The sequence below is a fragment of the Juglans microcarpa x Juglans regia genome, chromosome 4D (genome assembly GCF_004785595.1).
Source record: "Juglans microcarpa x Juglans regia isolate MS1-56 chromosome 4D, Jm3101_v1.0, whole genome shotgun sequence".
NCBI classification, from domain to species: Eukaryota; Viridiplantae; Streptophyta; class Magnoliopsida; order Fagales; family Juglandaceae; genus Juglans; species Juglans microcarpa x Juglans regia.
In genome coordinates this window covers 15,319,780-15,391,868 of record NC_054600.1, presented here as the reverse complement: position 1 = coordinate 15,391,868, position 72,089 = coordinate 15,319,780, and the positions used below count along the sequence as shown (strand labels likewise).

Genomic DNA, 72,089 nt, shown 5'->3' with positions numbered 1-72,089 from the left:
AAACTAAAGGAGTACCTGACTCACCGCCGCTTCTTAGTCAAACCGAACCAGGTGAAAAACTGACCGTGTACCTAGCTGTATCGCCACATGCCGTGCGATGTCTGTAGTCCTGGTCCAGGACGGGAAGAGGGAACAACAACCCATCTACTATATGAGTCGGACATTCCGTGGGGCCGAAGTGAGGTACCCATGAATAAAAATATTGGTGTTCACGCTAGTGGTCACCGCCAGAAGGCTAAGGCTCTACTTCCAAGCCCACCCAATGAAGCTGCTCATCGATGTCCCCTTAAGAAAATCTTACGAAAACCCGATACATATGGCTGACTGATGAACTGGGCAATTGAATTGAGCGAGTTCGATATAGAGTATCTCCCCTAACAACTATCAACGGGTAATGCTGGCAGATTTCATGGCCAAATTTGCTGACTTCCTGGAGGAAATACAAGTTGCGCACCAGGAAAAGTCCTGGTAGATCTACGTCGATGGTTTGTCTTACGATGATGGAGATGGTAAGGGTGCACATCATCACTATGCTCGAGAAGGAGCACAACTATGCTATAAAGCTTGATTCAAAGTGACCAACAATGAGGCTGAGTACGAGGCCCAGCTAGCAGAAATGTCGGCGGCTAGATTGCTAGGGGCCACCGAAGTTGAAGTAAAAGCAGATTCCTTAGTAGTCGTCAGTTAAGTGAGAGAAGAGTTCACAACAAAGGGCAAAAAAAAGTACCTCCAATAGTTGGGCGAGGATCGTGACCTTTTTTGCTACTTTTGTAACACTCGGACCCAGCCAAGCCCTATTTTTTAAATATTTTTGGATTTATGCGTATGAAAAATCCAATTGAGTGTTCATGTATTTTTTTTGGAGTAGACTACGGGTTTAAAATCTTTGTTTTGACGGATTATGATTTTATTGGGCTTGATAATTAGATTATTTTCTAAAGGGCCAATGTGAGAATTGAGCTGAGAATTTTTCTAGGACAAGTTGGATTATTTTTAGAGATTGAGTCGAGAACCATATTATTTTTAGAAATTGAGTTGAGACCCATGACTCAAGAAAAATTCCAATACCCAAGTCCACACCCGTTTGTTTTAAACCATGAAAACCAACTATCAGGATCAATTTCCCTGCCTTGCACATTTCCACTCCCTTGCACGTCTCTGTTTATCTAAGGTTTTCTTTTGAGTTCTCAATCACTTATTTATTTTACACTCACCCCTGCATGAAAAGAAAATCCTAAGCTGCACTCCTTTGAATCCATCCCTTCCATGCACACTGCCTTGCTTTATCGTCAACCAGGAAAAACAAATTGTGCACCACTGCCTCTCCACGTTCTCAGCTCAGCACTCATTCAACGTCGCACCCGTAGCCAACCACCATAGTGCATGAGCCGTGCCACTGAAAATCTCCACCGGAAGCAGCGCTGCAGTAGGAACCACCCACAACCACAACAAACGTGAAAGTCGCTGCTTTGCCCTGCACCTTCGTACCTAGCCGTTGATAAGCTTTGGACAAGAAGGGCTCTGTTTTTGCACGCCGAAACAAGGGAAGCATCCCCACCATGAGCCACGTCGTTAGCCCTCTCCACTGTGACGCCACTGTAATTAGAAGACTCCAGAGGACAATCCTCTACCTTCGGACACTGCCCCGGTTAACGCCCAGCCCCAGACCGTCGCACGCTTCGCTGCCTCAAGGTGAGTTTTCATTCTCTCTCATGCTGAGCTCTCTCTCTTGCTCTCACTGTGTTTCTCTCTCTAACCTTCTCTCTCTTCCCGCATGTGACTTGCCGCCGCCCCAGCCATGCCTTCGTAGACTTCCACCCAAGCCACCATTGCACATAGCTTTCGGTATGCATGACCCCTGTTACGTAATATTAGCTTGGTTCAAATAACTCATGATCTCCTTGTAATTATGGAAATGCCTTCAAGGCTTTATTTATGGTTTATAGTATATACGTAGCATAGCTTATACTCCTTTAAGTATTTTTACAATTTTGCCTTTCCAATTATAAAACTACCAAGAGTTTTTAATTACATTTTTATCCTTACTATAAATTCATGGTAGTGTTACATTTTTTATGGACTTTTATTTGATGTCTCAAAAATTTATATTTTGTGCGAATGGTATTTTTATTTAAATTAAACTGGTTTTAATAGGATTATATTCCAGATATACCAATTTCTATATTGAACAACACTAAAATAAAGGTTTTTTGTTAAATGATTTTCATATTGTTTTTGGATCTAATTAATAATTATATTAATGTATAAGTCGGAAGTGTTAATTGATATCAAGGTAATTTAGGAAGTGATTATATTTTAGAGATCTAAGAGTTGTAGATTGTTTCTTTTAAGGAAAATTAGCTTATGTAGTATTTCAAGTCTAAACATTGATATACGTGTTTGATTGAGAATTTATATGAGTACGTGACTATTTTATAGGTGACGGTTAATATTCATTCAACATTGTTGTGAAAAAATTCTGAAAAGCTAAGAAGTCCAAGTAAGCAGGGTTCCTATGCTAAACTTTGTATAAAAATAAAATGGGCAGAGGCTATTTTTGAGAAGTATACATGTTTTGTTATGAAAAGAAATTTGAACTACCTCAGTTATTTGTTCTGAATTAATTATGAGATTTTGTTTAAGAATAAAGTATTTTTCTAGCATGACTGGTGTAGACATGAGCTTATTTTTTACATTCTGTTTCTAAACTATGCAAAAGCGAGCAAATATGAAATTTTGTTCATGAATTATGTTTTTGTGATTTGATTTTGTTCTGTTCTGAAGATATTTTGTACTCTGATATGATATGATGTGATTTTTTAAAATCTCTGGCATAACATTTTGTTTCTGTTCCATTTTGACCTTACCACGGGTGTAAAACTGTGGCCTCTGTTTAGGTTGGTATCAACTTTTCTGTTTCCGGTGCACCCCACTTTGGAAGCAAAGTGGTTTTTCTGCGTGATATTTCCTATGTGCACACTCGGGACTTTGAGAATAATAAGGGGAAGATTCACATTCTGTTTCTATTTGGTTGGTCGTCGGGGTTTGCACAACCCTACCACGGGGGTTAAACATAGAATTTGTTTTGATATGATAAAATAAGATGTGATATTTCAGTTTATGTTATGCCAAAGGGATTTTGATTACGAATATTTTCGAACTTGCGCTTTGATATTTTTGATAACATGTTCTAACTCTGCATTCTGAAAACAAATATTCTGATTCTGCATTCTTAAATAAAGTATTTTGTTTTGCATTCTAAACTCTGCAAATGCTCATGTTTACACACTAGTATGTGTCCTATGCTTACTGAGTTGTTGATAACTCACCCCTTATCTCCAAATATTTTTCTGGTTCAGCTGGAGAACAAGAGTAGGAAGTTTTAGTAAGGTATGATGATCGTAGAGGAATAAGTGTCGGATGGTATAAGTACTTATTTGAAAGTCATAGTTAGGAAATTGATTATTTTTGGATATTTTGATGTGTTGGGTAAAGGATTTTTTTAGTCTTTAGAGAGTTTTTAATTTATGTTATTGAGAATTTCTTTGTTGTCCCTTTGAAAGAACATGGATATTTTGGTTGAGCAAAGGAATTAATATTTTATGAAGTCTTCTGAATTTTATAGTTGTGATATTGGAAATGATTTTAGGTAATCTGAGCTAACTCTTCGGACCTCCAAGAACTAGGCGTTACAACTTTCGCATCCAACAAATTCCAAGTAGAGAAAATCAAAAGGCAAACCGATTAGCAAGAGTCCCCTCTCCCTGAACATACCATAATCCTGACATTTGTTGTCCTGGCCGTCGACACCGAACTATCAGTTGTCTCCATGGTACAACCCGAGTGGGCCACGAATATCATAAAATTCCTTGACCAAGGCGAACTCCCGAACGACCAGGAAGAGGCTCGGAAGATCAGGAGTAGGGCTGGATGGTTCAAGCTGTCAGAAGTAGTTCTGTGTAAAAGAGAATTCTCTATGCCCTTTCTAAGGTGCATCTCTCTGGAAAAGGCCTAGTACTTGTTGGCTGAAGTGCACGAGGGGGTCTGCGGAAGCCATCCGGGTGGAAGGGCACTGGCAGTAAAGGTTAAGTGAGTAGGGTATTATTGGCCTCATTCACTTCAAGAAGCAGGGAGCTTTGCGACGAAGTGCCCGAAGTCCAGGAGCACGCGGCTATACCCCGTTGCCCACCGGAGGAACTTACCTCAATCATGTCCCCGTGGCCTTTTGCACAATGGGGATTGGACATAGTTGGGTCATTTCCCGTTGCCAAAGGCTGAGTAAAATTTGTGGTCATAGAAATTGACTACTTCACAAAGTGGGTTAAGGTGCAAGCACTGGTGACCATCATGGCCCATGTCATCACGAAATTCCTTTGGAAGTCGATAGTCTACTGATTCGATATTCCCCAGAGCATCATATTAGACAACGGTCGGTAGTTTGACTGCTCAGACTACCGAGAATGGTGTACAAAGTTAGGAATTAAGGCCAAATACTCTTCCCTAAGACGTTTGTAGTCTAAAGGACAAGTCGAGACCACCAACAAAACTTTGATGGGCATATTGAAGAAGCGATTGGGAGACCAAAAGGGAAGATGGGCCTAGGAGCACCTAGGGGTGTTGTGGGCCTACCGAATGACTCTCAAGACTCCCAAGGGAGAAACACCTTTCGCCCTCACTTATAGAAGCGAGGCAGTGATTCTCGTGAAAGTAGGAATGCTGACTTATCGAGTCCAACACTTCAACCCCAATCTCAATAACGAGAGACTAAAGGAAAACTTAGACCTCCTTGAGGAAAGATGGCAGGAAGCCACAGTGCAGACAGCGAACCATACAAGGAAAGTAGAGCAATACTTCAACAAGCAGGTCAAGCCGGGTTCCTTTAAGATAGGAAACCTGGTGTTGAAGCAGACCGAGGTGACTACCCAAGACGAGGCAAGCTAGGGCCACAATGGGAGGGTTACACATAGTGATGGCCAGTGGTAGACCTGGGTCATACCTCCTTAAAGATGACCCGATCTCCCCCCGCCCGTGGAACGCCAAGCACCTTAAGAAATACTTGCCCCAGGAATGGCAATCTTACCCACGAATGTAATGATTGTATTTTATAAATAAAGAGAAATGTTAGCCTCAATTCAACTCTGTTAAAGCTGGGAGACACCATCAAGCCGGGTTGGATGCATTGGCTGGGCTGGAGCATTCGAGGCTCACCTATATAGATAGTCAGACACAAGTCCCTAGACTTGCTGACCTTCATGACCATCAAGCCAAGTCCCTAGACTTGTGACGATGATCTAGCCCAGACTCGCCCCGAGGTTGTGGTCGAGCTCAACCTTTGCAAAAAAAGAGGAAAAAGGGAAATACATGGAGGTAAAAGAAGACACATAGGCAAAATGCATAAAGTCCATATAATATATATAGATGTATGTATAAAGGCATTACATCAGCTGCCCTGCCAGGCTAAAAAGAAAAAAGAGAAGAAAAATCTAAGAGGAGTGCAACTATCAAGGCAGAGCGGGGGCATCAGGAAAAGCGAGCGGCATCAAGTCTTTCTCGAGGGTTTTAACGAATGTGAAGGCTCGGGGGTCAGGTTCCAGGGAAGCCAGGTTTAGACTGTTGGGATCGACCGCGGGGTGCTTTCGCATATAATCCCTTAGCCGCTCGAGACCCTCCTAGTAGCCATATCCCCAGGCCTCATCCCAAATGGCTCTGGCACCCTTAAGCTAAGACATGACCACTCTCCAATAGGCCCAACAAGCTACTCGGCTAGATTCCATGGCCGAGATGCTAACGTCTTGAGCCAGGATGGTGTTCGTCGCACCAGCCAACTTAGTTTCTAGAGAGCGGACCTGGGCTTCATGCTACTATGCGAGGGCCTTCTGGCGACGGACTAACCGAGTCAGCTCGAAGTGTTTGGAAAATAGCTGCGAGCACCACCTGGCATCTAAACACATGCCGCTTAAGTAGCAGGTCCTTAGAGCTTCAAGAGCCCCCTCTGTGCTACCTCCAATTCCTCCTCCCGCCCCTGCAAGTCCTACTGGACCCTGGTGTGCTTGTCCCTAAGATGCTTGCACTCTGAATGGACCTGGGAAAGCTCTTCCTTAGTCCTACCTAATTTGGCCTCCACGAGGGCCTTCCCATCACTAAGCTCCTTGCCCCTCTCCTACAAGAGCTTGTTATGCTCCCTCAAGGTTTCCAAGTCCTCCACTAGGGCATCATGTTCAAGGGTCACCTCCTCCACCTCCCCGATTTGCCTGCAAACCTCCATGCAAGCAAGAAGCACCAGTGAGTAGAGCGCTTTGTTCTTCTCCTCGAGCTCTCCACGCTCATCCATGATCATGCTAGCTAGTTGGTCCATAGCCTGTTCGGTTAAAGATATATCTGCAAGTGCATAGAATTGTAACAAGTAGTAAAGTGTTTTAAAGAAAACGGATATCGAACCCATAGGGAATAATTATGTTATTGAGTATTGAAATTGACTAAATTAATTACTATTTGGAAAACCAAAATTTAAAGAATGGTTTATCTAAATTAAACTAAAGAAAAGAACATTAAAATTAAGATTTTAAAAATAATAAAAATAGATCTAAAGTATTTGATTTCACCTAACAAATCTTACACAATTCTCAAGTTGATGATAAAAATTCCTTAACCATTCAATATTTTCTCTTAAACAATACCAAAAATATCTCCAACTAATAACTCCATATCTCTATGTGAATTTAACTAATTGGAGACTCATTAAGTTCTTTGGATTTTTCTTGAAAATCATACTAGTCATGGTAAAACATCTCTACTTTCACTCAACTAATGGTGTTTAATCCTAGAGTTTTAATCACAAATCACCTCTCTGTCTCATTGCAATCCAAACGATCGAACAATAGTTAACTAGAAAATCGTAAGCATTAAAAACAAGGAATAAACATGATCATGGAAATATTGAAATAAAAATAACTTGGAATATAAACTGTGCGTTCAATTGTAGGCTACATCAAAGCTCTAGAAAATAGAATTAGCTCAAAGTGAAATTAAAAAGAATAAAACTGGTATTCTTCATTGAAGTCGGTTGAGGAAATATGCGGCTCTCGCCTCTATTCTCCAGATCTGCATCCTTAAAAGAAACTCAAAGAATAACTCTAGAATAATCGAAAACCTAAACTCAGACTCTCTAAACTCAAAACTAAAAACTCAAAAACCAAAGACTCACTATTCATCCCACAAGACTTGATTAAATAGATGTCAAAACTCAAATCCGTAAACAAAATAAATGCGACTACAATCTAGCTTAAAAATCTGAAAAATAGTTTTTAAATATAGATGTTAACATAAAAGGAAATTATCCTAAGAATATCAAAATTATCTAAAATAAAAGATTTAGTGATATGTAGCTTGAATTGCGGAGTTTGGGAGGATTTGGTCATCAATAGATTGATTGCAGAACTCGAAAGGGTCCCACTGGGTAGATGTCGTGTGCGCTGAATATAACTGGCAGGCGTGGAGGTCACAAATGAACTGGCGTGAAGGTCACAAAGACCACATCGCCCTCTTCATACGTACCGAGTGGAAATACTCCAGACCGGGATGAAAGACTCCTCTTGCCTTTTCTAGTTGTTGCTCACGATGTCGTTTATGTTAGTCTTTTAAGTTGATCGTTTAGACTAGTCATCCAATCTAACCACCTAGAGCCTTGTCGCCAAATCTTCGTGCTTTCTGGTCGTGCCTTTTGGTCATGAGTCTCCTTGCCTACCGCGAGGTAAGTCTTATCACATTTGGGAGAAAAACATCTCTTTGCTACCCACAGGACAAGGCTCCTCGCCCAAATCTCATCGGCTCTCTTCAGATCTCGTTACCTATAATCAGTTTGGATCCGTAATCTCTTCTTTTGTACCAAAATGCTCTCACCTTGTACTAAATCTTCTCATTCCTTCAAATCCAATAAAATAAATAAAAATATGTAAAAATAAAATGAAATCAATAGTATTAAAGGAAAAATGGTATTTTTCATAAATACAAGAGTGATAAAAATCATATAAAAATAACATTTATCATAGCCTGCATCACAAACGATGTTAAGAGAAATGAAGTTTCAGAAAATCGAACAAAGTGCAAACAAAAGTTACCTAGGCAAAGAGGGGCCTTAACCTTTGAGCCTCCCGATCAATCATTTGGGGTCTCTTTGCCCTAGCATATGGGAATGGTCCGACGCCCCCCAATTTCCACGAGGGCTTGGGCGTGTCCGGAACAGATTCAAAGGAGGGGCTGGCATTGTGATCCTCCAACACTTTGCCCACGACCTCAACTTTCATTGGCTAGGGCCCGGGCTCCACCAACACCAGCTCCTCAAAAGCAACATGCCCCGAGGAGGGGCTCATGGTGATCACAAGAGCTTCATCCTGTGTAGGCATTTCTTGGAGAAGCCAAGTAGGAACCAACTTCTGGCTCCGAAGAGTAGCCGAGGGAAGGTGATGGGATAGACATGCAGTCATCGCTCAGCTCCACGACAAAAGAAGAACTTAGCAAGGCCTCTTCTCAGTCAATCGGTCAGGAACCAGTCAGAGAAGTGGGAACATTTGTCACTACGATCGAAGTAATGGGGTCTTCCAGTGGGAGTGATTCTTTGAGCAAAGGAAAAAACCCGACCTCCAATACAGTCTCGCGGGATATGAGTTTGAAGAAGGCCTCCGGTGGGTGCTTTGGCTCCTACGCATAGGCCCTTTGAGAATAGGGAACTGGGATCCCAGCACAATCAGATCACCTACCGCCCCCAAGAGTAGGACTGGACCGATAACCCCCAACCCCCACCCCTCAAGAGAGGGTGAAAACTAGAACCCCTAGCCTTGCTCTTGGATGACCCATCGACAGCATCGAGACTTGCCCTACAATGCTTCTCCTTATCATTTTTTTCCCCGGGGCAAAGAGGGAACCTCCAAGAAATCCCTACCCAACACATACAAACGATTGGGAGAGGACATGAATCTCGTGATGTTGGCCTTGGTCAACACCACGCCAGTCTCAATGTCGAGGGGGTGGACAACCAACCAAGCCTGCACAGCCTCCTCCCTCCTATTTAACCTGATGGACAGGCTCTTGCTATTACGTACGACTAGATGGCCCAGACTGGGAACTCTTGGTGGACCCCTCCCCCTCAGGATATGTAATAGCCCGCTAGATATTCAATGGTGAAATTTCTATAGGCTTTAGGAACCTCATGAAAATACCATAAGTTTTCACGATTCGATCAATCGCGTATGTTTTAGTCTGTCAGCATAATCAGAGCTATCACTCACTATGGTGCTAGAAGTGCAATTTTATTTATTTGAGGTAGTTATAAGTGTCAGTTTGAGATATGATCTGCGCCATTAGACTTAGTTGATTATTTAAGATTTTATGGCACAATAATCTCATTTTCAGTTTTCGGACAATACGCTTATTCGAAAATGCATTTTGTTTATTTTGAAGCACTTCGAGATTGAAATTCAATAATAAAAAAAAATTGCACAGTTAGGTTAGTATGAATATTTAAGTTTTTACAGTGCATTATTTTTCACTTTCACGAAATGAATAGTAACCTCAAAATAGCATCCAGTGCAGTGTTTTCAAAATCACAGTGTGGAATATCCAAATTAGGTTAGAGAAGTTTTATTTGGACACTTGGCGAGATCTTAGCCACACTTAGTGAATAGTATTAGACACTTGGCAACATGAGGAACCATTAGGTGAATTTGTGAAAGAATCAAGGTGTAAGATCATGTCACCTAAGTAAAACCCTACTTTCCATCTGGTCAACCAAATTGTGCCGAACCAAAGAGGGTTTCAACCCTAGTGAAACCCTAAACCTTTGGAATCCATTTGAAATCCCAAAAGCTTGGATGAAACTGAAACCTTAAATAGTTTCCCCAAACCCTAAAGTTGGCCTCCAAATCTTTTTTGATCCGATTTCTAATATTGTGTTTAATCACTTGATTAAATCACTTCTACATGATATTAATTCATAAAATTATTGTTATGACATCATTATCTAACCTTTTAAACTTTGAAATTTAATTGGGTCAAGAAAATTAGATTTGGGCTTGATAACATCCCAAATCCTAACCAAACCAAATCTCCTTTAAACCCCAAATTGAAGCCCACTTGGTAAAGGCCCACTTATTTGGCCACTTTGGGAAAGGTTCTTGAGAAATTTTCCTCCCTCACATGGTAGGCCGTCCTCTGTCCTTGGCAGCACCTAGATAGTGCCTTGATATGAGAGGAAAGTCTACCTCACCACCCTCCATACCTCATAGCAACAGCAATAGTCATTCTTCCTCACTATTCTTCACTTTTTGTGACATAGGCATCTCCAATCAAAGGGTCATTCAAGCCCATAGCTCCCCCCTCCAAAAGTCCAGAGTCATGCAAGATACCCTTCATTTCATTTCATCACTTTTCCACCCTGTTCTTAGAGAGAAACCCTTAAGGGCTCTCTCGGGTAGATTTCTGAGTCATTTTGCGTGGTGATTTTCAACCCCTTGTAAGTATTTTCTCGCAATGACTCCTTCATGAAAGCTGTTCACATTTGACGTAGATATCTTATTTGCTTCATTTCATGGTCAAAAGTTGTTTTAACCATAGAAAAGTCATTTTGGGTGTTAATTTGGAGAGTGTGTTATATTTTGGAGTTTTTGACAAAGCTAATGGGCGTATCTTGATCCGAAATTTTTATGGAGTGTTGTAAACATGTGTATATGAATGTTCATTGAGGATTTTTTGCACGAATAAAGCTTTTGATGAAATATTTTGTTAGATCTAGAAACTTAGAAATTGGAAAAAGAAAAACAGTTTCTGTTTTGAGAAAATTTGAATATTTCGTGGTTTAATCTTATTTCAATGGCTTTGATATTTTTTTTTTGGATGATTCTAAGCCTCTTATATGCATCTTAGGATGTTAGCTTTTTGGTATTAGTTTCAAAGATATGAATTTTTATGCAAGAGGATATTCGGTTAGGCCAAAGGATTGATGTTTTTAGCTAGATCCAAGTTTTGAGTTGTTTTTAGCCATGTGATTTCAATTTTAATGGTTGGATATTCTTTATGACACATTTTATAAACCATGTGATGTTTTGGTTTGAAGATCTCATCTTGTTTTGCCATGGATCAAGTGATTGATCAAAACTAGTTAAGAAAAAGTTTCTATTTTTGGACTTAGTAGGAAGCCGAAAACTCCAAGTTTTGTTTTGTGATTTTTGGTGACTTTTTTTTTTTTTTTTTTTTTTTTTTTTTTTTTTTTTTTTTTTATGATCCTAAGCATGGGATGATGTTATGAATATGTTAGAAGTGAGATTTGATTTTTTTGAAATTCTTGGAGATGTTTTGAATAAGGTCAAAACTTGTGATTCAAGATTTTGTTTTTAGTTAAAAAGTTTGGATCTTTTTACTAAAAAGTTTTGGGTTGATGTTTAGTAAATTCTTGTTGGGTGTTTAAAGTATTTTTTAAAATTTAGGATAGGAAGATCTTTGTTGCAAAAATTTGGTTTGATTATGAGTTTTGAAATTGGAAAAAGTGCAACAAAAATTAAGGGAAAAAACCCATGCATGTTTCGCCCCTATAGAGTTTTCATGATTGTGTTTAGTTCTAAATTTTTCTGAGTTGATATTTGAGTTTAGGACGAAATTTATATGAGAAATGTAGATTTTCGTGATTTTTGGTGTTAGGATGCAAAATCCTTAAGTAAAATGGTAATTTTACTTTAAGTTAGCTTTTTTCATTGTTTCTAATTTTAATGATTAAATTTCTAATTTTTAGAATCCCTACTTACAGTTTCTCGTGTTTCATGCTTTATTTTCGTAAAGCAACGATCGCTGTAAGTTAGCCCTTAACTTACTATCAGTTTATTGTGTATGTGTGATGGGTAAGAGAACTACCGTTATGTTTATATGTTATCATATATGTCATGCCATACCACATCATTATATGTTTATCTATTACATATGATGTATACTGTCACAAAATACTTATCTGTTATATAATATATTCTATCATATAGTGCTATATGATGCAAGTATGTCATGTTACGTATGTCATGTCATGTAGTATTCACTATTGCATGTTATGTCATGTTATAAAATGTTGTCTGTTACATGTTATGTCATGCTATAAAATATTTTCTATCAGGTATGTCATGTCTGTCGACTTACATTCATGTCATGTTACTCTACATCAGGACTTCTATCCTTTCGTATTCATGTCATGTTTCGTCTCAGGTACAATTTCTATATATCGGGAATAGTCATGTCAAGTCAGTTCATGTCTATCACGACCCTAAGTGTTAGGATATGGTAACATCCTAGTGGAACTCCTTTGTTCACACTAGAGTGTCTAAATAGGTGTGAAATTTTCTGGGTTGATGAAATACAGTCAACAGGTTGCGAATGGTAACTAGCTGGTCATCGGAGCGAGCCAGACACTAACACCGATGGAGCCATCTTTTCTTTCACGTGTGTCCACAGCAATTGTGGCACAAACAATTCAACGGGTCACAACAATTGTAATACATGACGTATGAGATCACAACAATTGTGACGCATGACGTATAGGGTCACAACAATTGTGGCGCATACACTACGTGAGACACATCAATTGTGACACGTAAAATATATGGGGCCATAACAACTATGGAGCACAAATTAACGCACTCATAGCTAGTCCAGATACCTTGTGCTATGATGCGGTAATTAGCAGGGACACATGACTCAAGGGGACCCGTGTAGCATCCACATGGTCACTTTATTAATCAAGTTTATTAAACAAAATTTCAAGTTCATGTATTTCACGTCCAAGTCACATTTCAGTTCACGTTTATGTCTAAGTCAGTTCACGTTCAGTTTCACGTTAGTCATATTTCAAGTTCACGTTCATGTCCAAGTCAATTCAAGTTCAGTTTCAGGCTCAGTCATGTTTCAAGTTCACGTTCATGTCCAAGTCAGTTCACGTTCAGGTCATGTCAAGTCAAGTCTCAATTTCAAGTTCATGTCATGTCAAGTTTCCAGTTTAGTTCACATTTCAGTTCAAGTTATGTCAGTTCATGGCATGTTATGTCAAGTTATGTTATACTTATTATTAACTTTGATTATGCATTCATGCATTTACTACCTTGCATGCATCATTAACCTGTGTGAAAGTTTTCTGTTAACTTGCTGAGATTTGTAATTAAATCTCACCGTGACAGTCCTAACTACCATTCTCCCTAATGGTAGGCTATGTGTCAAGACCAGGACAGGGAACGGACACTGGTAGACTAGAAGAGGCTGTCTAGACGCCGCAAACGCGACACAAAACTTACGGCCTCCATAGCTAGGTTTTTCGACAGTATTTTGGCATCGTTAATCGAGTTACGCGAGTTACTAGATGAACTACCCCATTAGTATATTATGGTAATGTACTTAAGGAGCCCAGTCTCCCTTGTTTTGAGATTACAGTCTTCTAAGACTCGTATTGTAGTCATAGATGTTTATTTTGTCATATATGCATGGATTATATTTTAATTATTTGGGATATTATCAGTTTGGTGTATACTATTACTCAAAAAAAAAATTTATCTGCTGTGAATATTGCATAATACTAAATGCATGTCAGGAACATTGAATCTTATATGTCATGAACGAGGGCCGGTAACCTTGCATTGCATGTCTCAAGATTTCAGATGTCTGTCCAATCCCAAGCAGAATCTAGGGGCGTCACAAGATACTCCCATCCCAAGCCAGAGAAGAAGAAGAATTGCCGAGACCAGTCTTTAATGTGGGAATGCCACTTCTCTAGGCTGGCAATGCGCTTCTCGGAGGAACACGCTTGAAAGCAACACAAGCTCCCATCGAGGTGCAGCACTCGGGACACTAACAGAAACTCCCGAGCTTTCAGATCAGGATACTCCTCAGCACCAAAGCTAAGAACCCTTTGGAAGATCACGTAATTATCAACCAGAAGCCACCAGGCATTTTGGTGGAGCTATGTCGGGGCCAACCCCAGAAAGTTGAGAACATCCCGAATAGGGTGGCAGAATGGAAGACAAAGACCATTCGCAAACATTAAGGGATAGAGTGCCACCTTATACGCCATCCCATCAAAGTCCACTGCGGCTATGCGGCGCCTAGTAATCTCTAGAACTGCCAACTTTGGAATGTTGTACGTCCTCCTCAGCGCGCAGAGGTCATCGACAGACACTGATGACTCCCAACTCCGCCCAACGGAGTACAAATAACGAGCATCGGATGATCTTTGGGAGCCATTGGAAACTGGAAGTAAGAAGGAACAAAACAAGAGAGTGAAGAAGGAGGAACTAGGAAAATAGGCCCAAAGGAAAATGCAGAAGAGTGAGAAGCAGAGATAGTAGAAAATGGGAGAAAGGGGGACTTTGTATAAAGAAGGATGCGAAGGTTGGCATTTTACAAACAACGAAACGACCCCAAGCCAGAAACCCAAGGGACATGCCAGGTCTCGAGAAATGCTTGGAGTGGCATTATGGATCCTAACCGATGCGAACCCATGAGAGCATGAGGACCAAGTGACGGGTGCATGGGAAGCACAATCCAATACGTAGACTAGTTTGTGGGTGCACCTCTCCCTTTGCCCCAAACCATTGGATAACGAAGGGGTGGGAAGAACCCAAGGTGCCGTCAAGTCATTGATGATGCAACCGAATAGTCACAGGGTGCCAAACGTGCGCCAAGGGGAACTAAACTGAGAAAGGCGAACGGAGACATTTTAAATTCTCACCACACGTGTATGGTAGGAATTCGCAAGGTACTGTGAAAGAGGTCGTTCCCAGCGTTGGGCCAAATCACACTGGCCCAACCCACGAGGCACATGGGTCTAAGGTTAGCTTGACAGCAGACAATCAGTATGAAATGATAGGATGGGTCGGGCCGAGAAGGACAATGTCAGCCCAGAAAGCCTAAAGAGGAGCAGCGAAGTCAGACGTGCGGAACGTGGATCCTTAAGTCAGAAAGCCTGACATCACTACTGGCTGACAATCCACGTACAAAGTGTCAAGGACAACCTTGGTCCTTGGATACTAACGACTGGACAAACCTGGAAGGTGGGAGTGTCAGGCCAAGACCACGCCGCATTTAATGAAGGACGAGGACGGACACGCCACGACGTGAACCCTAGATTGTTAGCGGTTGTCACGATCAGGCATGAACGATTTGTCGTGTAGCAGAACATGGGGAGAAGGCACAACTTGAGTACGGAGCAATGTCACCTCAATCGACTTGTTAGGGGACCACTTCGACTAGGTATATATACCCCATTGATGGGGCAAAAAACTCTCTAAGCACTTTCATTTGAGCTCTCTTAAATCATAAGTTGAGAACCTAAAATTGACTTAGGCATCAAAGGTATTTCTCACCACCTCAAGCCCTCATTTCTTAGCAGTGGAGAAGAGAGTCCGGTGGGAAGGGTATGGAAAGGATGTGGTTTGTAGAGAGAAGAATAATTCTGTGCAAGTTAGATCGTTTATCCAAGGTTGTCATTGTTACTTGAGAGGGAAGTTTTGAAATTGTGAAGGATACATTTGAGACACAAAATAAATAAAATGATATATAGGCTGGACATCTATATTTCAAGCCTAAACCTGGTCAGAAATTTAAGATATGTGTTGACACTTTCTAGAACAAAGTGGGGGACAACCTTTGTCTATAGAACCAAGAGGCCCTACTTATCAAGGCTCCTCAAGCTGCCACCGCAAGATGGCGTGTACATTATTTTCTCTATTGTCTATAGTGCTCCACATAATGACATTTCACTCAAATGGGAGGATCTAAACTCTACATGCCCTCAAAGCTATCCTCCACATTATGCCCAAGTGGCTTCTCAAACAAACCCTTCCTCCTTCAAAAAACTCCTCCATGGTCCATAATATGCAGCAAAAAAACCCATTAAAAACCGCTCATCAAAACTCAGTCAAACTTATTTATGGTGCACCAAATTAAGCCTCAGTTGAGAAAGATCAAGACCTATCTCACGCTCTTTCCGAATTCTCTTATTAAACTCTTGCCGCAACACCACGAACCAAAATACAAATCCAAAGAGAGCAGGACAAGAACCACGATGTCTGTTCATCGGGTCCCATTATCCCTGATATTGCTCCTCTTTTTAGCTAATATGGTTAGCTGCAATGAAGCAGGCGTGAAAACAGGTGCAGCCCAAGTGAGTGTTCTATACCTCGAAACCCTGCTTTGATTCGAAGATACCTTAGTTTTTTCTTTTTTTTTGTCAAATTGGTCATATTTTTCTGTGGGTATTTTGTGGATTGAATGTTTGTTTCTTGATTTGGAGGCAAATGGGTCGATGGTGCCTTTGATTGAGCCAGGGAAGATGGAAAAGATGATGATGGTCATGAACGAGACGAGGAGGAAGCTGGGGAGTTTCCAGATATGTGCACTATGCACTTGCTGTGGTGGGGCCAAAGGGCTGTGCTTGCCATCTCCTTGTTGCTATGCCATCAATTGCAACATTCCCAATAGGCCTTTTGGCTTCTGTTCTTTCACTCCAAAGACCTGTAATTGCTTTGGATGCCATCTCTAGCTCTCTCTCTCTCTCTCTCTCTCTCTCTCTATAATTTATAATTTACATTGTTTAATTTATGAGTCAAGTCGATGCTGTTGGAGTTGTGGATGAGAAGAATATCCGTTCTTCATTTGATTATTTCTTCAAATTATGTCTGTGCTTGGGTTCGGCTGTTTCCAGGTTAGTTTCTTGCTAGTTCTAGTGGTACTTTTTGCGGGAAGTAGAGATGAGGAGCCAAAGAAAGCCCTTTAACTGCCCTCGCATAGGAAGGCTTCAAACCTGAAGATAGCACAGTACTGTGCCGCAATTCGTATTTGAAGAAACATTGTCCTTTTGGTGGAGCTATTGGGGTTGATGATAATTTTTGTTACTTTTAAAAGGATTTAAAGGATATATCGATGTTAGTGCTCCGAAGGGCCGGTGTGTTAGTCATGACTGAGTAAGATTTAAGTTTTGTCCATTATATTATAGTATTGTGTGTTGCCTGGCAATCATTTGTTTATTGTAGTAGTGCGTCTATACATATTGCAACATGTATCACAATTGTTAAATCAATATGCTTCGTTTTACTCGGACTATTTTTTTTCTTCTTACACGATCATCTTCTTGACCTGTTATGGTTGCTTCATCTGCATTTTTTTTTTTTTTTTTTTTGAGTGGGGAGTGGATTTCGAACTCCAAACTCCTTTTGGAGGCGGGAGGTTATACCAATCAAGCCACAGTCCTTTGATAGAGCATTCATTTGGCAAATTTTACCGTTCACTGAGTGATATTTTTCGTAGCTCTCTATATGGTTCTTTTGTTGCATTGAATGGGCAGAAGCCGTGCGGACAGTTACACATCAATTTTTACAGTGTCCTGCCAATTCCAGATCTTCTAATGATATGGGTGGTTCTATAACTTAATAAATTGGAGCACCCCCATGAGAGAGAGTGGTCTAATTAGCTCTTGAATTACTCTAAATAGGTGACAGTGCTATATATTGATGAGAAACCCATATATAGATGAGTTTTAATTGTTGCTGGATAAGATAGATACTTTGTTATTAATGCATGCAGGTGTAGCCAACCCAAAATATTATGGTGGGTGGAGGTTGGGTAGAGGCAATTAAGCCTTAGCTATGGACTTGCTACAGCTGTAAGGTGGTTTTATTTTTCTTGAGAGCCAATTAATGCATGCCTTTATACTTGAATTATTCTCATTTTTATTAAATTATTTATTTAATTAGTTTGAAATAGATCGTCTCCATTTGATTTGAAATGCTATTGCTAGCCTATGTAAGCAAAAAATTGTACACTTTCTGTGAGTGATTAAAGCACTATTTTTAATGGTAAGCTTGTGAGGCTCAGGCTCTTGGGATATATCGAAATGGCAATAGTGCTTTAGAAGTGTGTTTTGAACCAAAGTATTTGGGTAGAGGCAAGTAGGTATTTTTGTCTTCTTGTAGTTGTCTAGTGTTGATTATACACTGGTATTTTTGTCATTTCATGTTATATTGATAAGTGAAATGACTAATATAGTCCATGTTTTATACTAATGGATACCATTTCACTTGAAATGAAGAGGATCATCATCCGTTCTTGAGAGACTGTTAATGCATGCGTACCTTTGTGCTTAAATTATTCCAGTTTCAAGTGTTTCATATAGTCATGTTTGTGTTGATTCCAATAGTCTGAAGTTGTGAGAGATTAGAGTAATATTTTTTCTTATGGTAATCTTGTGGGGCTCAGGGGGGGCTACAGACATGGCATTAGAATTTAGAGCCACATCTGAATTTGGTATCTTGAGAAGAGTGTTTTGGGAATCTCATTGACCTCAATCTGTGATTGTAATGTACAACAACCCATGTGCTGTTCCAACGACAAATAACAATCAGATGTGGGCGATTTTCTGTGATGCCCTTAAATTCTTGTCAACTTCTCTGGCTGGTCTAGGTGAGGTCACACATAATTATTGAGTTTTCAATTGCAAAGCCATCTTTTTCCCCACTATATTTTAATATATATAGAAACTATTTTACTTTTACTGTTTCTTTTTTCCGAAACTATATATATATATATATATATATATATATATATGTATATATATATTTTTGGTTGCATCTGAGACTATAGACACAAGCTGTTTTAACGAAGTTGGGACATGCATTGAGATTGATTATTGCATCTTTCAGAACAAATTACCTTTTGTCAGTCCGATAAAATATACCAAGGAGTTCTTGGTTTTTGGGTTTGTGTTGTTTAAGTACTCCACTGCAAACATATGGATGTTATTTTATTGCAGACATACTTATTGAGCTAATTTAACTAGTTGTTGAAAGACATTTTATACCTCATTAACTGGGATTGCTTTATTTTTTTTTTTTTTTTTAATTTATTGATGAAGTGATGATGTAAGTGCATATAATCGGATCTGGAATGGGTTTAGGTTACAATATTAAATCTAGGTCTGGTTCTGGTATGGATAATGATGTTAAGTCCAGTCCTTAACGATGTTGGCATCCACTTTATAGAATGGAGAAGAATAAGAATGTCTTGAGTGGTCAAGACTGGACTTAAGTTGTATAACCTGAGTAGTTGACGGTATAGTTAGATATGCCCTTTACACCGTTGACATGATAAGATATATCTTACAAATTAAATTTTGCCATGTCAACAGTACTGACTTCTAAGTAAAAGTTACAAACAGAATAACCCAAAATGTAAATTTAGATGCGGCTTGAATAGTGAGGTGAGATGAGATGAGATGAGATGATTTTAGATAAAAGTTTAATAAAATATTATTTTTTAATATTATTATTGTTTTAGAATTTAAAAATGTTGAATTGTTTATTATATTTTGCGTAGAAATTTAAAAAAGTTGTAATAATGAAATGAGATGAGATGAAACACTTTCACTATCAAATGGGGCCTAATATTAGGATTAGGACTAATTAAAGTAATACTGATAAAAAATTGTTACATACATAAAGAAATTATACAAAATAAACCCGTAAACTGATATGGTTTTATAGAATTCGTTAGATCTATTTTATAATAAAAATAATTTTACAATCTGACATATTACATTAAATCAAATCAGTTTGTGGGTATTACTTTTGTGTAATTTTTTTGTGATTAAAATATTTTCCATACTAATAAATAAAGTTTCCACATTGCTAACATGACAATTATGGTTGGCAAGAGATTAGTTGTTAAACTTATTTTGTAAATCAAGTTGTGCCATCTCTGCATTGAGTTTGTTCTGCACACCAAATTTCAAATAGAATTGAATTTCTGGGTGAGTAGATAAGGACCAAGAATAACTAAGAAGATGGTAAAAATACTTAAAGATCATAGAAGATAATTTTCTGTGTATCATTGAAGATGTTGAAAGATATTTAAGATGTTTTGGTTTCGAACTGTGTTAAACATGTATAACCAAGTAGATAAGGACCAACAACAGAAGCAAGAGCCTAATCAGGCATCTCTAATAGAATAGAAAGGTGCATGATGAAGAAAATGGTTGTGGAAAAGACAAGCTACGAAAGTGAAAGCTTGTCAATATTCTAAAGCAATGCACGGAAGAATCGAATCAAAACAAGAAAGGGAAAGGTGAAAAAAGGACGGGTAGCGTCGGTACTCCATGGGTAATCTCTAATTAATTTACCATGTTTCCTTGCGACGACTTACGCTTTGTTTGTTAGTGAGCATTAAAGGAATCTACCGAGGAGGGAATCATACTTCATGTCTTAAAAGCTGTCATTAAGGCTCGTAATATGTTACGACTTGTTAATTTAACAAGAGTACAAAATAAGAGAGTTTGAATTTGATATAAAAGGGTATACATCAAAACGAGTTGATTTGATAAGACACGGTTAATAAATAGATCAATTGTGAGTCAACTTACAGAATTCACAATCAACCTATATGACAAGAATAAATCATATTTTCAAATTCTATGAATATTTAGTTTTATATGCCTTTATTGATTTCCGAATGAAGTATTAATATTAGTATTTGAAGACTTAGGATACGTTTGGTTACTAAACTACTCTCAACTCATTATTATAATTTTTTCAAATTTCAATACAAAATATAATTAACAATTTAACTTTTTCAAATTTTAAAATAATAATAATATTAAAAAATAATATTCTAACAATATTTTATCATCTTAACTCAACTCAACCCAACTCAACTCACTTCAACATCCAAACACACTCTTAATCTCAAATTATTAAACTTTTTTTATTAATATTTAATTTATTTTATAGAAATATTACCGATATTGATTTCAAAATATTTTATCATGAATCTAAGTTTTATTGTGAATGAATTATATAGTTATCCATGTATTATATATGAAATTATATTAATTGGGTCAAAATAAATATATGCGTCAGCTCAACCAATTTATATATAATGGGTTGAAATATGTTAAATGAGTTGTGTTCTGGTTAACCCAATAAAAGTCATTAAATGGGCTATGTGAGTCGCATCGTGTCATCCATTATTTATATGGATCGTGTTAAGATTTTTTTAAGATCTAACTTGTTTAATTACACAGATCGAGTTTGGGTCGGCCCATATACTCTAATACTCATGATTTGACACGACAAGAACACAATCCACGAACACGAACTACCGCCCCTAATAGTCACTATCCTGAAATATGATCTCCAAACACACCCTCACAAGACAAGGAAAAACCCTAATAAAGGGTAGTTACGTCTGTTTTATTACTTTATCTTAAAGAAAGAGAGCAGTTATGTAAAATTAAAATTATTTCAATAAACATTTATATTAGTTAGTTGTAAAATAAGCTGTAAAAGATTTATAAATGTATTATTAGCCATAATATATAGAGAAGAAGATATCTTACATGAATGGTGAAAAAAACTCCTAACCTCTTTCACCACTCTATTATGAGACACTCCTGGCCTTGGGAACCCTTCTCTCCTCTCATGGACAAACTGTCCAACTCTGCTCGCATTTTGAACAAGTCAATAGTCCATGACAACCAACGGAGAAATTAACGTCCTCAGTCATGACATAACGTGGAAAAGAAACAAAGGGCCCATCACTCGCTTCACAATAAGCAACCATTCTAGGGGTGACATGGATAGCGATATGGATGGACAATTTTTTACACTACCCGTGAACTCATAGTACTCATGCCGTAATCTCATCTGCGGTCTCAACCTTGAAATCGCAGCTAATAGTGGGGACTACGAGGAGGAAGAGAATGGAGATAATATTGCAGATTACCAATAGAGAAATATTTTAGTTACGAATAGATCTCACAAAAGTAAATACACAAACTGACGTGATTTGATGTGGTACGTTAGATTATAAAATTACTTTTATTGAAAAGTAGATCTAACATATCATATAAAGTCATATCAGTTTATAAATTTACTTTTATGAGATCTATTTGTAACTGTAGTATTTTTCTTACCAATATGATCAATTTGATTACCTTTCTTCGGAGACTTTGTAGTTCTAGTGCATTTGATTTTCTCTATGAACTTCATGCCTTGTTTAGAAGATTGGTTATTTTTATATTGGCGGTTTGGCACTTTTTATTTGGACATGTACTACTAATACTTGTATCTAAGTGTAGACAAGACCATATCTCTTTTATGGTTTTGTTTAGTTTCTCTAATACTTTCAAAAATATATTCCGTTGTAACTATAGAATTGATTACTATGCTAGACACATTGACAACTATAATGTGTGAGGCACATGACTTGAATTCATGTGTGTTGTGCCAACAACCCAACTCTCTTGCCAGATTGGGAAGTTGGTGCATCACAAATAGTTTTTGAATTGCGTTCCGTTCCAGTTATTCTAGTAGGAATTTTTTGTTCTAGTTTAGCACCCTAGTACACTATACCTTTTCGTTCTATTTTGTTCCAAATTTCAACCTGTTTTGATCTGTTCTGAGCCCTATTCCTTTCTGGATTGCTTCAATGGTAGTTTTGTAATTCTCTTGAGTTTGGATAGCATTTTTAAAAATTTTAAATCTAAATAGTATTTATGTATTCTAAAATCTAAAGGTATTTATTTATATAATTTTAAATTTTTGTAACTACGAATATGTCCCCTCATTCTCTATTTTTAAAACATTATTTTTAATAATTTCTTAACTCTTTTGTTTTTTTTTTGTTCCGTAACTCAAGTTCGTGTTTTTTTAATATTATCTTTTGACACCAATATCTCTACCTTTTTTTAATGTTTTCAATGTACATTTATTTTATAAATCATCAATTCTTCCATATATATACATACACATCTATATACATGATACACACTTACATATACATATATATTTATTTTATTAGTTATCAGTTTACATATGCATATATATATATATATAGTTAATCTCAAAACGGTACATTGGAAAACACCGATATCAAAATATTTTGTTCCACTATTATTATGGAAGACTAATATGAATGAAATCAAAACTATCAAAATCAGAGTTTCACAAAGTCAGTAATGAATGCTCTCAAAGAATATGATATGAATGAAATCCAACTTACTTATTATCTTAATACATTGTTGTTAATTGCATGGAAACAAACAAACAAGAAAAGGTAACGATATTTGCCCCACCAGTTCTATGTAATAGCTCTCTGCATACAACTAATTAGCCTCTCAGATCATGATAGAAGTAAATGCACAATTCAAATACTCCTCAAAGACAGTATTATGTCTAAGAGATTTCATTTTTCTTTCTGCAGATAGATAGAATTCAACAACAATTTAAAAAACTCATTTTTAGAATTAAGAAGTCTGTCTGAGACAAGAAAAGAGGCTGTAGATTGTTCTTTTTAATGATTTTAAGTTTTGCACATTCTTATGATGATTATTCTAAAACGTTCATTATTATAAAATGAACCTTCATTTAATTTTGACTGTTCATTATTTAGTTTGTTCAAATGTAAAAAGGGTAACACATTTTAAGAAAGAAAGCTCACATCCTTTACTAACAGCTAGATTCATTTGCTTTAAAACTACCATCTAGATACATATTGATACTTTTATCCCAATCACTAGATTATATAAAGATCGAACCATTGAAAACAACTAAAAAAGAACAATGACAGTTTGAGAGTAAGATACAAACAAGTACTATATCACATAATTTCATTTCCATTTTTTCTTTTATCTTTTATGAGAAGATTCAAGTTCTAAAACCCAAATTTCTCATGTAATTTTCAAGTATTGGAAATTATACGGGACTGTTTAAGTTATGGGGAGGTAATTGACACAAACAATCCTGCTTTGTGTATACCAGTTGTAAAGTTTTCTAAACTTTGCAAGTGGGGTTGACAAACATGGCCGAGAGAGAGATGGTATTGACAGAAGTGTCTTGTCAATCCTCGAAGTAAGTGATCCAGTTGTGATGCTCCAATAATTAGATCAATTTCAAAGCATGTCACTTTCTCATTCTACCGAAAGCTGATGGGACATTCAGATTTCTACCATTTGATGACCTTTGTCAGACTCCTCCAACTTTTGAGACCATCCAATTTACGTCAATTTATCTTATTTTATTATTATAATTTTTTTAAATTTTTACATAAAATATAATAAACAATTAAACTTTTTCAAATTTTAAAATAATTTTTTTAAATTTTTATACAAAAATATAATAAATAATTCAACTTTTATTTTACTATTCACAAACCATCTCAATCCATCTCAACTCATCTTTGATTCTAATCTACTAATATCTCTCAAAAAGTACTTTTATTTTGCATATGATGAAATGTCAGCACCCCTTCAAAAATATTCTAGTCAGTTTATAGTAAAAAAAAGAACAAATAGAAAATAAAAATATCAACTTACAAGAGAGCCAGTGAAGTTGGCAATGACAAAAGTTTCTTTTAATTTTGTACAAGAGATTACAAGATTTACTCTACAAATAAGAGTTATAGCTTGATTTCTAACTATTTCTGCTTATAGCAATCAATATAAATATATTTTGCAAAGAATGGCAAACTTACAGGAGTTTAAATATATACGAAGAATGGAAGAATGGAAGTGTATTCCAAACCAAGTCTCAACAAAGGTACATACGTATTCCACGGCCGAAGATCCCGGCATAACAAATATCGACCTATCCTGCCAGTAATACCTGTTTTCCCCCGATCGAGGTCTTTCCTTATCTTTACAACAACAGCTGCGGTGTATTATGTTACATCTTTTACATGAAATTGAAGACCAGCAAAGGAAGATTAAAGGAGACCCTTTTCCACTGGCTGTTGATATGGGTCAATCCAACATTTATCCTCCTCAACAGCTTTTCTCCATCTTTTTCTGAAAACATCTAACTCAATGTAGGATTGCCTCCTCACCTGCCAAAAAACATGACAATACTCAGTTCAAAAGAACTACTATATTGGAATGCTAACTCTTGATAAAGACGGAGAAATCATGGCCGGAAGGCATCACATATCAAACCGTCCCTCTCCCCAGTGATCAGGTTAATTACAATGTGCTCAAGTGTCTGGATAGCTACAATCTTTTCCCTTCAAATCAGCTAGACTGGTGAACAACCTCAATTTATGTGTGCCTTCTGTCATGTACTATTTGGGATGGATACTTCACGGACAGGATTCCCTAAGTGGACCTAGTGATTTTCATTCCCAGTGAATTCTCAGCTAGAAGCCTTCTACAAACCCTCTGAGGATTAGCAAAGCCTGTTGCTCACTAAGTGGTACAATATATTCTGTCTTCTGGCTGAAGTATATTATGTTCCATTATTCTTCATACTGCCATCAGCACATACTAGTGAGTAACAGTCATTCATTATCTAAGACCGGCAGTTTTGACAGATATCAGAGCATCATCAATCCAAACAAGATGAAGGCGACTTCAACAGGCATTTTAACCAGCCAAGGGAGCTAGAAAATAGATTTAACTATTTTTATTTTGCTTAAAAAGAGTCAAAACTTACATCAGCTCTATGATCTTTTACACGAGTGTTAGATGATGCCTGCGACACAAAGACAATTAAGTTTTCAGATTATAAATAATAATAAAAAAATTAGGAAATCAATGTTTCTGTGCTAGTTATATTCTTTTTGATTTTCGAAGTCTGGCATGTGGGATGAATTTTTCGCATTGATGAACATTAATTGGCAATTAATAACCTAAATCCACAAATCAGTATTCACATTATACAGTTTTAGAAATTGAACAATATTATTCACTCATATTGCTTTGGACGGCACACCAAGGACAGATAAAATCCTTTTATGAATTAAATCCTAGAATTATGAAGCACAAAATCACATTGCTGATGATATTTAAGGAATCAGTCAATACTCATTTAATAAGTGTTCAATTGGATGCTTAATAGCATGCAGTTTATGATCTTCCTATAAGACGTATTGGCATTTTCACATCAGCTTTCTAGCACAAAGCCTTTTAGCGAATGGTGAAAAGAGGTTAAAAAAGGCAAAAGAATCTGAGATGTAATAGATGCAAGTAAACTACACGATAAAGACTACAAAGGATTTGATACTAGATGGTGGCTATAATATAATCAGTAATTAATGCAATGCATTATGCTTTACAGAAAACTTGTTTACAGAAATAATGAACTTGATGACACAGATGGGGGTAATATATTTAACATGCAAAGGCAGTAACTTATCGTCTGATACAACTTTGTACATGACAAGTCAGTGCTCGTGTGGAGTAAAAAAAGTGTACAAAATGAAGCTTGAATATTGCACTTTGAACTGTAAGCAATTCTACGATCTTACTATAGATAGGCAGAAAAAAAAAAAAGGAAGAAGAAAAGGCATGTTGCAGACTATAATTCGTTGAAAATTTATCAAGGCAATACTAAGATAGTTGGGATTAGTTGACTGCAGTTAAAGTATCATTATATTTTTTTTCAGGGAGGGAATCCAATTGCATAACAGAGCAGCACACAGGCAGAACTTATCCACCTCTGAAAAAATTCGCCATTAACTTTAACAGCCCATGTAACATTGAAATAAGGGTCCAAGTTTCACCAAGTGAAAGTCTATGGATGTAAATGAGAATGTAATGTAGTATAGGTCATATGAGTAAATACAATTAACCCCCTTCTTTTGTTTTCATGCACATGATCACTAGTTGTAGCATCCATGGAAATAAACTCTAATATGCCCGGGATATTATTAAGCTATTAAGAAAGAAGAAAACCTATAATCAAACCCACCAAAACTTTTGCAACAAGAACTACTTGCCCGCCCTTATACAAGAATACAAGACAAGTGACAATCACAAGCGTAACAAACCCTACAACATTCGAAACATAAGAGGGACAGTTCATATGTTCAAAACATAACGAACACCTAAAGCTTTCTCTCAGCAGTAGTAAGTGATAAGAGATTTCTTGAATCTAACCTCATTTTTATCAATGCCTCCAAGTGTTGGACGACCATAATGAACTATGTACTCAGCATCCACAACGCCAACATTTTTGGTTCGATCACCCTGCTTGTGGAGGAAAAAAAGGTTTCATGCAACAAGTCTGGGCCTAGGAGATCTTTAAAAGGTGGAGAGAGAGAGAGAGAGGATAAATAATAACAAGGAGCTTGCCTGTGCACAATAACCAAGCTGCATGTCCAGGCCCCAGGCATGGATCAAGTCATTCTGTAAAAAAGTTATGGACAAAGGAATCTAGATGAGTTGGAGAATTAGATCACAAGTTCTAATCTCTCTCTCTCTCTCTCTCTCTCTCAGGTAATTAAAATCTCATTATAAGCACAAAGGACGCAATCCAAGTCCAACGAGATGTGTACTAGACCCTTTCTATCCATCATGTCCTTGTACTTCAATGAATAACGTGGATTACTCAGTTTGACCCAAATGGTATATATCCTCTACTAAATTGGCCAGCCTAAGTAACGGTAGCTACCTTCAACCCCTTCCCCTATTGTCGCCTAACCAAAGAAAGGAAAAAAGAAAAAAGAAAAAGAAAAAGAGAGGGTTGATGGAATGGGTCAGGTGCGGATAGAAATGGAAAGCCAAAGCAATTCCCACAGATGGGAACAACAGGAGTTCTATAAAATAATTAAATGTTACGGGTAGCGCACAGTTAAATCAGCTTGTTTCCAAGCTCCTTCAATCGGGAGATCAAAATGAACGCTATCCACACTGTATTTGCTTTACCACTTTACAGAGTTAAGCTGCGGTGCTTAAGTAATAGCTATACAAGTTTGCCAGTATCATTTCTGTACTGGTCTATAGTTGGGCTTTTTTAATTATTGGGAAGTCTCTCCTTATCCAAGTTTGAGACTCTACTTTTAAATGTTTCTATTTCATGTCAGTTTCAGCACATCTTATAGAAATAACTCAAACTATTGATTAAAGAGAACCCTCTGCATATTTTGCAAACTTATTTCGTCATAAATGAAGTAATATGTCACACCTGGATCATATACCATACACACCGCCAGGCAGCTTTCGAAAAAACAGGTGCCATCATTTCTATCCATCTGCAAGAATGACTTTTATCTTAGTTTCGTACAAAAACTTCAACTGTTGTAAGAATGTTGACACAAGAATAGGAACTTCTGTCCCTTCTTTAGAAATTAAATAAGCTATTACATTCAATATGAACAAAACCAGATACTTCTAGGACGTGAAATTTTACCCAGTGCATGGAGGAGCAGTACTGCTGCCATCACAACCTTTCCCACCATTGCCAGGCTTGTAAGTTCTTCTGCAGAAACATGGGCCAAAAGCATATACAACATTAAAACCAAATAAAGCAATTGTTTTTAGGCCTACTTAATCTAAATCATATTGTTAAGAAAAGTTACTAACAGTGAGCAAATATAGGAACCAAATGTGGCAGCTTCAATAAAGCAACTAACATTCCAGATGCCTTCGAAATGTCATCCATACCATCTAAAAGACAGCTGAGAATAAGTCAACAGCTTTGGAGACATTTCCAGTACTTTTTCCATGCCATTCTTGGAACTTTAAAATAAGGACACATTCTTTGGGAGATATCTCTAATTACAGACCTGACCTAATGAAGATCCTCTTGTTGAAATAAGGACACATTCTTTGGGCTCCACAGAGGAAACAGAAGAAGTTGAGGCAGACTTCTATACTTGGTCAGATATTGAATTATGATCCTCTAGCTGAATGGGGTTCTAATATTGGTCATCTTATATAAATGCGGATCAGGTTTTAGTGTTGGTAGCATGATGAACAGATAGCAACTGCAATCAGCTGCTCTTAAAGTATGATTCCTTTTTTTTTTTTTTTAAATACCACTCTGTATGTAATAATTTCAATAGAAAGCGAGAATAATTACCTTTGTGCTTTTAACTTTTCATAAGGGAACAAATTTCCAGATAAAGAGAAAGAGCGCAAAGAAAATTTAAGCCCTTGATTTTTTGAATGAGAAACAAAGCATGGGACAAAAAAATGGCAAAAGGGATATATGGAAATGAGAAAGTAAAAGAAAAACGAAGAAGTTAAAATTAAAACATAAGAATAATCCTACTAGAGAACCTGTGCACTTTTGATCTCCTCCCACGTGCAGTAATTTGATGATGCACCTCTGATTTGTTACGATCAAGTGCTGGCTGTGATATCTCAAGACCTTCACTTTTAATGATAGAGACATATCTAGTAATTTCAAGAGTACAAAGAATATCAAGTATAAGCATTTCTCCAAATATATCATAAAATGCATGTAACTAAAAGTTAAGTTGCCAACCCTTGTTTAAGCCAATGGTGCCCTTGTGTGAAAAGGTCAAATAGAGCCTACTCATAAAGCAAAAAGTGAAATGTGGGCCAAATAAAATATCATTGCAGGAAACCAAATTTTTACAATTAGATGGGGGAGTTGACTTCGATAGTTATTTTAGATTATCCCCTTTCCATCAAATATTTGGAGGGGAAAAATTTTCATAAAAAATATTTTCCAAAATACAGACACACAATCTCACTTTGAATACCATAAATAAAGATATTGCTTCTGATTACAAGACTGATTGAGGAAAACATTTGGAGGAAAAGAAAAATACAGTTCACAGGTTTGGTTCGAGTGGTACGTACCATCGCAACCCATTTTATTTAGGTTCATTAAAGTGCTTTTTAAAGTTCAATTTTCAGTAGGCAAAGATCATATGATTATCATAAGGTTTTAAAGTTGTTTTAAAGTTGTCTTCTCATAAATGATGATCGTAACATCATAACATTGTGACACAGCTTGACTTTCTATTATCAACAAAATTTTAGCATTTGGGTTACAACTTCTCTTAAGAACTTATTCAAAAAACTCTTACAAAAAAAGAACTTACGTTATGTTGATTAAGAATCTAAGGTTTTTTTTTTTTTTTTGGTTTCTTTCTCATCCTGATCTTGATTGTGATTGATGGGATAGGAGACCCAGGCCCAAAAGAATTCAGCGTCCAGAGATTCCCAAAGTCCAACCAAGAAAGGAAGGTCAGACCTAGGAATGGCGGCAACTGATGGTATAGAAGACCAAGGTCTAATCGAGTCTTGGGATGAAAAATAAGTAAAGAAATTTGCCCAGAAGGAAGGCCTTTAAGGAGAACATTTTTGAAAGAGAGAACCTCAATACCTCTATTGTTTTTTTGATAGGTACTAATACCTTTATTGTGGAAATAGAGGGGATGAAAGCATAGAGACAGAAGATAACAGCCATCACAATGTCTAAGAGTAAGAGCTCCTGGAAAAAGCGGCCATATCAGTAGCTGAAGTTGCACATCAAGAACGTAATCTGGTGGCAGATAGAATGTTCAGGTATCAGTAGATCGAATCATACATACACATCAAGGAGAATATTTTAGAAGATTCACAGCACGTCTATAAAGAGGCATGAATAAGAAAGGAGAGGACGGGACTGATCGATGTGTTTAGATAAAAAAGAGGCGAAAGGTGAATAAGAGAGAACTTCTATTCAACCAGGTGAATAGTCGAAAAACCTCTGCCGGTAGGCAATTTGTTGACACGGGCATAATTTGCCAAACCATGACCATCAGCACAACTCTACCCTACTCATTCACCTATTCCCATACTTCAAGTGGCATTGTGGAGAAGAGCAAAGCATTGGATCATTAATTGATAACCTGAGCACTTTAAAGCACCATCAGCGATAGTTGGCATCACACCGGAAGATGGCCCATGAGGAGGATTAACAACGAACGAGTTGAGTAATTTCTAACATTTTAATTACTTATTAAGAAAAAAGGTACCAAACATTTATAATTTGAAGTTGTGTACATGTCATGCGTTATGCATGCCAATGTCTCATTTGATAATCCTCCAACTGGCTAATGTTGAATAATGAGATCATGTAGGGCATGTTTGGACAGGCAAAGAATTCTCAAAATTCTAAAAAATTTCATAATTTCATTCTCAAACATCACTCAAACACAAAACACTATTCAATTCAAATTTTCAACTCTTTTATCTAATCATTACCTAATCATTATCCAAACGCAAACACTAAATAAACTTTTACAATCTTCAAAACAAACACAAAACTCAATAAAACTTTTACAAACTTGAAACAAAAATAATATTAAAAAATTATATTCAAACAATTTTTTAACTTCATAATGTTTTTATTCAACTTTTTCTCTCCTTTCCCAAAACCCAATATAACATCTTCACTCAAACTATTTCACTACTATTCACAAAATTCTGAAATACTCTTAAGTGTCCAAACATGCCCGTACTCACCTATAAGAATAAATGAGTGATATATGATCAGAAAAGTTATAAGACTTTATAGAAAGATTGTAACATCTTGACTCTCGATCGCACTCAAAAGTAAATTTTCATGAATTACCTAGCAAGCCTTGATCATTATAAGAAAGTGTATTCTGGAAGAAAGAAACATTTTTAGAAAAGTCAAATATCCAACTGTGATTTCTAGACATTTTTTCTTTTTTTTGGTTAAATAAATTTTTATTGAATCAAATGAATAGGAGTAGCCCTAGTACACACGAAGCACATGTGGAAACACCTAGTTAAGCATTAGGTGAAATAGAAACAAGAAAATCATGAAAAATAGCTCCATTGAAATTGACAATAGACCCCATAAAAATAAAGCATTGAAAAAAAAATCTTCGGAGTCCTTCCAATGATCACTCCCTATCTTCAAAGCTCTGATCATTCCTCTCCAGCCGAATGCACCGCATCATACATAAGAGAACTGTCTTCCATACTGCTATGATTTGGGAATTACCCTAAAGCTCTCCAACTAGGCAAGAGATCCACCACCCTCTCAGGCATTGCCCATGCAAGTCCAGTCCTACTGAAAATATCATCACAAAAGGGTCCTAGCCACCTTGCAATGAAGTAATAAATGGTCCACAGAGTCACTACTTCGTTCACACATACAGCTCCAATCAACAATAATAATCTGCCGCTTCCTTAAGTTATCCATGGGAGGGATTTTTCCGAGAGAAGCGGTCAAACCAAAGAAAGCAACCTTAAGAGGCACGTTACGCCTCCAGATTCCCTTCTAATGGAAAGGTATACAATGCTGGCCCTTCATAGCCTTGTAAAAAGACTGAACAGAGAATTTCCCACTCCTGGATTAAGTCCAAATCATTATCCGCCACAACACTACCAAGACTCAGGGTACAGCAGGCTGAAAAATTTTGTAGTAGCACCCATCTCCCAATCTTGAGCTGCTCTGAAAAACTAACATTCTACAACAACGAAACACTAGAACTTTCCCAAAGCTTTGCCACCGAAACGTCTTGTTCATGTGTAATATAATATAGAGCCGGGAATGCAACCTAGAGAGCGCAATCACCACACCAAGTATCATGCCAAAATCTAATCCTGGAGCCATCACCAACCGCAAATCTGAGATGTCTAACAAAAAGTCCCTAGCTAGATCTTATTGTTTTCCACAAACTCCACCATGTGCACCATGAAATTTGTTGGAGCACCAAACCCCCAAAACACTCTCATACTTAAAATCAATTACAGCCCTCCACAATGCCTCCCCTTCTTTGTGATACTGCTAAAGCCACTTCCCAAGAAGAGCATTGTTGAAAACTCTCAAGTTTCTAATCACAACCCATCACAAGAAATTGGTAGCAAACCTTATCCAAGCTTACCAAGCAGAACATGGTCTCATCCCTAATTACTCACGAGAAGAATTCCCAAAATATATTCTGGATACAATTTGCCCCATCTGCAGTAAAGGGAACAAGGATTGGAAATATGTAGGGAGGTTAGAATGAGTACTTAAAATCAAATCGATTCTAACTACTTCTGAAAGGTACATCCTTTTCTAACTTACCAGACTTCATTTGATCTTCTCAATCACCTCAGCCCAAATATTCTTCACCTTATATGCAGCACCCAAGGGAATTCTCTTCGTTTTTTTTCATTATTCTTTTTTTTTTTTTTATGACGGGGGAACCACTCCACAGCGAAGCCCTTATCACCCATAAACTCCCGGGAGACTAACACATCAATCCATCGCCATGGCCTCCCACTTAAATCACAGTTTGATCCAAGGGGGAATCGAACCTGTGACATGGGGCTCATGCACAAAAGTTCACCCTTACCACTTGGGCTACCCACAAGTGGGTACCTTGCAACACCCAAGGGAATTCTAAGGTATTTGATGGGCAAAGGAGATACCTTGCATCCTAAGATTCTCACCAAGCTCTATATGTTACGAACATTGCCCACCGAGATCAGTTCAGACTTATCAAGATTCACTTTTAGGCTAGAAACCACTTCAAAGCAAAGTAGTAAAGTGTCCACTGAAAACCCAAAAAGAAATCCCCCTTCACTATGACTCTAGCATCCTCATATGAGCCATCCATAATAATAACATATAGAAATGTGGACAACGGATTCCTTGCTTAGCCACGGGAACTGTTAAAGAAACCAAACGCAAAGTCATTCACAAGGACAGAGAAATGAGATGTGGAAACAAAATGCCTATCCATGTGCACCATCTATCCCCAAAGCCTCACCTTCCAAGCAAATAATACAAAAATACCCAATTTATAGTAAGCTTTATCCATATCCAACTTGCATGAAATTCCTAGCTCTCTTGATTTTATTCTACTTTCCAAGCATTCATTAGCAATAAGAACCGAATCCAATATTTGTCTTCCCTTGACAAAGGTATTTTGAGGCTTTGAAATAATGTTCCCCATTATTGTACTCATTAAATTGACCAAAACTTTGGACATGATTTTATACGCTTCATTCACAAGACTAATGAGGCAAATCCTCTTCACATCCGAAACTCTGGGCCGCTTACAGTTGAGTGCAATGAAAGTCACGGTTGAGTGCAAAAAACTCCATGGAATATCCATTTGGTCCTCAAGCTCAATCTTTAGCCATCCAACTCACCATTCGATGAAGCTTCTCTTGTTCAACCAGTCTTTTCAATCAATTGGCACTGCTGGATTCAATAGACTCAAATGGCTAAAACACCAAGCTTATGTCTCCAACCAAATTGTTTTTTTTTTTTTTTTATAAGTAAAAATATTGTATATATCAAAACAAGTACACTAAATGTATACAAGAAAACATCTTGCCCAAAATGACCCAACAAGCCCCTAATGACCCAAAAAGCCCATAAAAAAACCAACCCAAAGTACATCAGACCTGACCCCAATCCTTGTTTCCCGTAGAACTAAAACTCTACCCGAACACCAACCCCAACACCTTGATTCCCGTCTTCACAATACCCTCCCTTTAGACTTCCCTCTAGTTGAACTACCACCCTTAGCGTCGTAGTTGATTGTTGAAAAGAGACGCTGTAACTCCCTGCTTTTCTTGAAGCTTGATTTGGTTTCAAGTGTTCGGCTTGCCTCGATCGTAGTAATTAGTTCGTTAAATTGGTCTTCACATCCTCCATGTGAAATTCCCACGAACTACTGAATCTCGTTAACTTTAGGCAGAATCCAATCCGCTATGGAGGAAGAGAGACCAGGGGAGCCACAATATCCCCATCAACCTGCACTCCCGACTCTAGACATTCCTCTACACAAGGCACCAACGCCAAACCCATTGGTTCTCCAGTAACTCCATTGGTTTTCTCCAACGGTATCAGGGTCCCCATTGGAGATTCTGGGGTGACAACAAGTCCCTTCACCTCTGGGGTGATAGCGGATCCTACATCTCCTTAAGACCTTGGCAGTACACCTTTTTCCTTCAACTCTAACGAGGGAGCCATAGTTTCTTCAGGGACCAAGGGTGTAATACCGACTATCGATCTATACTATGTTACACGAGACGAATGACATTCCATTACTGATGTCTCTACGCCAATACTCGATGTAGATCCCACTTCAAATAACCCAGATTTCCTTTTGACCCGCCATACTCTCCTGGATCTGGTTATAGGGACAGGGCCGAATCCGATATTCCGTTTTCCTTTTTCTAAGTTTAAAGGATTCGGGCCTATCGTGTTTCTTACCACCCTGTTGCCTCCAACTGAAAGCCGATCTATTTTCGTAGACAACAAAGTTATCGCTGTCTTCAACTCGACAAGTTGGGTTTCCATCTCCTTTAGAGAATTGTGCATCTCGACAAGCTGGTCTTGAGGCATGATTGGCAGACCCCCCATACTCTGAACCCCCAAAGCATGTCCCGTCTTTAGAGCTGCCGCATAGGATTGCCTCGCCACCGAGGATGTACTTGGGTCTTTCTCCATGTTCTCCCTCCCTGCCACACCACCTTGTCCTTCCAAGCCGTCACTCCCTCTCTTGTCGAAGGAAAAATGACGCAGCACCTCCCCTATCCTTCTCCAAACACTGCCCCCCTCTTCAGGAATGAAAATAAAATTCCTCCTCCCCCCACCACCATACTCCTCCACCGCCATATAACGTCCGTGAGCATTCGAGTAGCAATGCGTTGTGAAACTGCGTCGACCTTCCCGAACAGTGGAGAAACAATCTTGTTTCTTATCCTTAGTACACGCTTCTATGGCCTTGGCCAGCCACTGCACTGTTGTCGAACCCAGAACCAACTTATATATCACCCTTCGACTCCTTTCAGTAATGGCCAACATACTCCCCTCCTTTACCAGTGTAAAGGATTTAGATTCTATGGCCAACTCCATAGAAGAACCCATACTAACCCACTCCCCTTCTTCAACAACCATTCATCATCTCAGAGAAACCAGATCAAAAATCAGTTGGGAGCTGCAAGCACTACGAAGTTGTGGACTCTAGGTCATGCTCACTGCAAGCACTGCAGAGTTGTTTCCAGCTGCAAATCGTGCTCACAGAAGACGCCGGAGCACTCGCCAGAGCCTTCAGGGTCGACGACACGACCAATGAAGCCTTTGGGGGGATCACCAGAGTACTCTGAGAGGCAATACAACGATATCTAAGACGCCGGAGGTTGAACCGACGCCGGACAGTCCTCAGCGAAGTCGCTGAGGTCCGTCGGCTTTATTTGTGCCAACGGTGCGGTGTGTCTTGCCAGCAAAGGGTGGGTGGTGGCAGATCTGGTTCCTTAGGGTTTTCAAGCTTTGTATTGTTTTCTCTCCTCTGGGCCGACGCCGGACAGCCCTCAAGGAAGTCGCCTGGGCCCGTCGGCTTTGTTTGTGACGACGGTGAGAGGTCACTCGCCAGCAAGGGTGGCGGCGGCTTCCTTAGGGTTTTACGTACGAGAGAGTTTTCCTTACGTACGGAGAGACAATTCATGACTCTTTAACATGTATATTTCCTAAAAAGTCTCCATCCAAATTGTTTCGAAAGAAGACAAGCCTAATAGTGGTAAATTTGGCCCTTTATCACGGAATGATAAAAAAGTACAAGACCATCAATGTGGCGCAACTCAATGGCATTGTTCCTCTAATGTGAGCTGGTTACACAATGGAAGAACTTTGTGTACTTATCCCTTCCCTTAGCCTAAGAGCATGAGATTTTTTGTCTCCAAGGTATCTCCTCCATCAAAGTCACCTTTCTGAGCTCTAAGGCAATTTGGCTTATCCTTGGAACCTCCTCATCAGAAAGAGCTCCAATCTCCTCCTTGCCTTCTATATCTTGCAACTCTTCAAATAGAGACTTCTTATGGCTATCTACATATCCAAAGTCTTGCACATTCCTTATCTTCAAATCATTCTTCATAGCTCTTAGTTTGGCTACTAACATGAAACTATAAGTGTCATAAATTGATAATCAGAACACCAATGTTACAATGCCATCTAGTTACGACACATTTTCAAACTTGAAATATTTATGACACGTGAATGCCACCACAATCCAACATAATATGAAAATGATCCAAACATACTTGAGGTAGTCTCGTATGGCACAACTAGAGAAAACGTGGCCCTCAAGAAGATGAAACCAAAAATTTGTGCAATCTAGACAAAACCCGATTATTAGACCATGTGAATAAAAGAAAAGCTCGAAAAAGTCGTCCATAGCTGAACTAAGACGAGACTCCCCTGATCTCTCACTCAAAAATTGAATGACATTAAAATCTCCACCAATACACGAAGGCATATCCCACAAACAACACAAACCAACAATCTCATCCTACAAGTCTCCTTTTGCTATCCAAATTTGGCACATATTTACCAGCAAAATCCCACACAAAACCATCCCCAATGTTCTCCCCAAAATGGAATGCCCTTCGCCACTGGTCAAGCGTTCTCCCTGAAGAAACGATGGCACCCTCACCGGAGCTAAGTATAATGCCAAGGCTTGAGGGAGATGTAGGGTCTGCCAGAATGGATCACCAGGGAGTGATGCATCTCCAATTCTTGCCGGCGAAACAATGGCAACCACGCTGGAGGTGAAGGCAATTTGTGGGTTTGCCGCCAACCCAAAACCTCCACCGGTGACCATGGCCTCACCACTCATGACAGAGAGAACCAATTTGTCGGTATCTCTTCAGGAATCTTGTGACAATAACAAGGGTGTTGTTAAGGAGATATGACATTTGAATGCAAGGGATGGTGTGGAGGAAACTTTGGGCTTAATGTTTAGGGCCTGATGTACAGTTGAGAGCTGAGTCTGGAGAAGATGTTCCCTTGATATCTATTCCTCTGTTAGCTGGTTCATCATCAAATTGAGTTCTGCAAAAGGTTAACGAAATACAACAGTGTGTGGGGATTACATATAGAGGATTTGACGACCAATTCACAGCACTACTCACTCCTATTGAGGCGGGTCACTTACATGAAACAAAATAAAGATTTAAGAAGGGCAGGGAGTTAAACTGTCTTACTTGGGCAATCAACTACGACACTGAGGGAGGTAGTTCAAGTCGAGGGAGGACTAGAGAGGGCAGGAGTGTAGTTAGGGGTGTAGTATGTAGAATGCAGCTTCTAAGGGAGTTTCGGGTGGTGTCTTAGGTTTGTGGAAACAAGGGTTGGGGTAGTTACAGTGATTTGCTTTGCTGTGAGGAGCGTTTTGTCCCAATCGGGATTGGTGCATATTGGATGGACTTACTGGTCATTAGGGGTACTCTATTATGGGCTAAATGTTCTCTCTTGCATACACCCAATGTACTTGGTTACATCGATTGATATTAATTAATTTTTACCCATTTTTTAAAAAAAAATCATCCCCAACATTCTTGAAAGCACATGCAACCAAGTAATCTCCCCATACACTCCTCTAGAAACTCCACAACCCTCTTATCCCAAATTATAAGTACCCTACCCGAAGCCCCCTTAGAGCCAAGATGGGTCCATCCCTTACGAACATCCCCAAAAGCTTTGAATGATGCTTCTATCAATGAACTTCAACTCTGTTTCTTACAAACAAACGATATCAACCTTCCATAGCATAGTAAGTTTTTGACACGGAGTCACTTTCCCCTCCTTCGCATCATAATTTATCAGCATGTGTCTCTTTAATTCCCTCTATCTTTTATATGCTAATCTTGAAAGATGAAAATTAGGGCTGGGCTCCGACTCCGACTCCGAATTGGAGTCGGAGTCCGACTCCGATCGGAGGTCGGTCGGAGCTCCGACCTCCTATAGGAGCTCCGACATAAGATCGGAGCTCGACGTGCGCTCGACGTGGCGCTCGAGCGGAACTCTTTCAGAGAGGTTCGCTCGACTTCCGCTCAACATGTCAATCGAGCCAATGTTCAATACAACGTGTGCTCGACTTGCACTCGACACCTCGCTCGAGCGCAAGTGTACAGTAAAAAAAATTTCAGAGTCGGAATCGGAGCTTCTTGGAGCCCCTACTCCGACTCCGACTCAGAATAGATATTCGGAGCTACTCCGAATTCCAACTCCGAATTCCGATGACTTCAAAGTCGGAGTCGGAGTCGGAGCGGAAGTCAGACAGAGTCGGAATTTTCAGAATTTTGCACATTTTGCACACCCCTAATGAAAATGACCCGCCTCAAAGGCAATGAGAAGCCCCTAAATTGTTCTTCAATACTCTCACATGAAACCCCAACACAAACTTGGATCTCTTTCACTTTTTGTAACACCCACTCCAAGAGAAACTAGCCAAACTCAAACTTGGTGGCAGAGAGGATAAAGGAATAGGATCATCCCCGGCCTCTTCCCTCCCTCGCATTCTAAATCCTACAATGTCCCTTTCCATTGGAACAAACTGCATATCCATTGGCGCGTCTAATCCACCATCCATTTGCATTTGGTCAACCCCTGCCAAAGGAGTCAACTCGAAAGAGTTGCCCGCCAAATTCAATTCCAAATTATTGTCATCCGTAATCTCAAAAAATAGTGTCAACTTGGTGTACGTGAGGAGGACAAAATTCCATCAACACCTCTCTAGCAGCCACAAGAAAGGAAACAACCTCGCCAGCAGCTCCAAAAGGTCCATCCCAAGACTTCTCAGCTTCATTTACACTCCCGTTGTCAGACCAAAACTTTGAAGATCAGGAACACTCTCTAGATGATCCTAAAAGTTTCTTCTTCAAAACCTTTTATTGCTGGGCTATAGCTATAGGCTTCAATTGGCACCACAGTTTTCATGATTTACTTGTATCAACCTCTAGCTCCTAATTAGTTGCATTCAATACGAGAAGTTACCTAAAAGCAAATTTGAATCTCTCCGTACACCTTGCGATTCACGTGGGTGAACAGTGAAGCGAGAAACCCTAACTCAACCAACCCGCCGCCACCCCTCACCCATCATCAATCGGAGTGTGATATCTCACCTCCGTCATAAACGAGGCCAGCAGGTCCCGGTGTCCTCACTGAGAGCCGTCTGGCATTAGTCCTTGCCGACGAACTGGATCTTTCGCTTCATCCCTGTCAAAGGTGTCATATTGTCGACGTGCACTTTCAACACCGCCACAGACTCGGACGACAGACTCCAGCGAGTCCGTTGTGAGGTATCCGTCATCAATTCTTTGCTAGCAACTAGGAGTATTATGTTGTTTTCCGTTACTTCCTCCGGCAAACTGTGACCTGAACCTTTGCATTAGCCATCGTTACAAACGTTTTCGACGGACTCTAGCAACCCCATTGTGGGGCCTCCAACGTCGGTCATCCTCCGGCGACTGGAAGTTTCTGTTATCTTAGTTAAGGGGTTCTATTTTTACCAACCTGGTGCGCCTTTGGGCTCTGTTTTCCAAACCTGATAACTCCAACCACCTTCCTGCACTATTTTTACTCGACAGAATGATGCATTTCAATGTGGGATGCCCCTGCATCTGAAGTCGAAGGTCTGATCAGTATGGGTCAGCTGGTGCACTTTTGGGTCGAATCAAAGGCTTTTGAGCTTTTGCCATAATCATGGAAATCGTCATTAAAAATTGTGGAAAGGAGCACAAGGGTGTGGAGATTTGTAGTGAGGGGTCGCAGTGGTCTAAAATGGCTGATGGCCACGATGGAAGCAGTATTACAAGCGGGGAAAAATTTGGATTTCACAAAACACTTGTGCGAAGGCAACAGAACATTCATGGCTCAAAGATGCTCCAACAAGCATGGTAGGTTCCTAATGTCAATGGACAGCAAAGCTGTCCATAATCCTTCCTCTATTCTTGTTTCCTTATTTTCACATTTCCTTAATTTACTTAGGCTTGTATAGTTACCATATTGTCACCGAATATGGTGGAGGCCGGCAGAGTGTTGTAGTCATTCCTGAAGGGTATGAAGGTCTGGGTTGGGAGAAATTTGCTAAGAAATTACGCAAAGCTACAGATATGCTTTTTGCTGATGGGTCAAAGAAGGAAAACCAAAAGAAGAATGAGAACATCAACTTGGAGGTGAATCATAAAGACCCAAGTACATCCACGGTGGTGAGGCAATCATATGCTGCAGCTCTGAAGACCGGTCATGATTCAGGGGTTCACAATAAGGGGAATGATGTTAGTGGCTTGCAGATCACGCCTCAGAACTAGCTTGTCACTATGCATAATTCTTTAAAGGAGATGGAAACCCAACTTGTCGAATTGAAGGCAGCAATAGCATTTTTGTCTACGAAAATAGACCGGCTTTCAACTGGAGGCAACAGGGTTGTAAGGAACAAGACTAAGATAGGCCCGAATCCTTTAAACTTAGATAAAGGAAAACGGAAAATCGGATCTGGCCTTGTTCCTATAATCAGATCCAGAAGAGTATGGCAGGTCAAACGGAAGTCTAGGTTATTTGAAGTGGGTTCTACGTCGGGTATCGATGTAGAGACATCTGTAATAGAATGTCATTCGCCTCAGATGACTTCTGTACCCGAAGAAACTATGGCTCCCTCGTCAGAGTTGAAGAAAAATGGTGCCATACCGTTGGTGAAGGGACTTGCTGAAGTTGCACATAAAGGGTCACTAGAGGTGAAGGGACTTGATGTCATACCATTGGAGAGAACCAATAAAGTTGCTGAGGAGGTATAGGATTTAAATATGGATTTGGCATTGGTGCCTTGTGTAAAAGAATGCCTAGGGTCAGGAGTGCAGTTGGATACTGTGTCTAGGGATATTGCGGCTCCCTTGTTCTTTCTTTCTCCAATAGCAGATTGGATTCTGCCTAAAGTTAATGATATTCAGCAGTTCGTGAGAATTTCACATGGAGGATGTGAAGACCAATTTAAAGAACTAATTATTGCCATCGAGGCAAGCCATACACTTGAAACCAAATCAAGTTTCAAAAAAAGTAGGGAGTTACAGCGTCTTTTTTTGGCAATCAACTATGACGCTAAGGGTGGTAGCTCAACTAGGGGGAAGTCTAAAGGGAGGGCATTGTGAAGAAGGGAAACAAGGGGTTGGGGTGGGGTTTTTTGGGCAGAGTTTTAGTTCTATGGGAAGCAAGGGGTTGGGGTTGGGGTTGGTGTATTTTGAGTTATTTTTCACGGGCATTTTGGGCTATTAGGGGTTTTCTATTATGGGCAAGGTGTTCTCTTGTATATATCAACGTACTTGATTACTCCTTTTGATATATATATATATATATAATATTTTTACTTATCAAAAAAAAAAAAAACAATTAATTGCATTCTCTTGTATGCAATCTACGTACTTAGGCTATGCTTATTTAGCATATGATAAATATTTGTTTTACCCATCAAAAAAGCTTGTCAGACAGTAAAAATCTGTGTCATCTTTGGCCACTATTTGTCTTCTTGCTAGAAGAAGGAAAACTTTTTTTTCATCATAAGTAATAGAACAAGTAAAACTAGTTTTACAAATTCTAAGATCAACAATCACAGGTACAACCACAATTATGAGCAAGTAACAGAGCTTCTAAGATCAGGTTTCGGTTATTAATATTTTCTATACATGATTACCAATCAAAAAGAATATTTTCTATACAAAATTTAATTTACTATTAGGACGTTTGCTGCATTTGTGGCATTCAGATTCTTCATTAGAGTTATATAAAAGATTGAAAACAAAAAAGAAAAATAACTGGTCATATGTATCAATAGAATCTTATTGCAGGATAAGAAATGGAAACTGATGACACTAGCCATTTGGAAACTTCAAATTTAAAACCGTTTATAATAGTTTGCAGCTAATGTACCGTTCAGGGTGGAACTCTTCAACTCCTAGGTCCTCGTCCCAAAGGAAGATGTAACCATACTCAGCAACTATTTCAGGATGTAAGAACCGCTTGGCAAACCACCTAATAATCATCAAAACCAAGCTCCAGCAAGCCACATTAGAATAATATTTCTTAGATAGAAATGATTATTAGAGTAGAAGGCTAAATTAATTACCATTTAGTTTGATTGACTGCAGAAATGTGAATGACATGATCACTCCATTCAAAATCCCTCCATTCATTAAGAACACCATCATAATGGAAAAGCATCACAACAAAATTGCTTGATAGAAACTGCAGTACGGGGGGTATAAAGAGCAATCAACCACAAGATAAAACAATAAAAATTGCAATAATAAACATCCAGGAGTTCAGTTAAGTACCTTTTTCACCATTCTATTCACAAGATCTTTTTGCTTTATCCCAACTGCCACAGCAAATAAATTACTCGTGGAACTCATATTAGACTGTTGAAGATCTCTATAATAAGTAGCCTGTTTAAACAACATATACATCCATACAAAAAACTTTAAAAAAATATTGTATATTAATAATGAGGTAACAATAACATACATAATTAAAGCATTGCTTGCATGTATCCAATCTGAAGTGTGACATTAACCAAGGAAAATGAAGCAGGATGTTAATAATAACTAAACAGCCATCTATGCCTTCAGTCATTTCATTCACAATTGTTCATACTTGGTATGCCTTACATGAAAAAGGTTTATTTTAATGTAATAATAACTAAGCAACCAGCTATGCCTTCAGTCATTTCTTTCACAGTTGTTTTTATATTTTCAATATTTCATGAGCATAGATTCACTTTTTTTTTTTTTTTTTTTTTTTTTTATATATATATATATAAGTAATAGATAAATTTTATAAATAAGAATGGAATAGGTATAACCAGTGTACACAGGAAGTATACAAAATAACACCTAACTACATTCTATGAACGGTAAATTAAAGACAAAAAGTCATGCACATTGTTCCCATTTAGCACAATAGCTGAAAACCAAAGCAGTAAAGTGTGTACAAAAAAATTCTGCAGCTCCGCCGTTGTGCGCTCCTTGTCTTCAAAACATCGTTCATTCCTTTTCGACCAAAGACACCACATGATGCACAATGGGATCATCTTCCATACTGCCGCCACTTGGGGACAGCCTTGGATCATTTTCCAGCAGCCGAATCGATCCACCACCCTCAATGGCATTACCCAAGCAATATCAACCCTTCTAAAGATCACATCCCACAGCGCCCTTGCCACCTCACATTGCAATAAGAGATGATCCACTGATTTTCCAGTTTTTTTACACATACAACACCAATCCATCACAACACATCCCCTCTTTCTCAAATTATCAGTGGTTAAAATCTTCCCAATAGAAGCAATCCATACAAAGAAAGCTACTTTAGAAGGTACACAAGACCTCCACACATTCTTCTAAGGGAAGGGAGTGTTAGCTTGTGCTGTCAAATATTTTGTAATACACCCTGACTATACATTTCTTACTATCATTGAGCCTCCATTGCATTCTATCTTGTTGTGCCGTGAGGTGTCCCATGGAGTATATCAATCTGAAAAAATCTGACACGGTGGACAATTCCCAATCATGAAAGTCCCAATTAAAAAGGATATGCCATTGGTAAGAGCCATGAGAAGATACCCACACATCCGCCATTGAAGCATCCCTATTAATAGCAATACAATAGAGGACTGGAAAAACCCTATCTAGAGCGCAATCTCCGCACCACACATCCTGCCAAAACCTGATTCTAGTACCCTCTCCGGCCACAAAACGTATATGTTTTTCAAAGCATGGCCATCCCTTATAAATTTCCATAATCCCACACCATAACCCCCCCCCCCCCCCCTCACTCCAATGGAGGACCAACCCCCCAAGCACTTCCGTGTCTAGCATCAATAATCTCATTCCACAACGACTCCCCCTCCAAGTGGTATCTCCATAACCATTTCCCCAATAAAACTGTATTGAATGTTCTCAAATTACATATTCCCAAACCCCCATTCGAGACTGGGGAGCATACCAAGATGGTATTTCTTTCCCTCCCCCATGGCCCCCCATAAGAACGCCCGGAAGAGTTTCTCAATCATATTCGCCACCCCTGCCGGCAAAGGTAACAAAGATAAGAAATAAGTGGGAAGATTAGTTAGGGTACTCTTTATTAAAGTGAGATGATCCCATTTCAATAAATACACCATTTTCCAACCCACCAACCTCTTCTCTACCTTCTCCACTATCCCATCCCAAATAGCTTTAGCCTTAAACTTTGCACCCAACGGAAGACCCAAATATTTCATAGGCAACAAAGACACCTTACAATCCAAAAAGCTTGCTAAGCTATTAATGTTGGGCACCATGCCCACCGCAACCATCTCAGACTTACCAAGATTCATCCTAAGTCCCGACATAGCTTCAAAACATAATAACAGTGCTCAAAACGATTGAATCTGACTATGGTTCGCTTCACAAAAAAGTAATGTATCATCTGCAAATAAAATATGTGAGATGATAATAGAGTCATTCGTGCCATTAGCCACCAAGAACCCAGATAGGAACCCTCCTCCAACCGCGACCTTCACCATCTGGCCAAGTGCCTCCATGACTATAACAAACAAAAGAGGAGATAAGGGATCTTCATGCCTCAAATCACGAGAACTGTAAAAAAAAACAGCAGGAATGCCGTTGACTAGTACAGAGAAGCAGGCAGTGGAGACACAATGTCGTATCCACGAGATCCACTTGTTGCCAAAGCCACACCTCCCAAACAAATATAATAGAAACTTCCAATTCACATAATCATAAGCCTTTTCTATGTTAAGCTTGCAAATGATGCCTAAAGCTCCCTCCCTCATTCTGTGATCCAAGCACTCATTTGCAATAAAAATTGAGTCAAGGATTTGTCTCCCACGAATAAATGCGTTTTGAGGCTTGGAAATAATTTGTTCTAACAATGGACTTAATCGACTAGCAAGAACCTTCAAGATGATCTTGTATACCCCACTCACCAAGCTTTAGGACGAAAATCCTCAATTGTCTTAGCCCTATGTTTCTTTGGAATGAGAGCAATGAACGTCGCATTAAAGCATTTTTCAAACTTTTTAAAAGAGTCAAATTCATGGAAAACCTGCAACATATCCCCTTTCACAATGTCCCAACATTTTTGAAAGAATCCCATCGAAAAACCATCTGGAACCGACGCTTTGTCTTTGGCCATACAGATAATGACCTTATAAATTTCATCTTCGTCAAAAGGTCTCTCCAAGTAGCTTGCACTCTATGAATCAATCACCTCAAACAACAAATCATCAAGCTTCGGCCTCCAAGAAGCCGGTTCCGTGAGAAGGTTCTCGTAATACTGCCCAATATGATTTTCTAACTCAAAGGGAGAAGAAATCACTTGAGTACTTGTGTGAAGTGTCTCGATAGCTTGCAACGTTGATGTGAATTAGCCACTTTATGGAAAAACTTCATACATTCATCACCATCTTTTAGCCAAAGGGCCATGGATTTTTGTCTCCATGAAGTCTCCAAATTAGTCACAACCGAACTCTTCCTCAATAATACCTCCTCCGAGGTGTCTCCCATCAATACATTTTCCTCTAACTCCAGTAATTCCTCCAAAAGGGTAGTCTTTTGGTTTTCGATGTTGCCAAAAACCTCCAAATTCCACTTCTTTAGGTCCTGCTTCAAGGCCTCAAGCTTACCTGCAATAAAAAAATTGGGACTACCTTCAAACTGATATGATGACCACCAAGCACGCACCCTCTCTTCAAAACCATCAACTGCTAACCACATATTTTCAAATTGGAAGTAATGGCAACCCCCATGAATGCCTCCACAATCTAGCAGAATTGGTAAGTGATCTGAGTTAACTCAAGGCAACCTCTTCTAACATAACTCAGGATAATGAGCCTCCCATGAAGGAAAACAAGAAATCTATCCAATCTCGACCAACCCTGACTATTTGACCAAGTGAATTCACCCCTACCAAGTGGGAGGTCCATGTGGTCCAAGTCAAAAATGAACTCTGAGAAATCCTCCATAACCACAAGATTACAATAATTCCCCGATCTCTCACTAGGATATCGGGTACTATTAAAGTCTCTACTCATACACCAAAGCACTTCCCATAGAGAATATAAGCCCGCCAACTCCTCCCATAATCTTCTCTTGTCACCAACCCCATTCGGCCCATAAATGCCTGCAAAAGCCCACTCCCACCCATCAACAACATTTTTAAAACAACTAACAACCAAGTAGTCTCCAACACACTCCTCAACCGCTTCAACTACTCTTTTATCCCACATTAACAACACACTACCTGAAACTCTCAAAGAGGCCAAGTAAGACCAGCCCACATACAGGCACCCCCATAAACTAAGAACAATACATCTATCAATAAATTCCATCTTTGTTTCCTGAAAACACAGCACATCAACCTTCCACATCTGCAATAACGATTTTATACGAAGGTGTTTATTGTGATCATTAAGCCCCCGTACGTTCCAAGATAGGATCTTAGGCTTCACGGAAACAAAGCCTACCCCTCCCTTTCGGTCTATCCCAACCACCACTCCCTTCCTTTGCGTCGTAGTTAATAGAACAAGTAAGTCTTTTAAGTTCCCTATCTTGCTTTGTGGTTGACTTCATTTGACTATCTTCAATTGCTACAAGAAGAGCCCTAAACTGTTCTTCAAAGCCTACACAAGAAACCCCAACAAAGCTTGTAGATCCTCCCCCTTTTTAAATACCCACTTCGATGTACACCTCACTAGATTAAGGCTGGGTGGGGAGTGTGCACAGAGGGGTTGGTTAAGCACCCCCCCCCCCAACTAAACAAGGTACTTACTGTCACAAATAGCCAGCTGTAATGACATCTTGGAACTCACTGAGCCTGAATTTGTGAATGCCATCTCATAACTGTTGCTAGGAACCTGGGAACTAACTCTATCAAAAACCCCAATAAAATATGGTGAAATCACTATCTTCTTGCTTATATCAAATAAGTTATATTGGTACATCTAAACTAGAAGATCTCAAAAGAGGCATGAAGAAGGATACAACTGCCTTGCTACATCATTCTCCACTTTCTTCACGCCTTATTTTGGACAAACATAATGAGGCATAATGCACAATAGCCACACTTGTCAGGAGCGCAATGTAACACCCCAATAGAAGATACAAACCACATGGTCTATACTCTAAAAGGACTAGAAAATGATATAATTAGAACTCCATTAGAACTTTATAAAGAGCAAAAACTTTTCATTTCCAAGCAATGTGAGATCTCATACACCACTTACCTTTATCTTTATCATATAGGGTGTCACCATTTGTAACACTCCAATAAAAGGCCCAAACCATATGGCCTATGCTTGCAAAAAGATTAGTCAATGATATAATTGAAACCTCATTGAAACCTTATAAAGAGCAAGAACTTCTTAGTCCCAAACAATGTAAGATCTCATACACCACCTACCCTTATCCTTATCATATAGGGTGCCACAATTTCCCCCCCTCCTAAATTTCTGACGTCCTCGTCAGGCTTGTCTTTCGTAGGTGGCATGGCTCAAGTCCCACATTTCTAGTTGGGATAGGCTCTAATACCATTTGTAACGCCCCAATAGAAGGTCCAAACCACATGGCCTATACTCCAAAAAAACTAGTCAATGATATAATTGGGCCCCATTATAACCTTATAAAGAGCAAGAACTTCTCCTTCCCAAGCAATGCGGGATCTCATACACCACCTACCATTATCTTTATCATATAAGGTGTCACATACAATGACTGTGCCTTCGAAGACAGAGAGAGATCACTATAACAGATTAGATTATTGTTTGTTAGAACTATGTTTCTTTGGGCCAATGCTGTAGATTTTAATGGCCCAAATTTTCATGATTTTCTTGTTTCCCTCCCTTCTTCTTAGATAGGTTTAACTCGTGTACCTAGGCTAAGCCTATTCTCATTAATATAATATAATCGTTTACCTATAAAAAAAAAAATCAAATATTATTTTACACATTACTTATCCAAAAAGAAAAAAAAGCTGCAAGTCTTTTGGTCAAAAGGGAAGTAACATATATGTCTCTGCTGTAAAAAACAAACCATTGGCAAATCAGAACCAAGGAATGAGAACAAGAGAGGCAACAACTTTGAAGCAGTCAAAAGATTTAAAGAATGGGCAAAGAACACTGCACCATACACATGATTGTCCTAAACTGAATGGACAGAAAAAAATAATCTAAATTTGGTGGAAATATCAGAATAAATTTTGATAAGAAAACAAAATCTCCAGGGTAGTAAGAAATGGTAAAAAAAAATTCATACGTAAGAGCCTCATTTAGGATAAGAGCATGTGGCAAAAGTTGAAGCAAGCTCTAAGAAAAAAATAGAAACAGAGATTGGCCATATGCATTGAAGAGAGAAAAAGATCCAAGTCCAATAGACAATCTTATTTGTCCTCTTCCTTCTGTCTTCTTCTTCTCTCTCTCTACCTTTGCTATTTCTTCACTAATGGCTCCACTCAGACACCTTTTAAGATCATTTATCGTGTTTCTAATTTTATAATGACGTCATATAACTAAAATTCACATTTTTTACAAGTTCAGTTGAAATTACATTGACCGCACTTATCCTAGATTTGGAGGGCGTAATTTCAAAAATAGGTCTACAACTCTGAAACAGCACCATTTATTTTTCCAAACTGCAGTGGTCAATGTTACACAGTGTTCTTCGTTATTATTTCAAACAAGTGCCTAAATTAGACCTCAATGTCTTTTTGGATGCATTGGCTTAAGTCAACTGCTCTGTGAGAAACAACTTGGCTGGAACCTATGGCCAATGTGAATGAGCAGATAACTTAATGTTAACCACAGCATTGCTTGATGCCAAGTGGAAATAAAATACAAATAAAAGGCCAAATTAAATCCCACATGTGCTCAAAAATTTCAGGAAAAAATGGATAAAGTTTCCTCAAATTGAGCGTAAACTGAATAATCCTAAAATTTTCCTCACAACTCAAGTATGATTAGTTAAAATTTGATGGAAGAATAAAACTCCCATACCCTCCCCCTTTCCCCCCTCGTCCCATAAGCCTTTACCTTTGGAGTGCCCCATAACGCTCGCATTTCCAAGTCAGAAGTCTTGGAAACAATACCTTCAGGTAATGCTTCACTTCCATGAGGTCTGCAATTATTCTAAATAAAATAAAACCAATATAAGCAACAAATCCCAGCAACTTTATATGAGAGGAAAGATGCCAAACAACAAATGTAAAATTTTCTACAAAGTTCCAAGGGATGAAAAAAAAACCCCGCATTTGCTGAATTTGGAATTCTGCAAACTACCACCTATTTCCCATAATGATAATTTCTGCACAACAGGAAGCACATGACATCCCAATTGAGATCCATACAAAGGCAAATAAACATAGAACTGAATTAAATTTAAAACCAATCTTTTGGGCAAATGATCTTATCAAATAGGGGAGAAAAATGTTTGAAGATTTAAACCATAAAATATCAATTTACCAAAAATAACTGTTGAATAACTCCTGTTGTGCATTAGATACTGGAGTAAATATATATAGCTACCTCTTTGTAATTAGGAGATACGAATGCACTCCCTACAAAGAACACAAGACAAAGCAAAGAAGCTGTGGGGAAAATACTACAAAGGCATGATCTCCGACCATTTGGATCTGCAAATACAGTTACCTGGGAAGAAATGGAAAGTGTAAGCCTCAAGAAGATTTTTTTTCCTATCGGTAAACCTCAAGAAGATAAGTTGCTAAATAATCAATATGTTCGGACAAGGCCACCAAGAAAATGAATGATTGAGCAAAATTTTACCAAATTGCAAGTCAAGCAAAGAGCTGGCAACAGTTGTTTACCCAAAAGAACAACACATGGTACCATGCAATGTAAAGATCAGCATGCTTATGAAGAAGAAAAAAGCTATGCAGATCAATTTCTTTAAGAGTATCGTTAGTCTTTCTCATTCAAATTCTTTAAAAATCACCACTTATTTAGTTGGAGTTCTTAATGTAGCAGCATTAAAATCCAGAAGGCGGCTTATCTCAATGCGATAGCTATTAAATGCAACGAAATACAATGGAAGATAGCAACTCGAAGCATTGTTTAATATCTACTGAGGTTTAACGAAGACGTGAAGCAGAAATAATGGGGGGAGAACTCGAGCACCATTTACAGGTTTGTAACAACCAATACACATGGCCTTTAGTATGGGCTATGGCATAAATCCCGTCGAATTTTCAGCATAATGAATCTTGAAACAGCACGGCTCATATAAATACAGATTAAATCCCCACATGCCACCACCCCCGCATGTACACCGCCGTGAAAAGGGCCAGAGTGGCTAATAAGCAATAGAGAAAATGAGCCAACATCTTCAAAGACCATCATCTCATCAAGGTGCACCAAATTTGAAACCAACATAAAAATAAAGAAATAAATAGATGATTTTAGGCCTGGAGGTAGGGTTCAATGGGGAAGCAAAAAACGATAAATGTACGAAGCAAATCCAGGCCGACAGCTGAGTTTGGGTTGTAGCTTTTGCTTTCTCATACTAGTTTCTTCTGTTTTGGTCAAAACAGAGCAAGACGACAGGGAAATAGAACAGCAGAAAAGATAAAGCAAAAATAGAAGAAGGGGAAGGAGGTGAAAGAGGATGCTTACACAATCAAACTTCATATTCCATGAAACTCAAAAGCATCCAGTGAGACACAGAGACAGAGAGACACAAAGAGAGATTACGAAGGAACAACGTTGTGTGTTGGCTCTAACATCGGCGGAAGGACCACGTCGATGAGAGAGAGAACCAAAAAATCTGGGAATCTTCGAGGGAGAGAGAGAGAGAGAGAGAGAATGAGAGGGAGACAAAGAGAGAGGGAGATATAAATTATAATAATAAAAAAGGGGTCGTGGGACTGAAGTGGGAGACGAAAGAATCCGAACAACACGGGGCGAACGTGGAAAAAACACTTCCATCGTCAGTTACAAATGCTAAAAACAAATGGTGCGGTTCGGAAATGCGCTCCCACGATTCCCTCCATTTATCATTTCTTTTATCACTTTTTATCTAGGAAAACATTACTTTACCTCTTCCTAAAGTTTAGTTTGGATAGGAAGAATATCTAAAAAATATTTAGAATATTTATAAATAATAGTAAAAAAATAATAATAAAATATTAAAAAATAAGTAAAAAGTAATGAATAGTAAAAAAGTAGGTAAAAAGTAATAATAAAATAAAGAATAGTAGTGAAAGTACTCGTACTCTCACTTGCCAAACACACCCTTAGTGATCATTTGACTTTTTTTTTATTTAATAATTAAAAAAGTAATTTTAAGTATATTGATATATTTTTTTATATTTTAAAAATATTTAAATATATTAAAAAATAAAAAATAAAAATAGTTGGTCAGTACGTCCAGCAGTAAAAGGTGGGGCGGCAGAGTAGCCCCACCCTTTTATTTATCATGTTCTCCATTTGGATACAAAAATATTTTCTCTTATTTAATATCATTTTATCTTATTATTATAATTTTTTAAAATTTTTATATAAAATATAATAAATAATTTAATTTTTTTAAATTTCAATATAATAATAATATTAAAAAATAATTTAAATTCTAATAATATTTTTTTTTTAATTTGTATCTTTTATCTAAATTATTTTTTCTCATCTCTTGAAATCGAAGCTTATAGTAATTATTAATAATATTATAATAATAGTAATATCTCTCATTGAGAAATGCAATAAGAGCACCCAACCACGTATCTTTCTCACCAATCGGGAAACGTGTTGTCACAGCTGTTTACTTTTTTTTTTTCTTATTTTATCAGAGCATACTCTTTTTGTAATTTTGTATTTTTGAAAGGAGGGGGGGGGACCTTTTGTATTTTTCATTACGGTCCCTCTCAGTTTTGTTGTTTTATGAAAGAACAGAAGTGTGCCCTACGCTACCCTTTCTGGCTTTTTACAATCCATGGCAATAGAACAAACAAGTGAAGAAAGAACTGAGGCAATGCGCTCCACCTGTCTTTTGCGCTACCCCCTCTCTTTTGCCCTTCCATCTGACTCTTTTTTTTTTTTTTTTTTTTTTTTTTTTAATAAGAGTGATTCATACCAAGGGCAGCAAGAACAAACCGAGCTTAATAATGGCCTGCAAGAGGCGTTTATATGGATCAAAAGTAATAAAATAAAAGATTTTGAAAACAATGCAATAAGAATAATCAAAAATAAAGTTGGATAATCCTAGGATGCTACTCAACTAGGGATGGAGGAAGGGCTTAAACTCTATTGATTCTGTTTGGATTAAGAAACACTCTTAACTTATCTAATCACATATAATTTCATCATTATAATTTTCATAAATTTTCACATAAAATATAATAAATAATTCAATTTTTTCAAATTTCAAAATAATAATAATATTAAAAAATAATATTCTAACAATATTCTATTCAATTTTAAATTTTTATCTTAACTTATCTCATCTCAACTCAAAATCTAAACATAACCTGATCATGAAATCAATCATGCGATCAAGCTACAACCTTGATTGAAAAACGATATCTTAGGGTGCCACTCAACAAGAAGATAGAAGACACCTCTTGACACTGTCTAATCACAGAATTCACTTGACATGATCAAGCCATAAACTTGAATAAAAGAAGTCACTCAACTCCACGAGAGAATAAACTCAAGTTTTGAAATCAAGGGGTATCACTGTCCACGTCTCTTTCCATTAATAATTATAACATATATATCATTTAATATTTACAGCCACCAGCCATCAATAAACAAGACAACACTAAATGGAAAAATTAATGCTTGAATAAGCTACTAAGAAAAAATAAATATTTAGCAACCTTAATTAATTAAGAAACAACTTCTAAAACCCTAACTAATGTTGTTGACAACTTTCACCATTTACTCATAATAGCTAGAAAATGTTGGATGCAAACTTTAACAATAAAACAAGTTTCTATACAAAGCATTGGCTAAACTGAGTATGGACAACAACTTACAGCCAACCAAGTCAATGCCACATGTCGCTCATGCACATGCCATGTCAGCTTGTTGCGTCCCCTTCTGTGGAATGACGCATATGATTTTGATTATGTAAATGCATGAAAGAGTTACTAGTTAGTTAAGCTAGAAATGTGGAAGAATAGCATAAGAAATATCTACTATATTAATAGACTTAATGTGACCAACATAATAATTAATATAACTAATTAGTATGCAACTTAATATTGCATATTTTCTCTTTTATCAATGGTTCAACATTCATTTTGATCAATATATGAAGTTTTCTGCACAAGTTTTCTCAACATCTACCATAGGTGCCTTTGTGCAAGAGGAAAGAGATTTGACTAATAAGTAAGATGATGAGACCATTTTTAAACAAGTGACTCTTGGTACTCGGTATTCATCATCTATTGTTGCATTTTCTCGGCGATTGCAATCTAGAACAAGTGAGATTGAAAAACTTAATGAGAAAGGGAGTTGAAGTCTTTGATGGACTCTTATTTTCAATTGCCTAATCCTTTAGATAAGGATAGAATGCTGGTATGTTTAGAGAAAGAGCGCTTAAAAATCAGGCTAAGAACCTTAAATATTTGTAAGTAACTTTGAGGTAGTAAAAAGTGTTTAACAAATATTCATAGCATGCATCATTCATAATTCTCTTCTAATACGTATAATCTATTTTCTGGTAGAGGCTTTGTGAAAATATCATCCAACTAGTTGTGTGTGCTTCTGAAATATAGTATAATGTCACCCTTTGCATATGATTTGGTAGAAAGTTATATCTAATCTCAATATGCTTAGTTAGTCTTAAAATGTTGAATCAGGTTCTTTGAAATATTTATAGTATTGGTATTATCACATTTGATTGCAATTTGATTATACATGAGCTTAAAACCCTCAAGTTATTGCATCATGTATAGAGCTTGAGCACAAGAATTACCTGCAGCGACATATTCTACCATAACAGTAGATAATGGAACAAAGTTTTGCTTGTTATTAAACAGAAAAGAAAACAAGTACATGACCTAAAAAATTACATGTTCCACTAGTATTTTTTTCAACAACTTAGTAACTGGCATAATCTATATTTGAGTAGCAAATTAGATCGAATGAAATGTACTTAGGATACCATAACCCTTGATCAATTGTGCCAACAAGATATCTAAAAATGCTTTAAAATAGCAATCAAATGAGATTTTTTTGGAGATGATTGAAATTGTGCACATAAGCATACACTGAACACAATATTAGGTCTACTTGCAGTCAAATATAATAAGTTACCTATAATACCTCGATATACTTTTGAGTCGGTTGGCTTACCATGTTCATCTTTGTCAAATTTGGTGGATGGACTCATTGGTTTTTCAATTTTCTTCGCACCTTCCATTTTAAACTGTTTGAGTAATTCTTTGATATACTTTGACTGATTACTAAATGTTCCAGTTTTTGCTTGCTTGATTTGCAATCTAAGAAAAAAGTTAAGTTATGACACCATGCTTATCTCAAACTTTTCCTGCATACTTTTTGCAAAGACCTGGCACATCTTTTCATTAGTAGCACTAAATATTATATTATTGACGTAAACTTAAATCAAAATACTATCATCATTTTCATGTTTAATGAAAAAGATTGTATTGAATTTTCTCCTCTTGAAAATTCTTTTTCAATCAAGTTTTCATACCAAGCTCTAGGAGCTTATTTGAGCCCATATATTGATCTTTTGTGAGATTAAAAACATGGTTGGAGAAATATGATTTTAAAAACATGGAGATTGCTCAAGATATACCTCCTAATTTATAATGCTATTTAAGAAAGCACTTTTAACATTCATTTGAAAAAGTTTGAAATCTTGATAACAAGCATACACAAATAGCATTCGAATGATTTTTACTCTGGCTACCGGTGCATATGTCTCATCATAATCCACTCCTTCTTCTTGATTGAAACATTGGGCTACTAGTGGAGCCTTGTTTCTAGTGATAACTCCAAACTCATCTTTCTTGTTTCTAAAACCCATTTGTTCCAATAATAGTATGATTATTAGGTTAAGGAACAAATGTCCAAACACCATTTTCCTAAAATTGAGTTAGCTCTTCTTGCATAGCTAGAATCCAAGATTTCTAGAGAAGTGTTTCATCAATATTTTTTTAGTTCAGTCTGATATAAAAGTAGTATAATTTCAAGTATTTCTACGAGATGATCAAGTACTTACACCAAGTGATGGTTCTCCTAGAATTTGTTCCATTGGATGATCATTCACAAGTTTTCACTGTTTGGTTGCATTTTGCATTGAGTTGTGATGATCTTTCTAAATGTCTTCATGTTGGACAGCTTCTATTGTGTTCTCTTTATTAAGTTTGAGGCTTTCCATATTATTTACAAGTTTTGTTTCTTCATCAATAGATTTCTTGGAAAATAAGGGTTTAGATTCATCAAATACTACATGTATAGATTCTTTTATAGTGAGAGTTTTGTTATTATTATTATTGAAAACTCTACATGGTTTACTATGAGTAGAATACCCGAGAAAGACACATTTATTAAGTTTTGCATCAAAATTGTCTAAATAATCTCTATCATCCAAAATGAAATAGTTGCACCCAAACACATAAAAGTAACCAATATTGTGGGTTGTCTCTCATTCTAAAGCCCATAGAAGGTTTTATCTAGTTTAGATCGTAACATAATTCTATTTATAACATAGAATGCAATACTTGCTACTTCAATCCAAAAATAACTAGGCAAGTTCTTCTTATTGAGCGTTGTTCTTGACATATATCTCCACTAACTCATTTTGTTGAGGAGTTTGAGGAGCAGAGAAATTATGCACAAAATCAATTTCATCACAATAAGTTTCAATATCTTAATTAACTAACTATTTCTTCCTACACTTTTGATTTTTGAAATAGTATAGCCCTTTTCATTTTGATTTCTCTTGCATAACTTGGTAAAGGTATTACGTGCTTCATTTTTATGAGCTAGCTTGGTAAAGGCATTTATGAGGATCTTTAAGAAAGATGATCCAAGTATATCTAGAAAAATAATCAATAATAACAAATGCATAATATTTTCCTCCTAAACTTGCAACTTTATTTGGTCCCAAATGACCCTTGTGTATCAATTACAATGATCTAGTAGTAGAAATATGTTTCTTGATTTTAAAAGACGTTTTTGTTTGTTTATTAAACTGGCATGCATCATTGATTTTGTCTTTAAGAAAACTCATCTCTAGTAAACGTCTCACAAGCTGCATGTTGGCATGACCTAGTCTGTTATGCCATAGCCAACTACATTCATTTTTAGCTGAAAAACAAATAGCATCTAGTGAGACATTTTCTTTAAATTCAATTGTATAAACATTATTGCTTCTAAATGCAATAAAACAAATATTGTTATCATGATCATTCCAAATAATGCACTTATCGCTTTTGAAAGTGACTATAAAATCTTTATCATATAATTGAATTATGTTAAAAAGAATATGCTTTAGACCTTCAATAAGTAGCACATCTTCAATTATGAGAGAAGATTCTTTACCAAGTTTACCTATTCCCATGACCTTTCTTTTAAAGTTGTCTCCAAAGGTCACAAGTGCTCCATATTCTTTGGATGTAAGAGCAATGAACTTAGGCCTGGTTTGTATAGCAAAAACCTCCAAACTCATCCCATCTTATCTCATCTCATTCCACCTCATCTCAATATCCAAACACCACAAACACAACCACTTTTCAATTTTAAATCTTCAACTTTTTTATCTAATAATTTTTTAATTATTACAACTTTCCCAAATTTCTAAACAAAACACAAAAACAATTCAACTTTTTCAAATCTCAAAATAAAAATTATGCTAAAAAATTATATTCTAATTATATTTTAACTTTATAATATTTGAATTCAATTTTTCTCTTTCCTTTCCCAAAATCCCATAAAACATATTAACTCAAATCATTTCATTACTATTTACAAACCATTTTAGTACTATTCACGTATCATCTCATCTTATCTTTCTATCCAAACGAGGAGTTTTATCTTCAATCATATGTCTTGAGCATTTATTGTCAAGAAACCATTTGTTTTTGCTAATAGGGACTTCATTCATACTTACAAAAGCAATTACATGATTTTCCTTGGTACCTAAGTTCTTTGGGTCCTTCATTTATTAATATTTATAGAAACAAGATTTTTAGATACCCACATAATCTTACAAACACATATCGTTGCCTGATTGGTAGATACGTACAACTCCCAAAAAGGTAAACAAATTCTATGATGAAAACAGTCCTCGGGTGGGGTTAGCTCTTTTTCCTCGAGTACAACTCTTGGATCTATCTCTACATTAAAATCTATGATGTTGAAACCCTAGATAGGTTAGGTAGTTATGACAAAACCGCTAATGAGAGACAATGCTCGTGCAGTATACAATTTCATGCAACAAAATAAATGAACACATATATTAGTGCATGGCAAGGAATCACCCTTTCATGCTAGAACATAGGTATTCGTAAACAAGACAAGTATATAAGCATGGCAAGAAATCACTATTTGAGGAATTACCCTTTATGCAAAACTTAGTACATATATACATATATGTGGTTAAGGCGAGGAATTACCCTCCTCTCAAACACTTAAAACAAATCCTATTCATCACATAGATGTTTCTTACACAAACATTTGTTGCCGAAAATGGAGATAAGGGAAGTCACTTCATTGTTCCAAATCGGGGAATCACACCCAACCGACCAACGTGCAAGCTGACTTGCTTAACCCATACTGGTCGACACTCACACAATGTTACCGACATAGAGATATACATGTTGCACTGGAAAAATGTCCACCTGGCCAACCAACTCAAAGACACCACACGTGATATGCTTAGAGTATTTCCCTTACCATCTATCAGGTGAGGCCACCATGATTCCATTCTTCGACAATCATCATGTGGACTCTCTCTACCCATATGAGGCTCTTGGCAACGCACTGCAAGAATGGTATGAGGACTCTCTCAACCTGTCCATGATGATTGACACACAAAAATGTTACACATAGTTGAATATCACACAAAATTAAAAAATATTTGAAAACAGTCATATTTAAAATCATAGGAAATGTGAAGTGAACATATTCATAAACATAATGTTGAAAAATTTTATTTATTCATGATAAAAAATGGGGGAGACTATAAAATATTCATAAGCAAGTTCTATACATTCTCAGAATATTCACCTCACATTCCCTAACCCTATCTTAGAAGCTAAACTACCTCACTGCCTTAGAAATACAGCAGTGACGCTGCTACTCTCTTTGTCACCTTTGAAGTCCCTTGCCTCCTTCGAAGAATCCAACTCCAAGGGCACTCAAGTGTTTATGATCTCAAAAGTGAGATTTTGAATTTTACTTGAAGCCTTTTCTAGCACGGATTTTTTAGGTGTCCTGACGTCCTTTTGAATCCATGCGCGCTCGAGCTAACAACCTCTTTAGCTCTTCATTTACCTATCATAAGATAAAATTTCCTTTATCACCTTGTGTTGGGATGTCTCAAATAGACTTTCTACATAGTGTCGTTGGCCCATATGTTGGATTAGCTGCATTTTGCAGAACCCATGACTAGACTCAAAAAGGAACAACCTATGTGAAGAGAATTTCGTAAGAATCTACTTACAAAGGCTTTGAAAAATTCAAGCAAGAAAGGCCAGAAAAATTGTCTGAAGTCTCTTCTTGAGTTCTCTCCAAGAAAGTGTTTCAAAAGTGACAAAAGCCTAAGGGACAAACCATGAACGACTCATATACTATTGGAAGAGTTGAGAGGGGATGTGAGACTTACTTTTTGGTGATGGGTTGTCAACCAAAACCATGCCTAAAACTATAGGGCTAAGCACATGGTTTTGTGCCTTGAAGCTGCCGTGTGATGTGGTGGCGATGAGGTGACTGATTGCCCTATCATCAACCACTATTTGGGGCTAACATCTGCAGTGGAAGTACACTCATGGCAATGGAAAATCTCACCAAGAATTCTTGCATAGGTGGAGCTTTTCGGTGGGCTTAAACTGATTGAGTCTCATTTGGGGTTTCAATAGGGTTTGGTTTAGGATTTCGGTTTCTATCAAGCTCAAGTCCAATTTTTCTTGACCCAATGAAAATAATATGGTATAAAATAATAGATAAGAGTGTAATGACATGAATTTGAATGGTTAATAGCATGTGGAAATGATTTAATCAAGTGATTAAATGCTAAGTTATAATTGACTTCATTTGTGTTTGGGAAACAATTTAGGGTTTCCATTTCCACAAGGTATTTGGGGTTTCAATTGGATTCCAAATATTTGGAGTTTCACTAGTGTTGAAACCTTTTAGTTTGGCACAAAAATAAATGGTTGGATGGAATAGTGTTTGGCTTAGGTGGCATGATCACAATGCTTGATTTTCCTTCATTTCCTTCAGATTTCCATCTCATAGTTTCTTTTAGTGCCAAGTGTCCAGAAATATTCATCAAGTGTGGTTAGGATCTTACCAAGTGTCTCAATGAAACCTCTATATATTGTCTTGGACATTCCATATTGTGATATGAAAACGATTGGACTGCGTGCCACATGGTGCGAACACAAGTTACTATTTACTCTGAAAATGGTGAAAATAACTTTGCACCATAAAATCCTAAATAATCCTAAGAAACTAGGAGCACAATTCATTTCGCGAATTTCGATTCCTAAGTACCTTGAATATATATCAAAATGCTTTTTCAAACAACTGTTCCACGGGAAACAAAAATCGTTTTATTGTGCCGTAAAATCTTAAATATTCATTTGAGAATAATGGTACAAATGTTTTCTCATTCTCAACTCTTAAGTACCTCAAATAAATAAAATTGTGTTTCTGACACATAAGTGGGTAAGAAACTAACTAAGTTCGAGTAACAATAAATCAAAAAGTTCTCTTACAAACAACCCCTTACTTCGAGTCTAAGGACGTGCAGTTGCTGCTGTTTCTGTTGCCTGAGTATGTCCATTAGTAGGCGAAGGGCTTCAGATATCCCTTGTCCATTGCATATTGGAGGATTTTGATCTTCCTGATCGTTACGTTCACCAAGATTCTGAGGTACTTACCACACGTCATGTGTTGCTTCCTAAAACACAAGGGTATGCGTATCAACTTCACATGCTAGCTATTATACTCAGGAAATTCAAGCCTAAGAAAGACTAAAATTTCAATCCTATAATCTGATACAATTCCTAGGGACATGGGTGTTTAAGCCAAAAACGTATTACTCTGATACCATCCTGTGATGCCCCCAGATTTCACCTGAGATTTGGTAGACTCTAAAGCGTCAGGACATGCAATACAAGGTTATCTACCCCTGTTCATAACAAATAAAGATGCAATGCACCTAGCATGCATATAACAATATGCAATATTCTCAACGGATAATTTTTTTTTTCTTTGAGCAATACTATGTACCAGATAAGATATATCTCAAACATCTAAACACATATGTCATAATCTTAAGAAAACATACGTTCAAAAGTTTCAGTGCATGTCCAAAAGATCTATAACATTCGGAGTATTAGAGACAATGCTTTTTAAGTACATGTAAAGACTAATATAACTATTAAGCTAATCCATTGAGTAGCTCACGCAACTCATCCAAGGAAATCAAAATACTATTGATAAAATGGAGCATCGAATTGATGAGATCCATGTCATTGCGTTGCCACCTAATCAACCCTCTTTTGCATCTCTTAATCCTGGCACATAATCTACCATTCTGGAAATAATGATAGTTGGGACTAGCAAGTGAGATTTAATTATAAATCTCAGCAAGTTAACAAGTAACTTTAACTAGCAGTGTACAACTGCATGCATGACAGTAAAAACATTAATGCTAACTTGAAAATGTGTGAACGTGACATGATTTGACAAATAACATGACAGAGCTGACATAACCTGAACTAAAGTGAACTGCAATTGAACTGAACTTGAAACTGATTATGAACTTAGAATCTTGTTACAATAATAACTGCTTAATTAAACATGAATTGTGAATGTTACACATGTCCCATTGAGCAGTGTGCTCCTACCGATACTATATCACATCATAGGTATTTGTACTATTTTTGAATGTTAACATACGCATCTCACCACGGGTATATACACCCATTGTTGAGATCACACCAGCTGTGAGTACGTTAACATATGCATCGCACCATAAGTATTTGCATCTGCACAAGTGCATATAACATTAAATTGAACTGTGGTTTGGAAACATCAACGTTGGTGTCTAATTTCACTCCAGCGACCATTTACTTAGGCCTCATTCGAAGCTTGTTGACTGTACTTTGACAATCTAGAGAATTTTCCCCAGTTTAAGCACTCCAACAAGAACAATGGAGTTCTACTAAAATATTACCTCATCCTAGCTCATGGGATCGTGATAAATGTAAAAGATTCAATTGACTTGAAAATACTATTTTTCGTGACGAACTCCAAACTCATGACATGATGTGGAGTGAAATAAAATGACAGATGACATAACTTGACATGACGTGACGTGCACATGAGATTAGTGATATGACATAACATGATACGTAACAAATGAACATGGCATAATCGTGATGTGCAATAGATAAATATGTACTGGAATTAAATCATGGCATGACATAACGTAACATGTACATATGCATATAAAGGGTTGCTACAGATACAAAGGGATTCCACACACTGATGTGGCAGACTCACATAGTGTGCCACATCTCCCCACTTTTTTTTTCTTTCTTTTTCCCCCCTTCCTGTGCGCCTCCCCTCCCCTCCTCCCTCTGTCTCTGCCTATCTCTGCCCTCTTCGTGGCCGCCATAGTGGTTGAGGACCACCTCAGGGCTGGCAGAAGCCGCCGGCAATCCAAGCAGCACTGTCCCATTCATGGCAGCGCCTCTTTCGTGTGTCTCCCCTCCCCTCCTCCCCCTTTCCCTCTCTATCTCCGCCCTCCCCCTTGGCCGCCATGGTGGTCGGGGACCACCTTAGGGTTGGTAGGATTTGCCGATGGTCCAAGCGGCACCATCCTGTAAGGGGATGAGAGCTCCCATACAAAGCAGCTCACATCCACTTACCGGACGGTGCCGCTTGGACGGCTGGAGGATTCTGTAGGCCCTAAGGTGGTCCCCGACCACCATGGCGGCCACGGGGAGGGCGCAGACAGGTGGAGACAGACACGGAAAAAGGGAGGGGAGACGCACTAGAAAAGGAAAAAAAGAAAGGAAAAAAAGGAGGAAACATGACACACAATGTGCCACATCAGTGTGTAGGATCCTTTTATGGCTGTAGTGTTTTCCATGCATATATAACATAAGTGATGGTTTCTCTTACAAACCATACACACAGAGATACCCTAAAAGTAAGTAAGAGGCTAACTTACAATGATTATAGAGTGACACAATAAAGCACAAAATAATGAAAACTGTAAGGAGATATTCCGAAAGGTTAGAAACTCCTCACTAATATATTTAAAAATATAAAATCAATAACTCATGGCAAAATTACCATTTTATCCATCTACATGCGAGAAATGACTATTTTGTCCTTAATTTAAGTTTTTTGTGTCCTAACTCCAAAACTCACCAAAATTTACATTTCTCATGTAAGTTTCTTCATAAATCCAAATATCTAATTAGAATAATTTTAAATTCAACAGAGGTATAAGAACCAAGCATAGGCCGAATCACACTAAGGCTAAAATCCTTAATTTTTATTGCAATTCTATCAAACCCTAACTTTTCATGTTAAAACCGAATCATGAAATATAGAAAAATCATATCTTATGCTTTAATATCATGCTAGGACATTAAAAAACATATATCTTAAAAACCATAATTTCTTACATGCCAAAACGTCAAGTCTTTTGACCGCAAAGAACAATCCTTGATGTTCTTAGTCTATCCTTATTCAAATCAACTCCAAGAACTCCAAAAGTTTAAAAACATACTCTTAGCATATTCATAAATAAATCCTAAGAAATAGCATGCTTGAACAAACAAGTCAAAGATCACAAAACATCAACCACATAATCAGTTTGCACAATTACTCCAAAACCGAGTATTACATGTTTTGGTCTTTGATCAAATCACTAGATCTGACTTTTACATGAAGTAAAATATCAAGAAATAACATCATATGCTTCATATTCAAGTCCTAAAATTTACCTAAACAATAAACTCAAGATCATATGGCAAAACTTACACAGAAACACAACACAATCTGTGAGCCTCAAGTTTGTGTTTCAACCAGACCTTAATATACATAAAAATTAATTCTCTCATGATCAAAACCATAAATCTTCAAAATAACTTCCTAACACATATATCAAAGTCCTAAGAACAACATATATGAATATAAAGGCCATAGAAGCATGCTTTCATAACAAAAAATCCAAGCTTACTCAAAACAGAAACTGTTTTTACCCCTCTAGTTTTCAACTTTTTCATATTATGCAAAACTCATAGTTTTCACAAATCGAAGCATCATGAAAAATACACAAAATATACCTATGAAAACTAGAGTCAAATAGGAACAACTTATGTGAAAAGAGTTTCGTGAGAATTCCTAAAGGCTTCAAAAAATTCAAGCAAGAAAGACCAGAAAAGCTGTGTGAAGTCTTTCTTTGAGTTCTCTCCAAGAAAGTGTTTCAAAAGTGAAAAACGCCTAAGGGACAAGACATGGGCGACTCATATACTGCTTAAGGGTTGAGATGGGATGTGATGGTGACTTTTTGGTGATGGGTCCTTAGCGAAAATCATGGGCCACAACAAACGGTTTTGTGCCGTGAAGCTGTAGTGGGATGAGTGGTGAGGTGGCTAATTGCCCTCCCATCAACTACTATTTGGGGATGACATGGGCAGTGAAAGTACACTCATGGTAGTAGAAAACTTTTTCAAGAAGCCTTGCATAGATAGGTGGAGCTTTTCAGTGGGTCATAGTTGGCCTAAACCGATTTGGCCTCATTTGGGGTTTGAATAGGGTTTGTTTTGGGTTTTGATTTCTATTAAGTCCAAATCTAATTTTTCTTGGCCCAATGAAACTACTATGGTAAAAAAGAATGGATAAGGGTGTAATGACAAGAATTTGAATGGTTAATAACATGTGGAAGTGACTTAATCAAGTGATTAAACATTAAGCTAAAACTGACTTCATTTAGGATTTGGGAAACCATTTAGGGTTTCGGTTTCCGCAAGGTATTTAGGATTTCAATTGGGTTCCACATATTTGGAGTTTCACTAGGATTGAAATCCTCCTTGGTTTTGCTAAAAAATAAATGGTTGGATGGAATAATGTTTGGCTTAGGTGGCATGATCACAATGCTTGATTTTCCTTCATTTCCTTCACATTTCCATCCCATGGTTCCTCTTGGTGTCATGTACCCAAAACCATTTACTAAATGTGGTTAAGATCTTGCCAAGTGTCCATATGAAACTTTTCTAAACTAATTTAGATATTCCACATTGTGATATGAAAACGACTGGACTGCATGCGACATGGTGTTAACAAAGAAGTTACTATTCACTCCGAAAATGGTGAAAATAAATTTGCACTATAAAATCCTAAATAATCCTACGAAACTAGGAGTGCAATTTGTTTCATGAATTTTGACTCATAAGTGTCACGAATAAATTGAAACGCATTTTCAAAAAAATTGTTGTTTGGAAAAAGAAAATTGTTTTATTGTGCCGTAAAATTCTAAATATTCATCTTAAACTAAATATGCAACCTATTTCTCATTCTCACACTCTTAAGTACCTCAAATAAATAAAATCATGTTTCTGGCACCTAAGTAAATAAGAAACTGACTGATTCAAACCTATGCGATTGCTCGATTCGTGAGGCCTTTCCAGGGTTTTCATGACATTCCTAAAGCCTGAAGAAATTCATCCACTGAATTTTTGGTGAGCTATTACACTCGCTCCTTCACTAGATTAGACTTCATAGGATATTGGTGAATCATCACCCTTTTCCTCATCTTGGTCATCACGCCGTTTGAGCCACGACCATACCATTGTGGTTAAGCATTTCCAATATTAGGGTCCAAGCCATCCAAGAATTCACTTCATATTGATGGCATTCCTTCACCATTCCTCTTCGTTTGGTTTTTTATCTCACTGTCTCATGTCACTCTTCCAAAAGTCGACGAATTATTTCAAGCGGCATTACTACCCTTTGTAAGGTTCTAAGGTTTTAGTGTTGTGGTCCAAAGTGGTAAATCAAAGGTCTATTTATTGCCCTATTCTTGACCTCAATTTGACTTATTGATAATAGCTAAATTTGTGCATAATTTTAGCATTATCACAATTACATAGTGTTAATCTTTATATTTTATTAGTCTTTATATATTTGTTTTCCTCACTTAACTTTCAATTTTATCTCGATGAAGAAATTAAAGTGGGAAAAAATTGTAAGACTATATGACATTGAGATGTTATAGAAGTTGGACTTCTATTGCAAAATAGAAATAGCAAAGAAATATATAGAGCTAAAAAGCGTTGGCATCAAAAGAAGGGTTGGAGTGCGGCTGGATACACAAGGAAAGAAAGAAAAGAAATCAAAGATAAGGGCTTGGAAGAGTACGTAACATAAAGGATATCAACGTCTATAAATAGACCATATGTGATGACCCCAGATTTCGCTTAGGATTGGACGAACTCTGAAGCATCGGGACATGCAACACAAAGTTACAAGCCCCCATTCATGACAAATACAAATGCAATGCACCTAACAGACATCTAAACAATTTATAATATTCGCAGCAGATAATTTTTTTCTTTGAACAATACTACATACTAGATAAGATATATCTCAAATTAAGGCAAACATACTTCATAAAAGTCACAAGATAACTAATACCCAAAAGTTATAGTACTTTGTCCATAATATTTGCAACGTAACTAGTACTGAAGACAGAGCTCTTCATGTACATAATCAAATGAACATTATAACTACTAGGCTAGCCTAAGTAGTAGCTCGTGCAACTCGGCCAGCATAGCCATAATCCTATGTACAAATTGGAGCATTGAAGTAATGAGCTCCTCGTTGTCGCGTCATGACCTAATCACCTCGGCCAGGTGATCATTTGCCAATTCTCCAGGTCCTGACACATAATCTACCATTTTGGAGGGAATGGTAGTTGAAAATACCAAGTGAGATTTGATTATAAATCTCAGCAAGTTAACAATCCACTTAAACTAACAGTATATAAATGCATGCATGACCATAAAAGATATGAATGTTGATGTGTACATAAATGATCGTGACATAACTTGGCAAATAACATGACATGTGCTGACATAACCTTAACTAACATGAGTTGAACATGAACTAAACTTGAAATTGAATATGAGCTAAACCTGAAACTGAACATGAACTGAACGTGGAAATGAATATGAACTAAACGTGAATTTGAACTTGAATTGAATGTGAAATTGAATATAAACTGAACGGGAAATTGAACATGAATTGAATGTGAATTTGAACATGAACTAAATGTGAAACTAAACACGAACTAAACTTGAAATTGAACATAAACTGAACTTGTATTCTTGTCTCATGGGGTTACCACAATATCCTTGTCTCATGGAGTTGCCCGATATTCTTGACTCATGGGGTTACCATAATGATGTTCTTATCTCGTAGGGTCATCATAATGATACTCTTGTCTCATGTGGCGGGTCACCATAATGATGTTCTTGTCTCATGTGGTGGGTCACCATAATGATGTTCTTGTATCAAGGGGTTACGATAATGATACTTTTGTCTCATGGGGTCACCATAATAATATTCTTGTCTCATGGGGTTACCATAATGATATACTTGTCTCATGGGATTACCATAATGATTCAAAATAATAATAACTTGACTGTACGTGGACGTAAGATGACTCGACTTGGAAAATATTGCTTTGGAGATATACTCCGAACTCGAGACATGATGTGACGTGAAATGAAATGACTAATGACATGACATAACATAATGAGACATGTACATGAGATGAATGACATTGCATAACATGGCTTGTAATGAATAAACATGTACTTGGTGTAACACCAGGGCCAAGCACCAAGCACCAAACCTAGGCCAAGCTACGTTCTATAAATTTTTTATAAGGTTAATATGTGTGGGAAGCTCACTTGGTTTTTTTTTTACGAGAATTTTTGAAATAGGCTATTGGCCCAAAATTTATTTTGGTGGGATATGAATTTTTATTGGGCTTGATAATTAGGTCAAAGTCATTTAATTGATCAAGTAAGATGTAATTATTAGGTCTGAAAAATTTACAAGAAGAGTTGGGATATTTTAGCATTTGAGTTAGGGCCCATTAGTATTTATTAAATACCCAACCCATGGAAGTATAGACAAGCCAAAGAACCCATTTGTTAAGTTCATAACTTCATACATTACCTAAGACATGGAACTAAATATCCTAAAACGGACCCAAAGCCCACGAGCTAAGCCCAAGAGCACTGTTGTAACCCGTGCATAACTCCATGCACACTGATTCCTCCCTTCTCTTTTGTTAGCATTTCCAATAGTGCGTATCTATAGATAAATATAAACGTTCACTTTACTTCACGGACAATGGTTTCGTCCCCACTCCACAGCTAGTACAAAACCTCCTGCCATCCCCACGTTCAAGTGCCTTGAACCCACAAGTGGAACCACTGCAAACCACTATCATCGAGAACCAAGCACGTCGCAAACCACTCAAACCCCTCTGTCCAGTCGTCATCCACGTCCAAACTTAGCCCTAGTTGCACTGTTGCCTCTACCCTACACCACCATCGCCAGCCACCAAAAGTTTCTAACGGGAGTGCTCTGTTTGCATCACACCGAAACAAAGGATTTATTTAACCCCACCGAAATAGGGGACAGCCCCACAGGCATGCCATGACCCCTACCATGACATGCCTAGGACAGCACCACAGGCATGCCATGGCATGCCCATGATAGCCCTGCAGGCATGTCCAGGATGCCCAGCGAGGCTAGTGAGAGCCCAGTTAGTGTGCAACATAGCGCGTGCATGCCTAGTGCGCACCAGCCTAGCGCGCGCCCAGCAGTAGCAACAGGCTAGTGCAGGACCAGTGCCCAGGCCCTTTGCCTGGGCCATGCTACAACAACAATAGCAACATAGCCCAGAGCCCAGGCCCATGCATGGGCCATGCCAGCCCCACGTCAGCAGCCAAGCCCATGGCCCATGCCATGGGCCAGCCTAGGCCACCAAGGGCTAACATATGCCATGGGCCATCATTGGGCCCACCCAAGACCTAATTTACAAGGGGGCATTTTAAGGTTTCCCACTTATGTTATTGCTTTAAATATGATCTTAGACATTTCAGTTTACATCTTTTGACAATTCCCTTTGTGGATGAGTTGTTTTGTTCTTGAGATCACTTTCGGTGCCTTTGCATTTGGGCTACTTGGGTGCAATTCGTGAATCCCAAGGAGAGGAACATCACCTTGCAATTCGTGAATATGTGTTGTTCCATTTATCTAACTTATGTTTCATCACCTTGCAATTCGTGAATAGGTGTTGAATCTTTTATCCATCTTTTGCATAAATTCCGTTCTCCATTCCATATCCAAATTATCCATAGATTGTTCTTATATTTTTCTAGTTTGTTCATATATTTTCTTGCATATCAAACATATCCTAGGTCTTATTATTCATTTCTTTGATTTCTCAAATATCCGTACATACCAAAAATAAAGTCTTTATCTTTCCTTTGTTATCAAAGACCAAATCCAGTTCCTATACATTCCACCAATTGCCATAACCGAAATTCTCATTGCCTCCATCATTCCATACACATATCTTGCCTTTGCCGAAACCCTAGCCTTCCATAAGGATTTCCTAAACTTTAGGAATCCTAACCCTAGACTCCCTTTGCAATTCCTATAATTTAGGATCATCTCTTGAGCTAACCAAAACCCTAATCCAACTTCCAACAACTCACATCCATCTTATCATTTAGGATCAAACCCTAGCCACATTATTCTTCATCCAAATCCTATCTTCCATTTCCAAATTCCTAAATTCTAGGTACAATACTAGACCTCTTCAAACACCTAAAAGACCTTCATTTCCAAGCCTTAGCCGAATTCCCTTATCCCTAAATTGTCTCCTACAATTTAGGAATCCTAGTCTTACTCATCCACGTTCTTCAAAACTAGCAACTCATCCTACATGCCAACCCTAATCCAACTCCTCCTAATTTCATAATTTCCCTTAGCCACCATCCAAAACCTAGCCTCACTTCACCATACTAACCCTAAGCATCACCCAAGTGGCACCAACATCAAGGGTCACTATCGAGCCATGCCACATCGCATCAAAAACACAAATTCATCACTTAAATCACTCCAACTCATCATCATCATCATCATCATCAATTACACCACTAAACACCGTACCTTCATCAACCTAGGGACCCTCCATTACCACAATTTGTTCAAGGCCAAGCAAGTTAGCAAGAGATAATCGGTCAACACAAGGCAAGGCAAGCTAGTGGACCCTCATGTTTAGGGACTAGACCGAGGTCCCTAACATAGCCCCCTCCACGTCGTTACCACCTGCATAGAAAGTGTCGCTGGGCACTTAACTCCACCCCAAGCCCTATGTTTTCCTCTTAGTAATCTCTCTCTTCCCCTCATGCCGTGCTCCCACCACGCTGAGCACCTTCGACCTCCGCCCAGCTCACTACCTGTAACGCCTCTCCATTTCTCTCGGTGAGTATGGTCTCTCTGTCGCACGATTTTGGTATGGGGTGTTGTAATTCCATAAATTTGTTTGTAAATCTCAGCCTTCCCAAAGAGCCCATGCATTTTATGGTCATTTCCTAAAACACCCTTGTCATTAGGTGGGTTCAATATTGGGCCTTGTTTTGTTTATATATTTCACTTATTTTGTGAGGGCTTTCTTTTAAATATAATAACTTATAAAGAAAATAAATAAAGATTTAAAATAAATTATTTAGTATTAATATTTTTACAAATGAATTTTAGAAGTAAATAGTAAGTATGAAATTTTATTTTGAACCCTTTAAAAATTGATTAAGTCTATTTTTTATTAAATGAAAATTTGCCCTTTTTTTCACTTTAATATATTTTGTTATAATTATGTTAAGAGAATATTAAGCTGGAGATGTATTTTACATGGGCTTAGTTGTAATTGAGTACTTATGTTAGCCAAATACTTTATTTTACCAAAATAATTTAGAGTTTAATAGTCAGAGAATTAAGTGGATATCGATTAATTTGAGAAGGGATGATATTCATGGTTATGAGAATCTTAGAAATTTGGGAAAGATAGGTTAATTTAGTAGTGGAGGCTTAAATATTAAAATGTGTGTTTAATTAGGGATTTAAGTAAGTTACATGTCTATTTTATAGGTGACAATTGACATTCATATGACACAATCATGGGAAAATTTAGAGAAGTTAAATGGTTGAAGTAAGCACGGTACCTATACTAGATTTTGCATAAAAGAAATAAATTGAGATTGATTTTGCAAAATATGCATGTTTTATTATGAAAAGAAATTTGAAACAATCTCAGTTATTTGTTCTTCATTACTCATGAAATCTGGATGAAAGAGAAAATTATTTTTGTCATGATTGGTGTAGACATGAACAAATTTTTGGCATTCTATTTCTGAACTATAAAAAAAAACGAATATAAAATTTATGAAAATTTGTGCATGTGATGTGAAAATGTTCTGAATCTGTTTTCAAATATGTGAAATGATATGAATTTATTCAATACTCTGTTTTGATATGATGTAGCATCTAAAAACCTTTAGCATGACTTTCTGATTTTGTATCTGTATCTATATCTAATTCTGTTATGTTTCTGATTTGTTCTGCTAAGGCCCTGTCACGGGTATAATAATAGTTTATAACCCTACCACGAGGGTTAAACATGGTCTCTATCTCAATGTGATGCTCTGAAATGATATGAAGATGATGTCTTAGATTATAATATGCTAAAAGATTTTTGAATAAGAATATTTCTGAAAATTTCGCTTTAATATTTTGATAACATGTTGTGATTCTGCATTCTGAAAGTAAATGTTTTGATTTTGCATTCTGAAAGTAAATTTTTTGTTCTACATTCTGAACTCTGTAACTACTCATGTTTACCTACTAGTATATGTTCTCTGCTTACAGAATTGTTGATAACTCATCCCTTATGTCCAGCTGAATATTTCAGATAATCTGAATATTTTAGCTGAGAATCAAGATTATAAAGCATGGGTGAGATGATTTAAGCATAGTAGGTTCAGCATAGAAAGTTTCTATGAGTATGGACGAATTTTATTAAGTAATTTTGTTGTGATTGTTTGGTGTTTTGAGAGGTTGATTATATTGAAATAGTTGGTTTGAAACAATGATTTTTATGTCATTGAGAATTTGGAGTGTGTAAATATATTGTTGGAATGTGAGTTTAAGTATAACACCTTACTCCTTTCTGACATAAGCAAATT

The 72,089-nt window shown here is 37.6% G+C and overlaps 2 protein-coding genes and 2 long non-coding RNA genes across 6 annotated transcripts; 2 read left to right on the top strand and 2 right to left on the bottom strand.

The window, feature by feature from the left end:
* Window positions 1–15,758: 15,758 nt before the first annotated feature.
* LOC121260641 lies at window positions 15,759–17,118 on the top strand. Its single transcript, XM_041162586.1, has 2 exons — window positions 15,759–16,180; window positions 16,310–17,118. Exons 1-2 carry the CDS (start codon window positions 15,947–15,949, stop codon window positions 16,556–16,558), a joined length of 483 nt encoding a protein of 160 aa, XP_041018520.1. The 5' UTR covers window positions 15,759–15,946; the 3' UTR covers window positions 16,559–17,118.
* A 7,219-nt stretch (window positions 17,119–24,337) lies between these two features.
* LOC121259713 lies at window positions 24,338–51,474 on the bottom strand. 3 transcript variants are annotated; one of them, XM_041161434.1, is made up of 14 exons: window positions 51,217–51,474; window positions 50,113–50,235; window positions 49,832–49,891; window positions 49,621–49,716; window positions 42,872–42,982; window positions 42,664–42,782; window positions 42,468–42,569; window positions 29,060–29,176; window positions 28,188–28,256; window positions 27,963–28,029; window positions 27,131–27,184; window positions 26,936–27,025; window positions 25,491–25,529; window positions 24,338–24,888 (listed from the first exon to the last, which is right to left on the bottom strand). In XM_041161434.1, the coding sequence occupies exons 1-14, from the start codon at window positions 51,229–51,231 to the stop codon at window positions 24,769–24,771; spliced, it is 1,182 nt and encodes a 393-aa protein (XP_041017368.1). In that variant the 5' UTR covers window positions 51,232–51,474; the 3' UTR covers window positions 24,338–24,768. The 3 variants fall into 3 exon arrangements, with proteins under 3 accessions (XP_041017368.1, XP_041017369.1, XP_041017370.1); XM_041161435.1 differs by lacking the exon at window positions 51,217–51,474 and adding an exon at window positions 50,722–51,201; XM_041161436.1 differs by lacking the exon at window positions 51,217–51,474 and having other exon boundaries at window positions 49,867–49,891; window positions 50,113–50,229.
* Window positions 34,023–45,125, top strand: LOC121259716. The gene is made up of 3 exons (XR_005939624.1): window positions 34,023–34,053; window positions 37,237–37,238; window positions 44,668–45,125. It is a non-coding gene; the product is annotated as an uncharacterized LOC121259716 (long non-coding RNA).
* On the bottom strand, window positions 44,559–45,016 carry LOC121259715. The gene is made up of 2 exons (XR_005939623.1): window positions 44,901–45,016; window positions 44,559–44,618 (listed from the first exon to the last, which is right to left on the bottom strand). It is a non-coding gene; the product is annotated as an uncharacterized LOC121259715 (long non-coding RNA).
* Window positions 51,475–72,089: the final 20,615 nt, after the last annotated feature.

What these genes read in the sequence shown, in the direction of transcription:
- LOC121260641 (XM_041162586.1), top strand. Translation starts at nt 15,947, where the DNA reads ATGGTGCACCAAATTAAGCCTCAGTTGAGAAAGATCAAGACCTATCTC. An exon ending in TGAAAACAGGTGCAGCCCAA is followed by an intron (nt 16,181 to 16,309) that starts GTGAGTGTTCTA and finishes CTTGATTTGGAG; the next exon opens with GCAAATGGGTCGATGGTGCC.
- LOC121259713 (XM_041161434.1), bottom strand. An exon ending in TATCTCCTAATTACAAAGAG is followed by an intron (nt 49,892 to 50,112) that starts GTAGCTATATAT and finishes CCTGTTGTGCAG; the next exon opens with AAATTATCATTATGGGAAAT. An exon ending in TGAATAGAATGGTGAAAAAG is followed by an intron (nt 42,783 to 42,871) that starts GTACTTAACTGA and finishes CCCGTACTGCAG; the next exon opens with TTTCTATCAAGCAATTTTGT.